Here is a 72,089-nt window from a genome sequence, read left to right as displayed (position 1 = left end):
TCAGCTGATGCCCCATACGTCAAAATAACCTAATCATTACTCAGTGTGTAGATTCACAAAAACAGAAAGGCTACTTGAGTCAGGTACTGGAGAACTGCCATCACTCATCGTCCTTTCAACCATCAGGGATCACCGCCTTGAGAACAGGAAAACTGAAGCAAAAACTACAATCAAATGAATTAGAAAGGAGCTTTTTGCTGTGTTGGATCATATCCCACTAATCATTTTGATTACTTTCTTCTATCTATTGCGTCTCTCCATTTTAATATTTGCTTTGCATTAAAAAATAATCCAGGCTCAAATAACCACCGTCCATCTACTTTTACAGTCATTATCTTTCTATTGTAACTCAGAAAGCTTCATATCCTAGTCACTTAAATGGGGAGGCAGAGGGACAGATATTAAATGTCATTAAACTTTATCACCCAATTGCCAACAGGCAAAATATAGCAATCTTAGCATTAAGGATACTTTTAACAATGTGGATCCCACATTGGACATTCAGATGTTAGTTATAAACACCAGTATGTATTTGCCACCAGTGTAAGCAAATTAATTCAGCTAGTTATATGGGGACATCTAATTACATAACTCTGCATATTTTAAAACTTGGAAAAAGTTCATGTCACTGCCTAGTGCTACAAATCACAGTTGAAGCAGGTATTACCTCGGCCAGGAATATGCTGATTCGGTTAATCTTACTGCTACTCTTCTTTTTATACCTGGCTGTGGCGGAACCACCAGAGGATTACGGACAATTGTATATAATTCCTTTTACAGCAATGTAGTACAGCTGGGGGCTGCACCTTTAATGTATCTGTTAACTCTACTAGGGCTTCTTTCCTGTACTCCGCGTGATGACATCATGCCGTCCGTCACGTGATCTCTCAACGGCGGGAAGAACGTGATGACGTCATGACGTCAGAGCTCGGAACCTTCTAGCAGTAGAGCTCAGAACCTGCTAGCAGTTGAGCTCGGAACCTGCTAGCAGTTTCCAGAGAGGCTTTCAAGCAGACCAGACCTATTTGCATTGTATCCTACAGTTTCCTGTACAGCTTCGTTTGTTCATTAAATGTTATTGTTTTTGATTTTCTGAGTCGATCTCAATTCTTCGGCTAGGAACCCCAGTTCCTACATGGCAGTATTTTTTATTCAAGTCATTAGGCTGTATTTTGCCTCCCCTACGGGTGTGTATGAGGTGTGTACGCACCCATAGGGGCCGCACAAGTTCCAGGTTTATACATGCGAAGCGCATGCGCTGAAAACCCAGCACTTGTGTGCTGTCAAGACTCTCCTCCACATCCCCAGGAGATGAGTTGCACAACTTCCGCCTGCTGAATGCCTGTCAAATTCTTCTGCCTGGTAAAATCAGGCGTAAGGCCTGCTTTTACCAGCATAAGAGTTTTAAAAAAATAGAAAAATAAAATGTTATCACTCATTTATATGTTAAAAATACTCTTCAATAAGGTAAGTTTATTTTTAGCCCCGTAAAACCATAATTTTTTTTTCAACATTTTTTATTTCTGTTTAAAATATTTAATTAAATGGCATTTTAATTAATTTTAAATATGTAATAAAAATACATATATATTTCATGTGTTGGTGCATTTTTTAAGTGATCCCCATTCATACTTATTGGAGTTCCGTACGTACGGAACCCTCATAGTATGAATGGGGATTCCCTTCTTTTATTGGTTGGGCCGGCCCACGCGATCCCAGGGATGCTTGCGAACTGCCTGCGTCCCTGAGATACAGGGGGTTCTGCCCGCGCGGACCCGAAGAGGCCCAGGATCGCAAGCCTCCATACCTCCTGGGCCACCAGATATATTCGTAGATTTTGTGCAGCTCAGAGATGTCCGCAGGAAGCCTCCGATCGCAAACATTGGCCCAATGTTTAAGAGGGTAAACGTGCAGCATGCTGTAGTTTTCAAATTTACATATAACAGAAATGGAGAACTGGCATGGAGGAGAAGACATGAGATGAAGGAAGCATATAGTCAAAACTCCGCAGTTTTATAAACATCTTCCTTGTTCTTCAAAACATATAAAACAAAGTGAGCAGTTAACCTCATAGCATTACTTGATAACAATATAAATATAAAACTTCTAAATGTGATGTGTTAAAAGTCACGTTTACTTCCTGTTGTGACTCTTTTGCCAACACACGTTGTTCATTGTCACAAACTAAAACAGCATCAAATCAGAATTGAAGAGTTAGGGAATGTATAAACCAAAATCAAGGAAAATGAATAGAAAATTACCAATAAGAAACCACTAAGGACTTATAAAAACAATCAATCCCGAAGGACCAGCCAGGAGATCCAACCAATTTAAAACCAAAGTGTAAAGAAAGGTATCTCAAATGAATCACTCAAAACTTTCTTTTATAGTAACTGACATGTCTAATGTGCAGAATGTGTCTTAAAACAAACTAAAAACATCAAAAATTACATATCTTACAATATGATTAAACTTATCAAATGAATTGTCTTTTAATGTCTTACATTTTTTTACTGGAAGATGTCAGTTTATTCCAGCTTGGAATCTGTTAGCTGAAAGCACATCCCGCAGTTTGAGCATGTTTGTATACGCTGATGATACTGCCTTGGCCATGCAAAACATGAATCTGTCCATCACCGAGGAGACCCTGACCAGTGATTTACAGAGGATGGAGGCCTACAGCTGGCAATGGCGACTTTGGCCAAACCCACAAAAGACTGTCACCTCAACACCCATCAAGCAAACCAATCTTTGAAAGTCTCCTTTTGCAGCACAGAGGTAAACTAGACCATAAACACCTCCTATTTAAGAGCCATGCTTGATCGCACCCTGTTGTATAGACAGCATCTCCAGAACCTTGGGAAGAAGCTAAAGAGTAGGGTCAACTTGATCCAGAAACTCGCCGGATCCACATGGGGAGCAGATGCTCAAACCCTCCGTACAGCAGCACTCGCTCTGGTGTACTCTACAGTGGAATACTGCTCTCCGGCATGGCTATCAAGTTCGCATGTCAAATCCGTTGATGTCCTGCTGAACTCTACTATGAAAATTATCACCGGAACGCTTTTATCAACACCAACACCTTGGCTGCCCGTGCTTGCAAACATCGCACCACCACACCTACGCCACGAATATGCAGTCTCCAGAGAATACAACCGCTACACCAGCAAAGACATGCCGATCCAGGCCGACTTGAACAATCTACCACCATTCCGTCTCAAATCTAGGAGGCCATTTTGGACTTTCAGCGATCTCCCCTCAGCCTTGATGACCAATGGCAAAATGCTTGGAAGAACTGCGACATACGGAATGGATTCCTTATAGAGGGCTCCACAGTGCAACCTGAAGGATCAAACCTTCCTCGCAAACAGTGGACAACCATCAACCGCCTCAGAACCGGTCATGGTAGATGCTGCCACCTTCTCCATAGATGGAAGATTGAAGCATTCCCATCATGTGACTGTGGAGCTCCTGATCAGACCCTGGAGCACATCATTGTGCACTGCCCTCGCAGGCAGCCTACAAGATATCCACGCTGTTACACCGGAAGCTTTGGCCTGGATATCTGACTTAAATATTGACATTTGATTTGCTTTGCTACTACCACACGAAAGAAGAAGCATCCAGGAGGGAAAATTTGGTTGCTTTGCGCCTCCCATTAGCGCCCTAAGAGGTTGCTAATGGGGCGCAATGCAACTAGCGCCCAGGCGTGGCGATGTTTGCATCGCTCGCGAAATTGACCAGTTTTTGCGGCAGCGCTAAACTCTACTGCCACGATCTCCTGCGCCTACAGATCATGACGTCAGTCGAGCGTGCAACACACTGGTGGTGCCCCGGACCTGATATTGAGTGCCGCCCCCTACCTTTCCGCTTGCCACAAGCAACGACAGGGAGAGTGGAACGTTTTGCAGTCAGGAAGGGGCTGGGGGAGCGCTATTTAAAGGCACCCCCTTCCTGCCTTTTAATGTGGGAGACATTTTTGCACCACTCATTCTGACACAGAGAGAGAGATTCTGAGAGAGAGAGAGACTTCTGGAGAGAGTCAACACTGTGTGAAGTAGTTTTGGCTACTGAGCATCACTTTGCAGGTTCTTTTGGATTTGACCATTACTTTGATTGTCAAGAGACTGTGGGGGTGCAGTGTTTCAGGGCATCGTCCTGCGCCTGCATCAGAGACGCAGAGAGAGAGTGGCAATCATAGCTGCAGTGTATGTAACCGTTCTACCTTTAAGAGGACTATTGCATGTAACCGTCCACCTTTAAGAGAACTATTTTAGGTGTTGCACTACTTTATCTTGGCTGCGGTATACTGTAATACTGGTGGTGACCACACCGGTATTTAAGTGCTGTGTAATGAGTGATTGGGCAGATTCGCCCTGACCTTCGAATAGTAAAGTCCTGTTAAAGTTTACTCTTGTAGTCTGTGTAATAATTTGCAATCTAACACACAGATTTTACAGTGGCGACGAGTTCGATCTTACCCTGCGGCAGCGATACATCCGAAGCAGTTAACGAGCGTCGAGAAGAGGCATCCGCCCTCGTCGTTCTGCTGAGAGAAGACTCGAGTCTGCAGAGCAAGGAAGAAGGAAGAATTCAGACATGAAGCCTTCCATCAGCAACAGGCAGTGATCGTCCCTTCTGTCACGGTGGTGAGTGAGCCGATCAGCCACGAGAAGCAAGTCGGCCACGTTGACCGTGAGTAGGGGGGAAATAAAAAGAAACGGAGGATAAGGGCGGTGAACTTGACCACGGTCGGGGGAAAGGAGCCGGACAGAAGTCGGGGCCAGAGACGCTGAGACTGGGGCAGCGTAGGGCACGGAAGCCGCGGTACAAGCGGGAACGCAGCCGGTGTGAGAGACTGGGCTACAAGCGGGCTGGGAGACGCAACAGCGTCGTGAGACAGCTCGACCGCGACCGGCGAAAAAGGCCGGGCAGCTACCGAGGCCGCGAGGCGCTGCGACAGGAATCGTAAGGCGCGGGAAGAAATAAAAAAAATAATAAATAAATAAAACTGCGGAGAACTCAGCCGCAGCCGGGGGAGAAAAGGACCGGACTGCGAGAGGGCTGGGAGGCGCGATTGGAAGCCGCTGAGGGAGAGACAGAGCCCGAGCGAGCGGGAGAGACAGAGCCCGAGCGAGGGGGAACGGGACCGAGCGAGGGAGACCGAGCGAGATTCCGCCCAGCGGCTGGAACTGTTCGCCGCCAACGGGTTGTCCCCAGCGCCGGTTGCCCTGCCGAGAAAAGGGAACAAGGAACGCACTGAAGCCGGCGCGCAGGCTGCGAACCCCGAAAGCCAGCGGTCGTCGCCCGAGAGCAAAGCTTACCCCTCCCGCCAGGGGAAGAAACGCGGGAAGCCGCCAGTAGGCGGGGAAGAAGACAGGAGCGGGAAACCGCCATTTTGAAAGTGGGCGGGGAAGAAGACAAGCACGGGAAACCGCCATTTTTGGAAAAAAAAAGTAACGAACAAATTCGTTGTTGTTTCTCAGAAAGATAGTGAAGATGCCTAAGCATGGTAACATCAACGACTTCGATTCCGAGGTGGAAGATTGGGCCACGTATGTAGAACGCATCGAGATATATTGTGAGGCCAATAAAATAGCAGATGATGATAAAGCTCTAACCTTACTAAACTCAATGGGGGCGAAGACATACGGGCTATTGAAGCATCTTCTATCACCAGCTAAACCGACGGATCAGACTTTCGCTAATATTGTTGCTGTCCTGAAGGATCATTTGAACCCCACACCGCTGATGTTGGCGGAACGATTCAAATTTTATGCGAGAACGCAACGGAAAGAGGAAAGCAACGTGGAATACTTGGTTGAACTGCGTAGATTAGCGAAATACTGTCAGTTTGGGGAAAATCTGACAGAGGCATTGAGAGACAAGTTCGTGTGCGGGTTGTCGAAGGAAGGAACACAAAAGCGACTGCTAGAAGAGAACGATCTTACACTTGATAAGGCTGTCCTTATTGCAGCATCGCACGAAGCCGCAGTGAGAGGCACTGCAGAAATGCAGCTGAAGGCAGCGGTACTCAGCGTGGATCAAATGACTTTGGGTACAACGAAATGTTATCGTTGTGGGAAGACAACACACGACCAGAACCAATGCTGGTTTAAAAACCAGGAATGTAGAAAATGTGGCAAGCTTGGCCACATAGCTAAAGTATGCCGGTCAGGAAAGAAGACCAGCAACAAAAAAAAGTCACCGCAGGAAAAGTACAGCAAGGTACACAAGGTGGCTGAGAAGAGTTCGGATGAACAGAATTCGGATTCAGACCCAAACGGCCAGGAACTGGGTAGTCTGAGAATTCACAATGTGAGTAAGGAAGCTGACCTACAAACTATCTGGGTCATGCTAAAAATAGCCGGAGTCCAAGTAAAAATGGAATTGGACACAGGATCAGCCCTATCAGTCATAAATCAAAGGGATTACAATCGGCTATTCTCACATATACCCTTGAGAGATACCAAGATCGTATTGCAGACATACACGGGGCATAAAGTATACCCCATCGGAAAGATAAAAGTCAAGGTGAGAGACAAGGGCAAAGAACACCAAGGAATGGACTTATATGTACTACCTGAGGGAGGTCCACCACTTCTGGGACAGGAGTGGATCAGGGAAATAAACATGGAATGGCACTACCAAAAAGCAATAACGAGTGAGAACTCGGTGAAGACAATCAGCTCAGACTCTGAAACTGATGACGATAAGACCAGCCCAGGTGCGAAAGACAAGTCTAAAATGGACTTGCTGACTAAGGTTGGAAAAACGAAGGAGTGCATAAATGCTTATGCTTCAGAGGAGAACAAAGTTTCAGAACAGAATTCCACTGAACAACAACAACATAGTTTGACAGAGAATTCTGAGTCTGTCCAGTTTACAGACATGCACAATTCTGAGGAACACCGGGCTCGAACTCAACTCCATTTCAAATTACAACAGCAATTAGAACAATTGAGTTGCCGTCTTGAGCAAGAGATGAAAGCAATGAAAAAGTTCTTTGACACAGAGTGGGAGAATCTGGAAAGACAACAGAAGCAGCTGATGGAGAAAAGGGAGCAGGAGCACACAAACCGTCTGCGCGAGGAGGCCAAACGAATCAAAGCTGATTCGGTTTCTGAAGGTGCGTGCTCTAATCTGGTGGAGCAAGATGTTCAGCAACTGAAGGCGCTTGTTAGCAGGTTGCAGGCAGAAAAGGCTGATTTGGTCGCCATGAATTCCGAGCGCCTACTGAAGTTGGGTGCAGCATCACCGGACGATTCATTTGTGGAAATTCGAATGGTGGAGGCTGCGGATGATGGCGAAGTAGAAACAGCAAAGGAGCCCCAGGGCAAGGTCATAAACATCCCTGCAGCTACTGGGAAACGGATGATGTCAGAAGAGTTAACGGTCAGCCAACTCCTTCATATGCTGAGGGATAAGACCCTGAAATGGGAACAATTTGAACATGAGCTTAAATCTTCAAAGGAGAGGGGTTTGGAGCTCTCAAAAGTTATTGAAATAGCTGAGGTTGCAACACAGACTGAGAAGATGGCAGCAGAGCAACCCTTGGATGCCAAAAGTACGCTGACTCACGTCAATGTTGAACAACAGAATGCTGAAACAAATGCTCCAGTAGAGGGATTGAATCATATGATCAATCAATCTCCGAATGAAGTTGAAGTATTGAAATCACGAATGAGGTCATTAGTAAAAGACTTGCAGGAAGCCCAGAAAAAGCTGGAGGAAGCTGAACACATGAAGAAGCCTCTTCAGGAGAGATGTCTGGAATTGGAACAAAAGCTGACTAACGTCCAGCTGGGCATGGAGGAAATAAAAGACCCTCTCGCTGGCCTAGCTCAGGATGACACCGATTATTACCACGTCCTGTTGAACGACACCGAATATAACGATGACCTGTTCTGCCCAGCTTGTGGGGAAATCTTCCGAAGTGCAAAAACCCTGAAGAATCACAAAAAGTCTAAGAAACACCGGGAGATGGTGGCGCTGCTAAGGCAACAGGAGAAAGAGGAGGAGGAACTGTGCATGCGGCTGGCAGCGGAGCACAGAGAGTCTCCAAGAAGCAGGAAAGGAAAAGACGAAACAGAAGAAGATGACCCATCTGAACCATTATCACCCCTATCAGATCACGCACGTGGTCCCTCCGAACGGAACCAAATCAGTTTGGAAGTAGAAAAACTTCCCAAGGTACTCAAGCTTTTAGAAGCCAGCAATGCTGGTTCAGAAGTGACGGAAGTTCAAGCTGTTAAGTCCAGTGAAGGACTATTGGATGAGTCACCCCAGCAAAGTGAACCGACTACACCACAGGGAACTGCTACACCACCGAGGCGGTGTCCAGACCGAGTCAAGAAGCACAGGAGGCGCCTCCACAGAGACTGAATCTGTGAACTGTTTTCCACAGAGACTGAATCTGTGAACTGTTTTCCGCAGAGACTGAATCTGTGAACTGTTTTCCGCAGAGACTACATCTGTGAACTGTTTTTACGTGAAGTTGGATATATGTTATGATGTTATGTTTAATGGGGAGTAAGTATGTTGTAAGCTAAAAAGGGAGGATTGTAGTGTATGTAACCGTTCTACCTTTAAGAGAACTATTGTATGTAACCATCCACCTTTAAGAGAACTATTTTAGGTGTTGCACTACTTTATCTTGGCTGCGGTATACTGTAATACCGGTGGTGACCACACCGGTATATAAGTGCTGTGTAATGAGTGATTGGGCAGATTCACCCTGACCTTCGAATAGTAAAGTCCTGTTAAAGTTTACTCTTGTAGTCTGTGTAATAATTTGCAATCTAACACACAGATTTTACAATAGCCAGAGGGAGGAGGGCCAACAGGCCTCTGCACAGGAGACCTTACCCTCCCAGGTTATTATGGGAACAATTCTCCTACATTCATTTGTCTGAGGAGCAGTGTTTCCTCAGACTGCACTTCAGCAAGGAGGTGGTCACTGAGCTCTGCCACCTGCTGCAACCAGATCTGCAGCCTCAACTGAGGACCAGGATGTCTCTGTCGGTGGCAGTGAAGGTCACAGTGGCTCTCAATTTTTATGCCACCAGCTCCTTTCAAGCAGCTACTGGAGACATCGCCAATATCCCCCAGTTCGCAGTCCATTGCTGTATCTGGGAGGTGACAAATGCCCGCTATAAAAGGAGACACCAATATATCTCTTTCCTGATGACCTGGGCCAAGCGCATTGGGCTTTGCGAGGATAGCGGGCTTCCCCATGGTGCAGGGCACCATTGACTGCATGCATGTGGCATTGCGGGCACTGCGTGAGAATGCAGAGGTTTTCCGAAACCGCAAGGGGTTCCACTCCTTTAATGTCCAATTGGTCTGTGACCACAGACAGCTGATACTTGCCTTCACCTTCTGCTATCCTGGCAGCAGCCATGATGCTTTCAACCTGCGCCAGACTGGTGTGCCAGACCTTTTCCAGGCACCGCATCAGCCAAGTGGTTGGCTCCTCGGGGACAAGGGTTATCCACTCTGCACCTGGCTGATGACACCGCTCCATAACCCCAACACCCCTGCCGAGCTGTGGTACAATGAGAGCCATATCGCAACCAGAAACAGAATTGAGCAGACGATCGGCATGCTCAAGCAACAGTTCCGCTGTCTGGACCACACAGGAGGAGCCCTGCAGTACTCTCCTGAGCGAGTCTCCCTCTTCATAGTTGTTTGCTGCATTCTTCATAACCTTGCAATCCTCAGGACCCAGCCAATGCCACCAGGCATTGGTACACCACCGGAGGAGGAGGAGGAGGAAGAGGAGGAGGAAGAGGAAGAGGATGATCAGCAGCAGCACCAAGGTGGGAGAGAGGCCCACAATGTTGAAACTGCAAGGGCCGTCCGTCAACAGCTGATAACAAGCTGCTTCTAGGCCACTACTCAGAAGATGACTTCTGGCATGGAGAACATGATGGAAAGCAACCTGCAACCCCTATAGCCGGCCAAGGCAGCAATGATTCCAAAGGCCAAACATGTACATTTTGAATACAACAACTTTTTTATTTTACAAACTCTGTGTGTGTCATTTATTCATGACAAACTAATTGAAACAAACACAACAAATCATTAATTAACATAACTGGTTTTCACAAGCTGGAGATAATATCCAAAACACTAAACAAAAGTTATCAGATGAACATTGGCCTTTAATTTAAACATTCCCAACATTTCGTCATACCCCCTACTTTTTGCCCTTCGAGGGTGATCTTCCCTTGCGCACTTTCCCCCTTCCCACCCTACTGCTCCTCCGTAATAGGGCCCTAGTGGCTGCAGCAAGGCTGGTGGAAGGCTGCTGAATGTCAGATCTGGAGACTACAGATGCCCTTGAAGGATGCCCTCGACCAGCTCTGGGCCTGGAGGCCCCAGCTGCAGACTGCACCAACTCTGCATGGGCGGCAGCAGCCTGGGCTACAGGCGGTGGCAAGTGCAATGGGGAAGTGACAGCGGTGAGAGCAGGAATGCTGTCATCCTGAGAGAGGACAGCACCTCCCTGCTCGACTGACACACTGGCACTCCCACGGGACAGCACCTCACCATCCAGAGCAATCTGCTGGAGCACAGATTGCTGGCCTGCTGCAGCACCATGAGAGCCCCAGGGCAATGTTTCCAAACCAGCGACAATGGCAGCAGTCAGTGCTTGCGGTGCCTCAATCTGAGACTGCATGAGAGCAGTCTGAGATGGGATCACGGCAGCCAATGACTGAATTGCAGCACTAAGCATTTACGTTGCATCCGCCTGTGCTACAGCAGAGAACTCAACACTCCTTGCCAGTCCATCATTGCTTTCGGGCACCCTTCCCACTGCACCCATGAGCTGAGTGCGCATGTCCACCGGCTGGGTGTTCATTTCAGCGATGAGCCGCTCCTCCTCTGTGTCCAGTGCAGCAGGACTTGCTGGCTTACTCTCCCTCTGGGGAGATGGCCCCCGAGCTTCCCTACCCCTATCGCGTTGCTACAGCCCGCTGGGTTCCGGAGCTTCACCCTCATCAGACCCTTCCCCCATGCTCCCCTCCAGGGAAGACGTGTTCCCAGTGTGTGCATGGGCTCCCTCGGGAGATGCTGGTGCTGATGCTCCGGCGTCCTCTTCCTCCTCTCCTGTGGCGTCGCTCCCACTGGCAGCTTGAGAGTCCATGTCCGCAGCTGGTGGTTCACCATCTGAAAGCAGGGAGGTAAAAGAGTGGCTTTAGTGTCAGGACAGGGGGGCAGTAAGGGAGCAAGGACTGGAGTGATTTAGTAAGTTGGATTGAAAGTGTAAAAAGCTGGTGTTGTGAGGGACAAGTGGAATGAGAGAGGAGAGAAAGCTGATGATCTTACCATTGCTGTCCCAAATGGGGTCGACCTCTCCAGTGGTGACGGGACCGATCACCTGGCTTGTGACGATCCTGTGGATGCGCGCCTCCAGATCACTGAGGGTTTGCAGCTGAGGCGGCCCTCCACCCGTCCGTTGCTGCTGCTGCCTGTTGTGATATAGCTTGGCCTGCAAAAAAAGGACGGGGTCTGAGTAAATATACAGCCATGGTCTTGCCTGATGTGCCTCCCATAGTTGAATAGCCCTTAATGTATGTAGCCATGTGCTTGTCTGATGTGCCTACTGTTGTATCCGTGTGTTAATGGAGACACGGAATGCAGGAGTTGGTTTAACAGGTGTTTACTGAACAAAGTCTGGAGGTGAACTAAAAGATACAAGACGCTATACAGGCTTATATACCCGAGTGGTCACTACCAGTATTACAGTACACAGGGGCTCTTAAAGGTACATACACTACAATTCCTCCCCTTTTAGATAATTAGTACATAACATTTTAAGTAATCATTAATTAACATGTTTACAAGAACAATAATCTACACATTTGCTACAGTTAATCAATTATAAGTCAGTCTCTCTGGAGGCTTCCTGACTTGGTCCGGATAACGCCTCAGCGGTGTAGTAGTTTTCGGTGGTGTAGTAAGTTCTTTTGGCAAGGTCGATTCGGCTTGAATGCCAGTGTCGGGTTCATCTGGTTCCAGTATCACCGGATCGGAGGTAGATACTATGGGTATCTCTGCTTCATCATTAGGCGTATAGAGTTGTGGTGTAGGTTGTCCCTTTTCAGATGACTCTATGATCTGGTCAGCATGGCGCCTTATTATGCTTTCACCAATGTCCACGGTATACATCAGCGGTCCTAGTCGTGTGCAAATAGTTCCAGGCTGCCATTTCTCGGTACGCTAGTCCCGGGCCAAAACTTGTTGACCTATCTGGAAGGTTCTAGTTGGCCTTTCATTCATGCCATGAAATTGCCGGTTCTCTACGTCCCTTCTGATGTTTGGCTTGATCAAATCCAGCCGGCATCTTAGTCTTCTATTGAAAAACATCATGGCGGGAGTTTGGTTTGTAACCACATGTGTTGCGTTCCTGTATGCAAACAAGAAGTTATCTACCTTATGTTGTAGATTTATGTCTTCATTACCCATGGCCTTTATGGCCTTCTTGAAGGTCTGGACAAACCTTTCAGCTAATCCATTGGTGGCGGGATGGTATGGGGCGGACGTGTAGTGCTTAACCCCATTGTTTCTTAAGAACTTCCTGAATTCTCCAAACACAAATTGCGGTCCATTATCAGAACAGATCTGTTCAGGCAGCCCATTCCTGGCAAATACGGTCCTTAATACTGTGATGGTTTTTTCCGTGGTGGTGGAGGACATCTTTATTACCTCCGGCCACTTGGAGTGTGCATCAACCGCGATTAAGAACATTGAGTCCATAAATGGACCAGCAAAGTCGATATGTACCCTTTGCCATGGAGATGAGGACCACTCCCATGGATGTAGAGGGGCTTGTGGTGGGGCATTTTGGACCTTATGGCATCCTAGACAGCTCTTGGTCATTTCTTCGATGTCTCCATCGATACCTGGCCACCACACAAACGCTCTGGCTAGGTTCTTCATTTTCACTCCACCCAGATGCCCCTCATGAAACTCCTTTAGCACTTTACCCTGGAGTTTGGGTGGAATCACCACTCTGGATCCACACATCAAGGTTCCTCGGCACACTGACAGCTGTTCTCTTCTTTGCGAGAATGCTGGCAACAGTGGTTCGCCATGTGCTGGCCATCCCTTCATCGTTAAATCGTAGACTCGTGAGAGAGTCGGGTCATTTCTCGTTTCCTTTTCAATGGTAGAATTTGTTACTGGTAGACATTCTACTATGGTTGAGTGGAACATCTCCACTGGGTCTACTGTAGGTCCCTCTTCTACCGTTGGCAAAGGTAGGCGCGATAAACCGTCAGCATTCCCATGCTGTTTTGATCCTTTGTATTCTATGTCATATTGGTGTGCCCCTAGGAAAAGGGACCACCTCTGTAGCCTTTGCGCTGTCATAATGGAAACGCCCTTTTTAGGGTTGAATATGGAGACGAGGGGTTGATGGTCAGTCAACAAGGTAAATTTTTGTCCGTGTAGGTAATGGTTGAATTTCTTCACTCCCCACAGCAGGCTGAGTGCTTCCCTGTCGATCTGGGCATAGTTACGCTCAGCTGAGTTCAATGAGCGTGAAGCAAAAGCTATCGGCCGTTCCGAGCCATCAGGGAATCTATGCGATAATACCGCTCCTACGCCGTAAGGGGATGCATCGCACGCCAGTCTGATTGGCAGTGATGGGTTGTAATGAGCCAACACTTCCTTGGACGTGATCAAGCCTTTGCATTTATGAAAGGCACGTTTACAGACTTCGCTCCATTTCCAAATTACTCCCATTTGTAGCAGTGCGTTAAGAGGGTGCAGAACAGTTGACAAGTTCGGTAAAAATTTATGATAGTAATTTATCAATCCCAGGAATGACCTTAATTGTGAGACATTTTCAGGTGCTGGGGCTTTTATGACCGCTTCAATTTTTTCAGGTGACTTATGCAACACTTCTTCGTTAATTATATGGCCACAATATGATATTTGTTTCTGGAAAAATTCGCACTTGGGGCGATTTGCTCGTAGGCCCCGTTCTTTCAGCCTAGTGAGCACCTGCTCCAAATTGGCAAGGTGCTTGTTGTCGTTTTCTCCTGTTACAAGGATGTCGTCTAGGTAGCATTGAGTCCCCGGAATCCCTTGCACGACTTGCTCCATAGCTCTTTGCCAGATAGCTGGAGCTGATGCTACTCCGAAAACCAGTCGATTGTACTGGTAGAGGCCTTTGTGTGTGTTTATCGTGAGATACTTTTTAGAGGCCTCCTCAACCTCCATCTGTAGATATGCCTGTGCCAAGTCAATTTTGGTGAAACGTTTCCCTCCGGATATTGAGGCGAAAATATCTTCTATCCTTGGAAGAGGATACTGTATCATGTGAAGGATCGGGTTTACAGTCACCTTGAAGTCTCCACAGATGCGAATTTTTCTCTGTTCTTCAGATTTATCATTATTCAACGTTTTCTTCATGACCGGGACGATGGGTATTGCCCACTCGCTCCAATCTACCTTGGATAACACGCCTGCTTTTTCCAAATTCTCCAGCTCTGCCTCGACTGCTGGACGAATTGCGTATGGCACCGGCCTTGCCTTAAAAAACTTGGGAATTGCCGCATCTTCCACTTTTATTGAGGCGGTGACGCCTTTCAAGGTTCCTAGTTCCTGTTGAAACACTCATTTGGCGTTAGCCAAGATGTCTTTTAATCGTTCAAGTATGACGTCTTCATCATTTTTTTTCTTACTGGTCACCGTCAGTGCCTGAATGGAGTGCCAGTCTAAACGTATCTTCCTGATCCATTCACGTCCCAACCACGGTGGACCACCATCTTGCAGAACGTATAAATACAACTTCTGTATTTCCTTGCCGTTGTATACAACAGGCACCTTTATTTTCCCTCTGGGGTATACTTTCTGCCCCGTATATGTCTTCAAGATAATGGATGTGTCTTTCAAAGGTATATGCGGAAATAGCCGCTCGTAATCCCGTCGACTTATGACGGTCAGAGCTGATCCTGTATCTAGCTCCATTTTAACTGGGGACCCCGCTATCGTGAGGGTAACCCAAATGGTCTGGTAATCTTCTTTGGCAATTACATTATGTAATTTGAGACAACTTAGTCTCTTGTTTCTGGAGTCGCTATCGCTCTTCTGGTCTTCAGAGCTACTGTCCGTCATCATTTGTACCTTTCTGTACTTTTCCTTATTGATTTTTTTTCTGTCAGTGGATTTTTTGTTTCCAGATCGGCATACACGTGCAATGTGTCCCATCTTTCTGCATTGCCTGCATGCTTTGTCCTTGAACCAGCACTCCCTCTGATCATGGGTGGATCTGCCGCAGCGATAACATCTCTCGAAACCCCGTGTCATTTCATGAGTGCCGAAGTCCTGTGGCTTTTGCTGTATCTCTGCAGCTCCTCTTGCTGCTGCTTTGTATGATACAGCCACACTGAAAGCCTTGTCCAGTGTCAAATCTTTCTCAGAAAGTAGCCTTTTCTGTGTTCCTTCACTTAGGAGACCGCAGATGAATTTGTCTCGTAGAGAATCTGCCAGTCCTGCCCCGAATTGGCAGTGCTTTGACAGCTTTCTTAATTCGGTGAGGTAATCAGCATTACTTTCATTCTTGTGCTGATTCCTCCTGAAGAATTTGAATCGTTCCGCTATCAGCAGCGGTGTTGGGTTTAAGTGCTCCTGTAGGGTATCAACAATCTCCTTAAAATTCTTGTCCATCGGTTTGGCTGGAGTGATTAAGTTTTGTAACAGCCCGTATGTCCTTGCACCCATCAGATTTAGAAGTACCGATGCCTTTTTATCATCCTCTACTTCATTCGCTGTGCAATATACCTCCACTCTTTCCACATATGTGGTCCAATCCTCTATATCACTGTCGAAAGCATTAATATTGCCAGTCTTAGGCATCCTGAAAATCAAAAATGGCGCCTCCCGCGCTTTCCCGCCGCTGCCGCTGCTGACAACACTGTTCTCCGCGGTTTTTATTTACACAGATATTTTTAATAGTTGGAGACTCGTTCCCGCCGGACTCTCTGGGACTTTTCCCTCCCCCTGCTTGGTCCGAATGCCGACCTGCTTTGCAGCGCCGGCCGTCTCCCGAGTGCTCCACCCTTCGTCTCTGTTTGCCTCCGCCTTCCGACTCGCTGCTTGGCCGCGTTGCAGAGCCATCCGATCGAGCCTCAGCCCGCCGCCGAGGAAGGATTAGTGCAGTACCTTCCACCAGCCCGGCTAGCTGGTGAAACCACAGTTTTTTTTTTCCTTCGACCTTCGTCTGAGGAATCGATCTCCTTGAGGTGCTGCCGAATTGCAGGTAAGTCCGTTTCCAATTCGTCGCCACTGTTGTATCCGTGTGTTAATGGAGACACGGAATGCAGGAGTTGGTTTAACAGGTGTTTACTGAACAAAGTCTGGAGGTGAACTAAAAGATACAAGACGCTATACAGGCTTATATACCCGAGTGGTCACTACCGGTATTACAGTACACAGGGGCTCTTAAAGGTACATACACTACACCTACCATAGTTGAACAGCCCTTAATGTATGCAAGGTGTGGCATGTGCATGTGTGTTTTATGAGATGGCCATAGGTCTTGGATGAGTGTTGGGCATTGGGGCTTTTACACCCTCTGGCCATAGAGTGAGGTTGAGTTGGAGGGATGGAGAGGTATTGAAAAGCAGCCACTGACCCTGACCACCCGAGTGAGGTCGTTGAACTTTTTCTGATATTGTGTATGGGTCCTGGGCACCATGCTTCCGGAGGAGACATGACGAGGCACCTCCCTCCACACTCTTCTGTAGTCGTGTGGCAATCTCTGGGTACAGTATTGCTCCAAACACTTGCAACCTGCATAAAGCTCAATCTGTCTTCCAAATGCAGTAAGCAGCAGCTTTTGACCTTGGAAAGTGAACAGCTGTAAGATGGGAGCTTTTATAGCACATTTGCAGCTGTCAAGTAAATAAGTTATATCACGGTGACAAATCCTGACCTGCTTACCTGACGTGATCCTTGAGCAGCGGGCAACCCATGGGCGAACTCGTAAAATTTAAAGGTGAGTTTAAAATAGCTTTTAAGTGCCTGTTAACAAGCTTTTAATCATTTAAATTGCCTCCCCCACTGCTTGGTGTTGGGTCTGTTCAGCGATGACAGACCCAACATCTGGGAAACTAGCATGGCAGCGGGTTGACAGCAGGTTCCCTACCCGCTGTTGAAAAAAAAATGTTCCCACCCGACCCGCCACCAAACACACCCGCTGACCCCCCTGAAAAATTACTCCCAAGAATCCATCAGTGAGCTAAACCCCATATTCCACCACAGCTCTGCCAAAACCCAGGCTCCCTCTCCACATATATTCCACTCATATGCTGCCAACACCAACCTGTTTTGCCAAATCCAAATATCTTCAACCCCCAGTGCCACCAAAGCCCAGGGCAGCCCCTTCCCCCCTTGCCGTTAAACCTCCTCCCCGGTAATGCTACATACCAGATACCTACTACCAATTACATAAGAACATAAGAACATAAGAAATAGGAGCAGGAGTAGGCCAATCGGCCCCTCGAGCCTGCTCCACCATTCAATAAGATCATGGCTGATCTGATCCTAACCTCAAATCTTCTATCACTGTGCATCCACCCGAACCCATGTGATCTCCCGGGAGAGGCGAAAAACCAGATAAAGACCCAATGGCCAATTTGGGAGAAAAAAATCTGGGAAATTCCTCTCCGACCCATCTAGGCGATCGAAATTCTTCCAGGAGATCACTCTGTCCCTATATTTTCTACAGTACTTACCTTCTGTCAAGGCGATCTCCACCCCAGTCAGGAAGAGGAATAAAACCATCTCCTGAAATCTAACACAGAATTAAAACACAGTAGGAGCAGAACCAGGCTACATGGCCCCTGGGCCCACTCCACTACCCACAGGGCCATGACCATTCCGAACCTAGACACATGTCCAATTTCCTGCCCGCTCCCCGTAACCCTTAATTCCCTTTACTTCTAGGGAACTATCTATTTCTGTTTTAAATTTATTTAATGATGTAGCTTCCACAGCTTTCTGGGGCAGCAAATTCCACAAACCTACCACCCTCTGAGTGAAGAAGTTTCTCCTCATCTCAGTTTTGAAAGAGCAGCCCCTTATTTTAAGATTATGCCCCCTAGTTCTAGTTTCACCCATCATTGGGAACATCCTCACCGCATCCACCCGATCAAGCCCCTTCACAATCTTATATGTTTCAATAAGATCGCCTCTCATTCTTCTGAACTCCAATGAGTAGAGTCCCAATCTACTCAACCTCTCCTCATATGACCATCCCCTCATCCCCGGGATTAACCGAGTGAACCTTCTTTGTACTGACTCGAGAGCAAGTATGTCTTTTCTTAAGTATGGACACCAAAACTGTATGCAGTATTCCAGGTGCGGTCTCACCAATACCTTGTACAACTGCAGCAATACCTCCCTGTTGTTATATTCCATCCCCCTAGCAATAAAAGCCAACATTCCATTGGCCTTCTTGATCACTTGCTGCACCTGCATACTAACTTTTTGAGTTTCGTGCACCAGGACCCCCAGATCCCTTTGTACTACAGTACTTTCCAGTTTCTTGCCATTAAGATAATAACTTGCTCTATGATTTTTCCTGCCAAAGTGCATAACCTCACACTTTCCAGTATTGTATTCCATCTGCCAAATCTCTACCCACTTACTTAGCCTGTCTATGTCCCTTTGCAGGTTTTTTATGTCCTCCTCACTCACTACTTTCCGTCCCATCTTTGTATCATCTGCAAACTTTGATATGTTACACTCGGTCCCCTCCTCCAAATCGTTAATATAGATTGTAAAGAGTTGGCGACCCAGCACGGACCCCTGCGGAACACCACTAGTTACTGGTTGCCAATCTGAGAATGAACCATTTATCCCAACTCTCTGCTTTCTGTTAGAGAGCCAATCCTCCACCCATGCCAGAATATTACCCCCAATCCTGTGATTTTTTATCTTGAGCAATAATCTTTTGTGTGGCACCTTGTCAAATGCCTTTTGGAAGTCTAAATACACTACGTCCACTGGTTCCCCTTTATCCACCCTGTATGTTACTTCCTCAAAAAACTCCAGCAAATTTGTCAAACATGACTTCCCCTTCATGAAACCATGCTGAGTTTGTCCTATTAAATTATGTTTATCCAAATGTCCTGTTACTGTCTCCTTAATAATGGATTCGAACATTTTACCAACCACAGATGTTAGGCTAACAGGTCTATAGTTTCCAGCCTTCTGCCTGCTACCCTTTTTAAATAAGGGTGTTACATTAGCAGTTTTCCAATCTGCCGGGACCTTTGCTGAGTCCAGTGAGTTTTGGAAAATTATTACCAATGCATCCACAATCCCTACCGCTACTTCCCTCAAGACCCTAGGATGCAAGCCATCAGGTCCAGGGGATTTATCCGCCTTGAGTCCCATTATTTTACCAAGTACCACTTCCTTAGTGATTTTAATCATATTTAGTTCCTCCCCCCCTAGAGCCCCCTGTTTGCCCAGTGTTGGGATATTCTTAGTGTCCTCTACTGTAAAGACTGATACAAAATAATTGTTCAGTGTTTTTGCCATCTCCATGTTTCCCACCATTAATTTCCCGGTCTCATCCTCTAAGGGACCAACATTTACTTTAGCCACCTTTTTTCTTTTTATATAACTATAGAATCTTTTACTGTCTGTTTTTATATTTTTTGCTAATTTACTTTCATAATCTATCTTCCCTTTCTTAATCAATCTTTTAGTTATTTTTTGCTGTCTTTTAAAGACTTCCCAATCTTCCATCCTCCCACTAGATTTGGCTACCTTATATGCCCTTGTTTTTAGTCGGATACTATCCTTAATTACTTTACTTAGCCACGGATGGCTATCTTTTCTTTTACACCCTTTTTTCCTCAGTGGAATATACTTTTTTTGGAAGTTGTAAAATAACTCCTTAAATGTACACCACTGATCATGTACCGTCTTACCCTTTAATCTATTTTCCCAGTCCACTCTAATCAATTCCGCTCTCATACCTTCATAGTCTCCTTTATTCAAGCTCAGCACGCTTGTTTGAGATCCAACCTTCTCACACTCTAATTGAATATGGAATTCAACCATGTTATGGTCACTCATTCCAAGGGGATCCTTTACTAGGACATTTTTTATTAATCCTGTCTCATTACACAGGACCAAATCTAAGGTTGCTTGCCCCCTGGTTGGTTCAGTTACATACTGCTCAAGAAACCCATCCCTAATACACTCAATGAACTCATCCTCAAGGCTGCTCTGCCCAATTTGATTTGTCCAGTTAATATGATAATTAAAATCCCCCATAATTATAGCTGTTCCCTTATTACAAGCCTCAACTATTTCCTGATTAATACACCGTCCAACAGAGTTGCAACTGTTCGGAGGCCTATAGACTACACCCACTAGTGTTTTTTTCCCCTTATTATTCCTTATCTCCACCCAAACTGTTTCACTATCCTGCTCCTTTGACCCAATATCATTTCTCTGTATTATAGTGATTCCTTCCTTTATTAACATAGCCACCCCACCTCCTCTCCCTTCCTGCCTGTCCTTCCTGATTGTTAAATAACCTGGTATGTTTAATTCCCAGGCATGGTCACCCTGCAGCCATGTTTCTGTAATGGCCACAAGATCATACCCATATGTCGTTATTTGTGCCGTTAACTCATTCATTTTGTTACGAATGCTACGTGAATTCAGATAAAGAACTTTCAAATATGTTTTGTAACACTTAGTTCCTGTTTTTTCCCTTTTTAGTACTTTACTTTTTGCTCCATACCTTCTGTCCCTTCCTGACACATTCTGTTTTTTAATTCCCCCACTGCTATCTAAGTTTATGACCTTCTCTGTTGTCATTTCTATTATTTGCTCTCTAGAAACCTCCCCCCCACTAATTAGTTTAAAGCCCTCTTTACAGCCCTAGTTATATGATTCGCCAGGACTCTAGTCCCAGCACTGGCCAAGTGGAGTCCGTCCCAATGGAACAGCTCCCTCCTGTCCCAGTATTGGTGCCAGTGTCCCAAGAAGCAAAACCCATTTCTCCCACACCAGTCTTTGAGCCACGCATTTAACTCTTTAATTTTATTTGTTACATCATGCAATAAAAACAGAATTTCACTTTTTTAGTCACTGTTTATCACTGGCCTGATGTTATCTCCTGATTGTCTTACATTCAGGAGTGTATCAATACTGCCCAATATCTAATTATACAACAGCATAACCAGAGTGTATATCAACAATCTTATAACTTGAACTGCATATTGGCCCAGAAATTCTGGTCGGGGGCTTCCCGCGGGTGCAAGCCTCCGACCTGCACTTACCTTGCGCACTGGCCGTTGAGCTGTGGGCCCCTGTGGAATTGCGATCCTGGGCCTCCTCCAACTGCCGGCGCGCAGTGCTTGCGTATCCCAGGGGCGCAGTTAGTTCGATGCATCCCCTGGGATCACGTGGGCCATGGAGAGCCAATGGTAGCAGGGAATGCTTCATTCATAAGTTTGACAGGAAGGGCTGTCAAACCTATAAATACTATAATCCCCAAAACATCGTTAAAACCTCAAATATTTTTTTTTTAAATTACATTTTTAAAATAAACAATAAATTACATGAAATAACTATTTTAAACAATAATTTAAGTATTTGAAAAAATTAATGACATTTTCTACCGGGGCTAAAAATAAACTTACCTTTCTTTAAAGTATTTAAAAATAATAAACCTGTGGAAAAAATGTTTTAATTTTAATTAATTTACCACTTACCTTGTAAAAAGCAGGCCTTGCGACTGCTTTTTACATGTCTAACTTCTGGAGACCTACCCTCCTGGGAAAACCTGCAAAAAAAAGTAAGTTCAATGTGCACGCGCTGCCTCCCCTGTGCACGCGTTCCACCTGTCAACCCCTTCTTTCAGTGGAACGGAAGTGCCGGTTTCCCGCGCATGTGCAGTGCATGCACGAAACCAGCACTTCCATTGGGCTTACGGGTGAGTACCCCATGCATACTCACCCACGGAGACCAGAATTTCTGGGCCATAATGTCTTTCATATTTGTCCTCCCATGTGCATCTTCAATCTTTCAACAGATAGACAGAAAACACTTTAGTGAGGCAAATTCTGATGCAAACTGTTAAATTGCTTTCTTTTACACACAGGAAATTAACATACAAAGCTACAGTTATAATGAAATCTCACCTTAACTATCATCAAATCCCTCCCCTTGAACAAGAAAAGTAGTAAAAAGGTCATAGAATCATATATGGGGGGAGAAATTGGGTATCGCCGTTTGGGGCGCAATTATCGGCCGGGCGCAAAGTTTAGCGCCTGGCGCTAATTATCGCCTCCAGCTGCAAAATTGGCCTCTATCGCCCCTGGAGGTGATTTGAGCACGAAATCAGGTGCTACACACCTCTCTTAAAGCGCTACCGCCGAGGAGCGAGGCGTTACCTCAGAGCGCTGGCGAAGCTCATGTGATGTCAGTCAGCAATGGAACACAGACACATTGGCGCCAGCCAGTTCTTAAAGGGGAGGGTCGATCTTGCTCTCCAGCCACACCCTACTCATTGCAGCCTTGAATCTCGGCCTGGAGAGACCTGTATATCAATTCTGCTGGAAAGAACAATGGAAAGGCCCAGGGAAAGAGCTCAGAGTGCAGCCCCTATAGTCTCTTCTAAATCGACGCAAGAAAGGTCAAATCAAAATGAACCTGCAAAGTGCTGCTCAGTACCCAAAACTCCTTCACACAGCATTGAATCTCTCCAGAAGTCTCTCTCTCTCTCTCAGAATGCATGGTGAAAAAATGTCGCCGACAAAAAAAGGCAGGAAGAGGCCGCCTTTAAATAATGCTCCCCCAGTCCCTTCCCGACTGCAAAAATGTTCCCCTCTACCTGTCGTTGCTAGTGGCAGGCGGAAAAGCAGGAGGCACCACTCAATATCCAGTCCAGGGCACTACCGGGGCATTGCACGCTCGATTGATGTCACGATCTGTGGACGCAGGAGAGCGTGGTAGTAGTGTTTAGTGCCGCCGCAAAATGTCTGGTCAATATTGCGAACGGTGCAAACATCACCGCGCCCGGGCGCTAGTTGTTTTGCGCCCCGTTAGCATCTTCTTAGTGCGCTAACGGGAGATGCTAATCAACCAAATTTTTCCCCCTGAGTGTCTCCGCTTCCACCACTTCCGTCGGCAGTGAGTTCCAGGTCCTCACCAGTCACTGCATAAAAATATATTTCTTCACATCGCCCCTGTATCACTTGCCCAAAGCCTGTGTCCCCTAGTCCTTGTACCATCAACTAGTGGGTATAGCATTTCCCCATCTAGTCTATCCAAACCTGTCATAATCTTGTAATCCTCTATCAAATCACTCCTCAACCTTCTTTGCTCTAATGAAAACAAATCCAGCTTCTTCAACCTGTCCTTGTAGCTAAGATCCCCCATTCCCGGAACCATTCTGGTAAATCTCCTCTGCACCCTCTCAAGGGCCTTCACATCCTTCCTAAAGTGTGGTGACCAGAACTGGACGCAATACACCAGTTGTGGCCTAACCAGCGCTTTATAAAGGTTCAGCATAACTTCTCTACTTTTGTACTCAATGCCTCTATTTATGAAGCCCAAGATCCCATATGCTTTGCTAACCACTCTCTCAATATGTCTCGCCACCTTCAGGGACCTATGCACATTAACTCCCAGGTCCCTCTGTCACTGCACACTCTTTAAAACTATGCCATTAAGTGTATATTGCCTCTCCCTGTTCCTTCTGCCAAAATGCATCACCTCACACTTCTCTGTACTAAATTCCATCTGTCACTTGTCTGCCCATTCTGCTAGCCTTTCTATGTTCTGTTGCTGTTGATTGGTATCATCCTCACTGTTTGCCACACCCCCAAGTTTGGTGTCATCGGCAAATTTAGAAATTCTACTCTGTATTCCAATATCCAGGTCATTTATATATATCAAAAAAAGCAGTGGCCCCAGCACTGACCCTTGGGGAACACCACTGTCTGAAAAACAGCCATTTACCACAACTCACTGTTTTCTGTCCTTAAGCCAATTCCTTATCCAAGCTGCCACTGACCCACCTATTCCATGAGCCTCAATTTAGTTAACCAGCCTTCTATGTGGTACTTTGTCAAACGCCATTCTAAAATCCATGTAGATAACATCCATTGCATTCCCTTCATCGATCCTCCCTGTTACTTCATCAAAAAATGCAATTAGATTAGTCAAACATTATCTGCCTTTTACAAATTCATGTTGGCTCTCCTTAATTAGCTTAAACCTCTCCAAGTGCCCATTCATTTATTCCTTGATTATTGTTTCTAATAATTTACCCACCACTGATGTTACACTGACCGGCCTGTAGTTACCAGGATTGTCCTTACACACTTTCTTGGACAATGGTGTCACATTTGCCATTTTCCAATCCTCAGGTACCTCCCCCGCATCTAGGGAATGCCACACTATCTTTATCACATCCCCTCCCCCATTTCCCAGCCCCCAAACTTGCTTTTTCATCCGTTTCATTTCCTGCTTTTTTCTCAGTTCTGACGAAGGGTCTTCGACCTGAAGCGTTAACTCTGTTTCTCTCTCCACGGATGTTGCCTGTTGTTATTTCGGATTTCCAGCATCCGCAGTATTTTGTTATCATCTTTATCAACAGGCTCACTTAACAACAGTTCCTGCTCAATCTTTTAGTTCTGACTGCCTCTGGGCTTGAGTTGAGTGAGTTTCTCCTCTCTGGGCCATGCACTCTTCACAGGCCCAGAAAGCTGACTGACTGTCCATGAGTTTCATCTCACCTTTCTCTCCCTATTCGTATGAAGTGGAAGGGCAGTACCTTCAACCTCTTCCCCATTCAAAGATTCATCATCAGGCCTGTTAGACCAATTTCACAGTGATTATTTGCTTGATCTTCTGCACCTTTCTGCGCATGTGCCCAAATGGGGAGTGGGCCTAAACACCATCCCATCCCCAGCAAAACCGTGCATGTTGCGGCTGCACGTATACACCAGAGGGCCCTTGACAGTCCATTGGTACCGATCTGTGGAGCAGGCTGGCAAACACATGCCTGAGCAGTAGGCTGCGGCCTGGGGGTGGGCGTCTGGGTGTGCAGACTCAGGCTCTTCAGCCATGGGGCCGGTGTTTCAAGATGACGGGACGAAGTTTCAGCCTGTTTCTGCTGCACATGTTTGGGGACAAGGTCAGGAGATGAAGGAGGGTTAGTTAGTTGGGGGAAACCGGGGCGGCGGGTGGGGCGTGCTGGTTCCCCAGCAACAGGTGGAAGCTTCGGGAGATTAAAGAAAAACATTTAAACCCAAATCCAGTGAGAATCAGCCGGTGGTGGAAACCTGGCCTGGGCCCAGGCCCCGATGTTTAAAGCCCCACTGACCCAATCGCGCTTGCCCATCTTGCGGCCTCGACGAGTGTGTAAGGATCCCGGGGTTTGGTGGTGTTGGGGCTCGGGGCCCTGCTTGCTCTGCCATCTCTCATGCTCTGCAGCCCAGCGCGGGGTTCACAAATAGCTCCGGGCCGCCGCCATTACCAAGCATGTGTTCGCAAGTGCACCCGCTCAGTGCTCCGGCCACTCCGCACTCGGCTCCCACACAAGGTTCCGGCCTGAACCCGCAGTCCAATCTGCAAAACTCCAGAGCTACAAACTCCAGTGACACCTTAGGAACAGCACTTATGAGCAAAACAACCGCACACCACACACATGGTCCCTTCATTCAGAATTAAAGAATTTTTATTATTTTCAGAAGGAAAAAAAAGCATAAAACTTCAAAGAATTAACTAACTCACTTATTAGCATAAAAAGTCTTTTATTTTATAGCTATAATTACAATTGCAGAATACTATTAACAGAGGATCTTCACAAAGCTAACTGGACTTCCACATTCTGTAGTCTGACAAGACTGATTCAAATGACACATTGCAGGGTTGTCTACAGCAGGCAGGATCAAATTACACATTCCAGACAAACTGTTGGGTGTGTCTTGTCCTCCAAGGGGACCAATCAGAAATCTAGTTTTGTCCTCCAAGGGGACCAATCAGAAATCTGGTGTCGCAAATAGATGCGACCAACAAATTCACCACCCCCTCTCCCAAGACTATAATCGCAGCAGACATCTCATACTGGGTTCACATGAATATCATCATCCTCGCAATAATAGGTGTGGATTTTAAAAATCTGAGACTGGATAATGAAATGCTTAATGTTAACAGTCATTATGGAAACATCTTCAATGTCTGGCTCATTAACATCTCAAATCTCCCTCTGTCCCAGTGGCTGCTGTGGCTTTTTAAACCTTTGCAAATTCGGGAGAAATTCAGTTGTTTGCGCCTCCCGTTAGCGCCTTAAGAGGGCGCTAATGGGGCGCAAAGCAACTGGCGCCCGGGCGTGGCGATATTTGTGCCGCTTACGAAATTAACTAGACATTTTGCGGCGGCATTAAACACTTACCGCCACGATCTCCTGCGCCGGCAGATCTTGACGTCAGTTGAGTGCGCAATGCCCCGGTAGCACCCAGGACCGGATATTGAGTGGCGCCCCCTGCCTTACCACCTGCCGCTAGCAACGACAGGTTGAGGGGAGCATTTTGCAGTCAGAAAGGGACTGGGGGAGCGCTATTTAAAGGTGACCGCTTCCTGCCTTTTTTTGTTGATGACATTTTTGCACCACGCATTCTGAGAAAGAGAAAGAGAGACTTCTGGAGAGATTGAACGTTGTGTGAAGGGGTTTTGGGTACTGAACAGCACTTTGCAGGTTCATTTTGATTTGCCCTTCCTTGCTTCGCCAGCGCTCTGAGGTAGCGCCTGGCTGCTCGGCCTTTGCACCTTAAGACAGGTGTGAAGCACCTGATTTAGCGCTCCAATCACCTCCAGGGGCGATAAAAGCCAAGTTTGCCGTCAGAGGCGATAATTAGCGCCAGGCGCTAAACTTTGCGTATAGCCGATAATGGCGCCCTAAATGGGGCGATACTGAATTTTTCCCCCATTAAGTTTTAAAACACGTCACTTAAACAGTATTCCCAAATCCTTTCTGTGAAAAAAATCCCCAAAATTGACAGATACTAACAGATACTAATTTTAATATTAATAGGTAATTTAAGAAGAGTAAAATGCTGAAATGATTTTTGATGAAATTTTATTGAGAAAAATACTCAAATGCTAACTTATCAAATTAAATATAGTTAAAAATTGAAATCTGGTGTAAAAGAAGGAAAGTTAATTTTTATATCATTTTTAAAATTAAGAGCAATGGATAGGAAGGGCCAATAGCAGTAGATATAGGTATCAGATGGTCATGCTCTCACCTCTATCAGAACACTGTGTACTCACTGTTGGACTTAAATAAATATTGTAGGTTGGCATCCCAGGAAAGTACTGAGGCAGTGCTGCTTTCTGGAGCTGCAGCCCTTTTGGTGGGACATTAAACCAAAGTCCTGTCTGTTGGTTCAGGTAGGTGCTAAGGATGATACTATTCAAGGAATTAATGCAAATCTTTTCTATTGGTAACCCTAAGTTAAGATATATTCAGATTTTCCAACAATTTTTCTACATTCTAGCATCTAATTGTAAGCAGTTTCCATTCTTGATCTGTCAATTGGCAAGTATCTGAACTACATGTGGATCTTACATTCTGTTTAAAATGCACGTTTTTTTCACATGTTTTCCATCAACCAAACGTGCAATACAATGCTGCAATTGATCTTGAAGTTTAAAAAGAACTCAGGCAGCCCAATATAATCATCTTCAAATGCATAATGATAGAATATCCTGTCTGCCAGTGAGCAGAGAGCTCTATGTTGGTGTTAAGTACAAAGATGTGCTTTCCCTGACTTGAGAGTGGTGTGCGCTGCCTGTATAATCTCAGCTGCCTACTCATTCCTCTTTCAGAAAGACTCAGGGCATTCATTTTGGAACTGAACTTAACCTTCTTGTCATCTGCAAACTGTATTAGTTTTTCCTACTTGACAGATAGCTTCTGTTAGAGATTCAAGGTCATTGTGCCATAAAGCTGTCTGCTATTTCTGCCTTCCAATAAGATATGTCTTCGTACATCATAATCAACCACCATGGTAATCCCTCCTCAGCTTACTTTTTGATGTACTGATCCTCCGACAAGCTGTAGTTTGCTGCCATAACCAATTAGAGTTTGCATTATGTCCAGGCTATCTGTCAGCATGGCAACATCATGTTTCATATCTAAATTAGATAATGACCCTACATAGTCTATTGAATATACAGTCATTGTCCATCTACAACTTTTTCTCTTCACCCAGTTGATGGTAAGAATGAACAGAAATGGTGACATGATGCAGCTTTAATATACCAAGGCCAAATGTGGAACTAGTGTGGGTTTCCTGCCTCATGAACATGTCAGTGGCAACCTGGGTATAAGTAACAGATGATTTGAATCATTTTAACTGCCATATGTTACTTCTCCCAATATCTTTCATAATAAAGGCCTGGCATATACTTTTTTCAAGTCAATGTAATTGCTTAGCATTTGTTTCTCAATAAAATTCCTTGTATCAATGTTCTGCCTACACTTCAAAACATCTCATGTACTATGTTCTTTCATTGACAATATGAGTGCGAAGAATTTCCAGTGATTAACAACAGGTTGAGGTCCTTCCAGGTGCATTTTTATAAGTTTTTTTTAGAAACCATAATCCCTTTCCTCCAATGTTGCTTATTTTGCTCTTAATTCCAACACATTCACAATTCTTAAAAGTGACTCAGCTTTTAGAGGCTGATACCAGTGAATCTCCAGGTGCTTCTTCGGGTTGTCAGGGTATGCACAGCAGATGCTCTGGAAGTGGACCTCAGAAAGCCAAGGGATGGATTTCACTCTCATGAAGAATGGAGAGGACGGGTTGTGGACCTATACAAGATCACGAAGCATCGTGAGGCCTAGGGAAACCCCCACTTCCATTGCTTTCATTGGCCTAGATTTTCCCATGGATATGCAGCATTGTAAAAAGGAGGGTGAGAGAAAACAGGGAACTACAGGCCACTTAGCCTGACATCAGTCATCGGGAAAATGCTGGAATCCATTATTAAGGAAGTGGTAACAGGGCAGTTAGAAAATCATAATATGATTAGGCAGAGTCAACATGGTTTTACGAAAGGGAAATCGTGTTTGACAAATTTATTAGAGTTTTTTGAAGATGTAACTAGCAGGGTAGATAAAGGGGAACTGGTGGATGCAGTATATTTGAATTTCCAAAAGGTATTCAATAGGATGCCACATAAAAGGTTGTTATGCAAGATAAGGGCTCATGAGGTTGGGGATAATATATTAGCATGGATAAAGGATTGGTTAACAGACAGAAAGCAGAGAGTAGGGCTAAACAGGTCATTTTCAGATTGGCAGGCTGTAACTAGTGGGGTGCCTCAAGGATCAGTGCTTGGGCCTCAGTTATTTACAATCGATATTAATGACTTAAATGAAGGGACCAAGTGTAATGCATCCAAGTTTGCTGATGATACAAAACTAGGTGGGAAAGTAAGCTGTGAGGAGAACACAAAGACCCTGCAAAGGGATACAGACAGGCTAAGTGAGAGGGCAATAATGTGGCAGATGGAGTATAATGTGGGGAAATGTGAGGTTATTCACTTTGGTAGGAAGAATAGAGAAACAGAATATTTTTTAAATGGTGAGAAACTATTAAATGTTGGTGTTCAGAGAGATTTAGGTGTCCTAGTACAGGAAACACAGAGAGTTAGCATTCAGGTACAGCAAGCAATTAGGAAGGCAAATGGCATGGTGGCCTTTATTGTTAGAGGGTTGGAGTACAAGAGTAAGGAAGTCTTGCTACAATTATACAGGGCTTTGGTGAGACCACACCTGGAGTACTGTGCACAGTTCTGGTCTCCTTATCTAAGGAAGGACATACTTGTCTTAGAGGTGGTGCATGAAGGGTCACTAGATTGATCCCTGGGATGAGAGGGTTGTCCTATGAGAAGGGTTTGAGTAGATTGGGCCTATAATCTCTGGAGTTTAGAAGAATGAGAGGTGATCTTAGTTAAACATATAGGCCTAGAAATTCAGTTGTTAGCGCCAGCCGCTAGCGCCTTAAGAGGAGGAGAAGTGGGGCGCTAAGCGGCTAGCGCCTGGGCGCAGCGCGATCTGCGCCTCTCGCGAACTTCACTTAAGATTTAGCGGCGGCGCAAAACCGTAGCGCCCGCTCAGCTGCGCGCGCAGATCCTGATGTCATTTCATGGTGCAAATCCCTTGGTGCGCCCCGAACCGGAACTTCAGTGACGCCGCCCTTATGTGCGTCTGGCGCCCCCAGCGACTGGTAGAGGGGAACGGTTCCCAGTCGCTGTGGGGCGCAGGGGGAGCTAATTAAAGGGGACTCCTCCTGCAGTATAAGTGGCAGCCATTTTGCTCTACTCCTTCTTTGTGAGAGACGGATATTTGGAGAGAGACAAAGGGAGAGAGCTTTCTGGTTTGACTCAACACTCGCACAGGTACTTGTGTCTTCAGGTCAGAGCTTTGCACTTGGGATTAGCTTTCAGTGCCATAGCATTGATTCGATACATCTAATGGGGGCTGCAATGGGTGGAAATGTTGGCTTACTGCATTGCATTCAAAGGGCTCAGAGACGCCGTGAGAAAGTGCCAGTCATGGCCAGATGGAGAAGGGCCAACAGGCGTCGGCACAGGAGGCCTTACTCACCCAGGGTATACCGCTAGCAGTTCTCATATCTGAACATATCTGAGGAGCAGTGTGTTCGGAGGCTGCGATTCAGAAGGGAGGTGATCACTGAGATCTGCCACCTGCTTCACAGAGATCTGCAGCCACAGCTGAGGAGCAGGACGTCTCTGTCGGTGGCAGTGAAGGTGATAGTGGCTCTCAACTTCTATGCCACTGGCTCCTTCCAATCCGCTACTGGGGACATTTCCAACATCTCCCAGTTCGCGGTACATTGCTGCATCCACCAGGTGACCAATGCCCTTTTCAGAAGGAGACATCAATTCATCTCCTTCCCCATGACCCTGGACAAGCAGCAAGAGCGTGCAATGGGATTTGCAGCATTAGTGGGCTTCCCCATGGTGCAGGGCGCCATTGACTGCAAGCATGTGGCTTTGCGGGCACCTCTAGAGAATGCCGAGGATTACCGCAACCGGAAGGGCTACCATGCGCTCAACGTGCAGTTGGTGTGTGACCACAGGCAGCTCATACTAGCTGTCAATGCCCTCTTTCCAGGCAGCAGCCACGATGCCTTCATCCTGCGCCAGACTTCTGTGGCAGACATTTTCAAAGCCCAGCCTCACCCACGAGGATGGCTTCTCGGGGACAAAGGTTATCCTTTGTGCACCTGGCTGATAACCCCTGTGGAAATATAGAAAAAGGGGCAACTATAGATTGCAAGGCTTGCTGGGATATTATATTCGGTCAACTTAGAATTAGAGCTTACTTCAGCAACTAATACCAGACAAGCTGTCAGCAGGTGTAACAACAATGAGGATGTGATAACCGAAACCAGACACAACAATGAGTAAGGGTCGAGAAAAAGCTAGTCCCTATAAGGAGATGGTAACTGTTACTAGGCAAGGATGAGTGTTGATTTGATAACACTGTTAAAGTGGTTAATTAGATAAGAATAACATCGCTGAGGAACTTGTTTACTTAAGTGTATAAATATGCTGCGATTACTGATGATTTTCGGAGTTGCTAGCCTAGCCCTTGACTAGGCACTCTCCCCTTGTGCACAAATAAAATAAACTAACAATCTGACGGTACTGCTTGTGTGTTAGAGTCTTACTCAGAATCGCGATTTCGACAGTATTACTTGGAGGTCCCACCGAGATCGCTTACTACTTGCCGGTGAGTAAACGGACAAAAACACGGTGACTCTCTAAGGAAGGACCCTAACTGGCCAGTTTTCAGTGATATTTTAGTCACTAAAGGGGCCCTTCCTTGGACGGTGCGCGAGTGTAGTCTGTTTGTCTCGGCGAGAGTACTGCGATCTGTAAGGCTCATTTCAGGGTTGAGTTGAAATTTTTGTAATCACTTCCTCTTTCAGCTTGACGGTAAAAGGAGACAGATTCTGAAAACTTGAACCCTGAAACAGGCCGGGCAGGTTGTGCAAGGGGAAGGTAAGAAAGACGTTGTCAGGTTAAGAAGGTCCCTGTTTCTTGTGTGATAGAAACAATTATCCTTGTGTGATAGGATAAGTACCCTTGTGTGATAGGGTAAAGGTGAAAAGGGACAGAGTCCGTGTGTGATCAGACCGATCCTTGTTGGATAGGATCTTAGAATTATTAAATAACTAGGTTCGTTAAGAGGTCCCTGTTTCTTGTGTGATGGAAACAATTACCTTTGTGTGATAGGGAGAAATAAGAAGGGATGTGATCCTTGTTTGATAGGATCGATCCTTGTGTGATAGGATCTTAAAGTTGTTAAGTTGCTGTGTTAAGGACTCAGTCTGTAGGGGCGTACAACGCAGACTGAGAATTGACTATATGTTTAGTTAGAGCATAAGGATTATGATCTGTATACCCCTTTGGGTTTTCGCGATTTTTATTATCTTCGTAATATTATTATGTGCGTATTTTTGTGCGTCAATTGTCTGTGAGCTCGTAGGAAGACATAACAGGGAACCCAATAAGGGAGGTTGTGTCTCAGAAACACTTAAATTGGTGGTGAGTAAACAGTGATCGGTTGATCGACACACCCATGGTCCGTGTCCAACAGTATCTCACACACCCAGACTGAGCCCGAATTAAGAGCCCAAATGGGTCACGTGATGGTCAGGTGAAGTGGGCGTAGATAGCTCGGTTGGAACGGAAGGATTGTGATATCGAATACTTGTGATAACCTTAACCATTAAGAATGGGTGCCGGAGCAAGTAAAATACCAGCAAAAGGCACACCAGCCTGTTATATGCTCCAGAATTGTGGTCAGACATCAATAAATGACTTACCAAAATCGGTAAAATGGACCAAAAAGGGAAATAGGCCATTTCCACCAGATGGTACATTTAACCTCGACAGGATAACGTGTCTCGAGGAGTGCCTCTTAAATAGGGACCCAGGAAGGAGTGGTAAGGAGAAGGTGAACTGGTCAGCGTTTGGGGACTGGAAACGAGAAGCTGAGAAAAGACATGAGCGAAGTATCGAGGCTAGTAATGCAGGCCGTAGAAAGAAAAAGCAAGTCGAGGAAGGTAAAGGGGATGTAGGAATTCATAAACAAATGATATTAAGGGGGACACGAAGAAATAGACCAACTGCCCCTCGTTGGTCTGACGAGGAGGAGGAAGAAGTAGAGGAAGAAATATATAATCCCTATGCACTGCCACCATACCAACCCCAACCAGTCCAAAATCCAGGTGGGCAAAATCAGGGTCCAGTAAACAATCCTCCTGCCCCGGTTCAACAACCAGGCAACACCCTAATGGGGGTGGTCATGGCGCCGCAGCACAAGTAGGTGGGTCAGGCGCACCCGCAAATAATACTAGGGCTCAGGTACTTCTGAGGCAACAACAGCAGCAAGAAATACAAGCACAGTCACTAGAACAACAAAGACAGGAATTGGAAGGACAGGGAGCGGCGGGACATGACGGCCAGGCAACTGGGTCAGTAACTCCAATAGTGGCCGTACTGACATCGGATCCTGGCCAACCTGGAATGTTCCCGCTCAGATATTTTCTGAATACCCAACAAGTGGGAGGGCCACCAGTGGCGGTCCACTGACCTTGGACCCCAAGTGAATTAAGAACTATGGTGGATGGGCTTTCAGACCCAAGATTAGAATGAGAAAAGGCTCTGGAACAGTTAAAAACAATTGTCCTTTGCCATGAATCAAGTATTTTGGGTGGGGAAATATTAATGAAAGCATGGTTAAAGGAGTCTAGGTTTAGAATGTTAGAGCAGCATTTTGATGGTTTCTCAAACCATCGCCAGGATCAAGCTGCCGGTCCTACCACAAGACCAGAAAATTATTTCTGAACAAATTGTTGGACTGCATTGCATACAGCATTCCCGAGAAAGACAAATTGGGCACAAGATCAATGCATTAAAACACCTGAGGGAGTGTGGGTTCACCATGACGGCCGCGTGGTGGCACCCAGATCTTTGCTCCCATGGATTGCCCGCTGTGTTCATACTTTCACACATGCGGGCAAAGGGGGGATGGCAGACTATATTGCACAGACATGGTACGCACCGGGTATTTCAGCAATTGCAAAACAAATTAGTGAAAAGTGTACGACCTGTCAGACGATGAATCCGGAAAAAAAACAGAGAAAGTACAGTCTGCCTCCCACCCAAATCCAACAGGACCTTTTGTAAATTTGCAAATGGATTTTATTGAATTACCCGCATGTATGGGTTTTAAGTATGTGTTGGTTATTATAGATGTGTTTTCTAAATGGGTTGAAGTTTTTCCATCTAAAACTAATGACGCTGTTACTGTCGCTAAACATTTGTTAAAGGAAATTGTACCACAATTTGGTATACATGTACAACTCTCGAGTGACAATGGGTCACATTTCACTGAGACAATTATGCGAGAGATGTGTAAGGCTTTGCAAATCAATCAGCATTTTCACTGCAGCTATCACCCACAGTCAGCCGGGCTGCTGGAGCGATATAATGGAATGTTGAAAAATAAGTTCGCTAAGTTATGTGATGAGACTGGACTCAAATGGGTCAAACTGTTACCCCTGGCATTGATGGTAATGCGGTCAGCAACAAATAGAACAACAGGATTATCACGACATGAAATCATCATGGGACGTCCCCAACATTTGCCTTTTTCTGCACCGCTTACTGCTGAACAAATGGACACTCACAAAATGGAAGAAAATATGCTAAACTATTGCATTGCTCTAACAAAATGTATTTCTAGTTTCCATTCGCAGGTAAAAGAAGTCCAATTTGACCCTGCCGAAGGAAGATGCCACAGCTTGGAGCCTGGCGAGTTAGTTTACGTAAAGGTGCTCAAGACAAAGAGTAGCCTTCACCCAAGATTTGAAGGTTTGTTCCAGATCCTGTTAACCACCAATACTGCTGTAAAGGTGAAAGAGAGACCAACATGGATCCATGCCTCGCACTGCATAAGAGCTCCCGAACACAAGGAAAAGGAATCACCAACCCCATCAGTAAATGGAAATGGACATTAGGACTATGTTTCCTTGTGACACTTATAACACCTGTAATGCCCGAATTGCATGTAAACACCTTCTTGTATATGTTCCACAAATACGCTACGGAAAACAACAAGGAAGGAGGTTGTTGGGTATGTACCCAAATCCCTATCCACTCTAAGGGAAGGATTCCTCTTAGACCTGTCCCACTTAATCTGTCAGAAGTAGTAGAATGGTATATATACCAGAACGGCACACGCCAATCCCCTAGGATGATAAGAGTTGCGTCTGTGGTAACAGATGGGAAGAGAGAGGCATCCTCTAGTTTGTCATTTTACCTCATATCTGCAGAGTCCTGGAAAGCGAGGGGATATTTTCTGAACACCTTCGAAGGGTGGTACCAACCAAGGTATGACCACTCCCAACAGCCTCCCTTCCTCACCCTCACCAAGGCCACAGGTATGGGAAGGCTACCGGGGACAATATGTGTAAGGAATTAGCACACGCTAGCGGGGTTGGGGTTATTTGTCTCTGGCCAGTTAGAAACCTCTGAGCTGCTCCAGGGACCCCCTTGTGGTTTCGAAGCGTTCCCCTATTCCTCCTGCTTCTGACCGCTGGACTTACTCGGTAGCGATGTAGACAGAAAACAACGTGACTCGTGGTTTGGGTGCAAAACAGACCAGTTTTTATTGAAAACAAAAGAAAGAAGCAACTTAGAAAAGTCGATATAGCTCTTATGCCTGGTACAACACTTTTGCTTAACGCAATAACCTCAGTGTCCACTAGAGTGCTCCCTGCTCAGTGCAACACTACTTTATTTTAAATCCAGCACCTTTTGCTTAAAAACCCTTTTGCTCACTACAGCGCCTTAGCTTAGTGGCTTTTACTTAAAAACAGCACTTTAATACAGCTGTAAAGGGTTCACTGAAGCACTTCTCTGCTTAGTGCAACCCTCCTTTTAACACCACTTTTAATATAGAAACACTTTGCTCACTACAGCACCTTAGCTTAGTGGCTTTTACTTAAAAACAGCACTTTAAATACAGTTACTTAAAAAACAGCTAACAGCGTTCACCACAGCACTTCTTTGCTTGGTGCAACACTCCTTTTAATACAGTTTTAAATACAGTACTTTGAAACAGCTACTCCTTTTTAATACAGTTTTAAATACCGAATTCAGTGTTCACTATAGCACTTTTCTGCTAGGTGCAACACTGTCTTACTTAAATAGGGGAGGAGAAACAGACACAATGAGGGAAGATTGACTAAAATCACTGTTCTTAACAAAATTCCCTTTAATTCCCACCCCTATACCTATCCTAAGTTGCCTTGTGGAAGGCCAGAAAAATATATGCCCACCACTGGAAATGCCTGCTCCGTGCCCTGCGAACTTAGATCTTCACTGCCCCGAAGTAAGAAACACCCCAGTGTTTTAAAAGTAGACTGCTGGTGTTCTACCTCATCTGGATGTTTCTGGGCTAAAACAAAAGGGATCCAACTGACCCATTGTCCAGTAATGGGTTTGGATGAATCACCCATTCATTTTAAACTGTTCCTTTTCTCAGTTTAAATGTCTCTTCAACTGTCTGTGATTGGCTTTGAATGTGTTTCCATTCATGGGTTTTGAATGGAGCTGTCCTGGTTTGAAAAAAACATGTCTTTCTGTGTTTACTATGTAAACAGCTTGGAGGCTAATGTAAACAAAGCCATTGTCCTGTGGTCAACTGAAACTTCAGTCTCAAGTGGTTACTCCTGTAAGGGGTTTCGTTCCTCGAGAGGTTTCCCTGAGGTTTCTCTCTCCAGGGGCCTCTCTCTCTTGCACAGTAAACCTTGAGTGGTTCGACCCACTCGCCCCGTAGATTATGTACTCTGGACTTAGGCGCAGGAGCTACAATGTAGAGAAAACTCTGGTAGACCAAGTTTGATGAGACAAAATGAAATTTTATTGCATAAGGAAAAATATTAAATCAAATGCAAGCAGATAAGGGAGTACATGGGAGGGAAAAACACACAAACAAATCACAACGACACAGACTAACTAAAGCAAATACAGGCATCTTATACTCTACAAAGATTATCATGAAATAAGGAAACAAACGGAACATCGAGGGACAACACCTCATGTTAATTGTACCCTTAAAAATCCACCCCCTTAATAAACCTATCTAGATCTGATTGTGAAGGGCCAGAAACATGCTCACCAATCCCACTAGGAAGTGCAAGGTTTTGAAATCGAGTCTGTATTTGGTCCTTTCAGGCGTCTCGTCTCCACATGGATCGTGGCGCCCCTGCGAGCTGTGCCACACCTCTCTCCTGAGGTGGGGGTCGGGGGCGGCTGGACACCGGCGGGCCTGGATGTTGGCGGGGTTGAGGATCGTCGGCTCGACCCTGGTTAGAGGAGCCTTGGGCTGGCTCCCATCGCTTCTTCAGGTTCCTTTCCTCTCTTCTACCGAGCCGTGGTGGCTGGAAGGTTTCTTCGCTTGGGACCTTTATTTTTTTTGTCTCTTCTCCCAAGCTGGGTCTATGGCCTCTCGTTCCGGCAATGGCCCGGGGATGGTCGATGATCTCCCGATGTGCTTCCCTGGAGCGGAACGCCTGCGATTGACTGCTCCTTCTTCTGGGTGTCCGGATTCAAGCTGCATGTTTCCTCCTCTCCAACCCGGCGTGTCTGTGTTCAAGCTGCAGGCTTGCAACTGTCTGCGTTCCAACTCGCTCTGGCCTGCCTGTCCCGACTGTCCAACTGCCGAAAAGTCTGTCCAGATATACCTTTCTTCCAGAGGCTTCACTTCCCGCCCAAAATCAAGTTAGTCTTTGTTTTAATTTTGGCGGGCTGTGTGCACAGTGGGGTAGTTATTATATTTAAAATGTCTTAAACAGCTGGTAACAGGCCCATCTCTGGTTTGAAATTACCTCCATTGTTTTGAATGTCCTGTTGATCTCGTTATCTAGTCCTGGGTGCTGTTCTCATGAATATGAAATTGTCCCCTTTTGTCTGGGGCAACATTTTGATGGCCTCTGTCTCCAGGCCGATCATGACTAGATCTGCATCTAATCCATATGCATACCTGTGGGTCTGGTTTCGTTCTCTCAGGAATGGCTTCCAGAACTTACTGTGGATTGAATCCACAAAACTGTCTGAGGTTGCACAGGAACCATATTAAAGTGTCCAAATAAGCTGATCACATGGTATGGCGGCCATTTTGTATGCCCCTTTTTCTGGGCTTCTTTTAAAACAGTCTTTAAAATCATGGCCTCTTCTGCCATTTGACCCTTCTTAATATAAAGTCCAATTTTACGAATCCTACACTCCCCCCTGATGATACTGTAACTTGCTTGAAGTATCATAATTCTGGGTGAGCAAAATTTTCTGACTTTCCACAATCTAACCATCCCCAGTATTTACCTATCTATGACCCCACGACACATGCATTTCCCATTTCAGAAAAATCTAGTGTACATTAAGCATCTATAGATTGCAATACCTTGGAGTTAAAAAACCTAACAACTTACTTCCAGGTGTGGAGGGGGTCCTTATACCCCTACATCACCTAGTGCATACACATTACCTTCTAATAATGACATCACATCTAATTCAACTTCAATAAGAAAATAAAGTACATACATGAAAAATCAAGAATACACGTGAATACATATCAAAAATAATACAGAGGAGGGAGGGAAAACTTTAACTTTATACAAAACAGCAAAATCTAAACGGGTGTTTCTTCTTCTACCCACACATAATGCTCCCTCCATTCCCCGCTAGTCTCATACTTTTGTGAACGTTTGACCTTTTTACAGTGTACAAACAACAAATACACTACAATGACAACCTGGCACACTACAAGAATGTGGGAGGCTATCCTAATCCAGGAAGGGGCTTCTATATTAGTGAACAGGTCCCACCACGGTGGGGTCACTATATCCAATATGTCTGCCCCTATCTTTAGAGTCTTCTGCTCCAGTGTGTAGGAGTGTTTTTGTGAAACAACAACGGCTTTTAATATCTTGGTGAGGTGTTCAGGGAGAGGGGGAATGATATATCCAAAATGTGCAATGAATTGCTGCAAATCGGTAAAATTCTCTTTCACAGTGATGTAAATAGTGGAAGGTTCAGGAATGGGGACAATTCGCTCTTGGGCCACTTGAACTTCTGCCCTGGGCTTGAAACAGAAGCTGCTGTCACTTACCAGACACCAACCGTGCTGCCCATGCTGGTAGTGGGGCGCTGCAGTGGTGACACAGCATGTCCCACCTCCTGTATATGCCACCTGCGGGGGCACATGGCCTTGTGCCATTGCCTCCATGGTGCAATTTATAGGCTTCGCGCCAGCAGTTCTGAACCTGCACTGTGGTTTTGAATGGGCATTCAAGTGCTGGGGACACAGGATGATGTGTGCTCCCCGGCTCCGGCACCCCGAGAGGTCGGTACCCGTCATTGCATGCTCCCATCGAATGACGAAAGGTGGGACTCCTGTGTAGTGAATGTGCGCACCCCCCTGAATGACTCCAATGTTCTCCACCCTGTATAACGGGGCGGGCTTTGCTGTCTTTCCCATTACCGGCATTCTTACCACTATACACATAATGGTGTGATTAGACCGTCCACAGTCCACTGGGACTGGGTAGGCCTCTGAAGCTAGTCTGAGCTGGCACAGACTTAATGCATTCTCAAAAGGGTGGAGGGCTGTGAGGTGCTTGTTGCTGATCCAGGAGAGGACTAAACCTTGCTTTAAATCCTCTAGATTACTGCGCCCTCGCCCAGTAACCACGCCCCGTATAGCACACAAGCTTCGTTCTGCGCAGCCTGATCGGACGCATTCCGATCCTCCCTAATGAGAGCATTTACCGTTCTGGCGTGTTTCTCCAGCTCAGCTATTATCTCTTTTAAGTGTAGTGTCATGGCCTGGTCCTCATGTAACTCAGAACCCACTACCTTATTCTCATCAGTCAGTATCTTTCTTAGCTGTGTTTTTAAACCATTGATCTGGGTTTGCAGCTCCACGTCATCCAGTGTGTTGATGATGGAAGTTCCTGCATTAAAAGCTGTGAAAATATCATTTACTGCAACCCTTCTTTGTCTCCCTATTCTGTCCAAGACCTCATGTGGTGTGGTGTACAATTCGGCTCTGTCGACATCGGCAAAGTCGAATTTGTAAAACTGTTTAAACATGTTTGTTAACAGGACCTGGTATAATTGCTCCGTTTCCTTGGGGCACCACGCTGGCAATCCTACCTCGGTGAGGTTTAAAATCACCGAAGCCACCGTGTAGTGAACCCCTTGGTACAGTACCTGATCTGTGGGTACTAATACCAATCCGTTCCCAGGTCCCTTTGTCGTGGTGGGGCACCCTTGAGGGCTTTAGCTACTGGAACTGTGGGCAGGGGCTTACGGGGTTGGGTGATGAGCTCCGTGGCGTTTACTGGGATCTGTGAGTATGGGACTCCGCACGCCCGTGAGCTGACGTCCCACCTCATTCCTTGTCCAGCATCCTGCCACTGTCTTTGGAAAAAAGATGGAGACGCCTGTGGGGCAAGCGCGTTCTGAACCCCACATACAGATGTAGATCCCCTCATCTGGTTTCCACCATTTGTCCCAACAGACACTCAACCCCCCGTGTGTTCCCGTTATTGTCCGATGTGTGTTATTACCCAATCTTTCCCACTCCACAGTGGAGTTCTTCATGGTGCTGCTCAACTTGCGCAGCCACCACCAGCGGTCCAAAGGTACACTTCCATGGCAAACAAGGCAAATCTTCTTGCCCACGGTGACGCTGATCCTGGGCGCAATGATCCGCACCCTGGGGCACATCAGAGGCATTTCCCTGTATGCAAACCCCGTCTGGCTGGAGTATTCAGAAGAGTTCGACCCCAGCCAGCCTGGCCATCTCCCTTCATGGAAGTAGGTAGCAGTCTCTTCAGCATCCTGTTAGCCGGTTCCGTCAGTCGCGATGGGGTCTCTATTTCCAGAGCACCCATAAATGGTGGAATCCTTGGTGCGGCCCCGATAGGCCCAGCTCCATCTGACCATCATGAACGCGACGAGGATCCCTCTCATCTGTACTGGCTTCTGCAACAAACCAAACAATATAGCCAGGCTCCCGAGAGATTCTGGCTTAGGTGACGGCATGATCGGGTCTTTCGACCTCGATCCAAAACACACACATATACTGGGCAGATTTAAAACTACTTAAACTCTAAACATTTTATTATATACACACCCTAAACTTAAACTTAAACTGAACTTATGTACAGCGCCGCCCATCCCCGGGCGGCTTGCCTAATCCCTGATCGGACTGCAGCTTGCCGCTCCCTGTGGTGGGGCTGCAGTGACCTGTGGCTCTGGACTGCAGCTCGCTGCTCCCTGTGGTGGGGCTGCAGTGACCTGTGGTTCTGGTTCCCCGCAGCCTTTTGCTGCTAATTGGGGACTGTGTTTCTTCACGGATTTATGAAGTCGGCGTTTACTGGGGGTGGGGGACTCGGGCCAAGGTTTTACAGGCTGAGGCTTTCGAGTCGACCTGCGAAAAGGTACTTTGGGCATGGCTCCCTTAGCGAGTGGGCCTTCGGGTGGGACCTTAGCTCTCGCAGCCCGTGGCCCTTCCACGACTGTAGGCTTTGGCTCCCTTCCCTCAGGCCCCGCTCCTTTGGGATTCAGGCAGGCTCCCTTGGCGAGTGGACCTTCGGGTGGGACTTCAGCTCTCACAGCCCGTGGCTCTTCCCCGACTGTAGGCTTCGGCTCCCTCCCCTCAGGCTCCGCCCCTTCGGGATTTGGGTCTGTGGCAGACGGCGCCTCCTCACCTGTCCCTACAGGTGGAGAATCTCTGCCCCCAATTTCTACCTCCCCCACGCTCGAGTCGAGGGCGGGATCTCCGTCCTCCGACTCCCAGAATCGTGCCGAGGGCGGGACCTTGTTGTTCGGGCCCCTCCTCGTCCGAGTCCCAGGCCATCAGAGAAAGCTCCCCACAGATGGGCGGGTCCTCTTCTCCTTCCAAGCAGGCTACAACGCCAGCTTGTGTGGTCTGTGACTCATCGCGCGCCTCAGGCTGAGGATCTTTATCCTCAGACCTGGCTTCAGTTGCTGATGATTTTGCACCCAGTTTAAACAGTTTGCACTGATTGATGTGAAACCATTTAGTGCGCCGGGGCAACTTCACTGCGTATACCATGGGGCTGGCCTTGTCTACAATGCTGTAGGGCCCCATGTACAGTGGTTCTAAACTCCCTACTCGGGCATAGTTTCTCACCATGACCTGATCTCCAACTTCCCACTCGATTGTCTTTCGGGGTTCAAGCAGCAATCGGTTGCCCTGATGCTGCCTCCCCATGTTCCCAGCCGCTTGCCCATAGATCTGTTTCAGGCACTCAAAAAGGTTTCGGGCAAATTTGTCCTGATTCACCTCCTGGAGCTGCCCCTCAGTGAGCACTGGGGCTAGTACATGGGTGGGGGTTCGCATGACTCTACCAGTTATTAATTCATGCGGGGAGTACCCCGTACTTTTAGACTGGCTAGCCCGGATCCCCATGAGGACTAGAGGCAAGGCCTCCACCCATTTCTGGGGCGAGTCCCTCGTCTCCTTCCTCAGCTTTTCCTTTAAGGTGCGGTTCATACGCTCCACAATCCCAGATAACTGCGGGTTGTGGGCCATGTGCCACTTCCCTTCAATGCCGAAGAGCATGAGGGTGTACTGCATCACTTGGCCAGTGAAATGAGCCCCTTGGTCAGACTCCACAAATCGTGGTAGGCCCCACCGCGAGAACACCTCCCGGACCAAGATCCTGGCAGTGCTAAGTGCCGTGGCTGTTCAGCATGGGAAGGCTTCCACCCACTTGGTGAACACATCCACCAGGACAAGGCAGTACTTATAGCCTCCCTGGGCGGTGGGCAGGGGCCCAATGTAGTCGACCTGTATTGACTGCCATGGTCCCTCTACCCTCCTGATATGCCCCATGGGCACCTTCCTTTTCTGGGGGTCTGGGTTGTTCGCAGCGCACACTAGGCAATTGGCGCAGAACTCGCGGACATCGTCCCGAAGTCCCGGCCACCACCCCGCCTGTTCCACCCGTTGGCAGGTGACCTCAGGCCCGGGGTGTCCTGCTCCTGGACCCTCGTGGGCCAGTTGAAGGAATTCCCTCCGGTGCTGCTGCGGCACAACCCACTGTTCCTCTCGGAACAGCATGCCTTCCTTGATGGAGAGGGCTGCTGTACCGTATGGACCCTCTACTTCCTTGCCCTCAGTGATGGCCTTGAGGACTGTTTTTAGGGCAGGATCTAGGGCCTGGACGGTCTTGAGGTCTGGGGGCAGTGTTACCCCTGTGGTACCCTGAGTCCCATCCCTGCCTCGGATCACTGCCATGGGTTTGGACCGATAGGGATCCCAAAAGGTACCGGTGCGGGCACCCTCCCTGGCTAGCGTACCCGCTTGCTGATTACCCTCGCCGCGGGATTCCGTGGAGGAATGGGCCTTTACCTTGTGGATAAAGACTTTCCCTTTCTCTCCCACCGCAGCTAAGAGCTTTTCTAACAGGGGCTTCACGGTTAAGGGTCGCCCGTCCGCAGAGGTATATCCGCGGCGGGACCAGATGGCTAGGTACTCCGTACACGAGTTGCATGTGAACATGCTGTCCGAGCAAATCGTGTATGGGGTGGGGAAGATCTTGGGATGTGTAACGACGTACACTACCGCAGCCAGTTCAGCCTGCTGGGCGCTCATGGTGCTGGGGAGTTTAATCGCCAGGGCAATGCTTGCTGCAGGGTCATAAACTTCACACCCTGTGAGTCGTTCGCCAGCTGATACCATGCTGGAGCCGTCTACATAGATCTCGCGGCCCGTGGGATGTATCCCGGCCCGTAAACCTACGTTCACCTCCCGTACCCCTTCTACGGAACACTGATGGGCTGTTCCGGGATATACCATGTTAGCCGCGAGCTTGGGCTCGCAGAGACCCTTCACCTTCAGCTCCATCTGTGAAAGGAGGAGGGTCCAGCGCGCAATGCGTGCACTGCTGACTGTCCCATCCTTAATCCTTCCATCTAGAAGCATTCGGGTAGGTGTGTGATAGGTGAGGAGAGTGGTGGGAGAGGTGCCTGTGAAGATCAGAGATCTTTTCACAGCCCAATGCGTGGCCAGGAGATGCCGCTCACAATTGGAAAAGCTCCTTTCCACATCAGTGAGCACCCTGGAGGAATAGACCACCGGCCTCAGCTTGCCGTGTTGCTCTTGAAGCAGTACAGCTCTCAAGCTATCCCCGCTATCTGCTACCTCCAGGAAAAACTCCTCTCCCCCATCTATGGCCCCCAGGGCTGGCGCGGTCTGCAAGTCTCTTTTGAGTTTCTCAAATGCTGCCTGTCAACCCTCATCCCAGGACCACTCCATTCCCTTGTGTAGGAGTCGGAGCAGCGGGGCTGCTGTGGCTGCATAGTCCTCGATAAAGTCTCTGCAGTACCCTGTCAATCCCAGAAAGGACCTCACACCCGTTACGGTGTTGGGGATCAGTAGAATTTGCACCGACTCCCGTCTGGCCTTATCTATGGCTCTCTCACCTGCGCGGATGGTCAGGCCCAGGAATTTCACTTCCTGCTGGCCGATCCGTGCCTTCTTTGGGTTTACTTTGAAACCCTTTCTTCCTAACAGCTCCAATAACTCGGCCAATAGCGGGCCATGCTCCTCTCTCAAGTCTGTGAACAGGAGCAGGTCGTCCACATATTGCACTAGCTGATTGGGCTGGCTGAACTATTTTAAACTCCCTGCCATGCATTGATGGAATATGCTGGGGCTGTTGTGGAAACCCTGTGGCAAGCAGTTCCAGGTGTACTGTTGCCCTTTAAACGTAAAGGCAAACTTGTACTGATCCTCCCTCCGTAAAGGGATGGACCAGAACCCATTAGAGATATCCAGTACCGTGAACGTGGTCGCGGAGGCTGGAATACTTCCTGTCAGGTCGGCAACTGCTGCTACTGTTGGCGCACAGGCTGAGATGTTGCTATTGAGGGCTCTGTAGTCCACCGTGGCTCTCCAGGAATCGTCCGGTTTCCTCACCGGCCATAACGGAGAGTTCACATGGGTGGCTAGCGGTCTCAACACGCCCTGCTGCACCAGTGAAGATATTGCTACCTCCATGTCGGGCTCCGCTTCCCGGGGGAAGTTATACTGTTTTTGGGGTCGGGCCATGGGGTCACCGTCTACGCTGACCTCAAACCCGGTGACCCTCCCGCAATCGTGCTTGTGAGTGGCAAACGTCGCCAGGTGGCCGCACACGAATGCCTGCAAATCTTGTGGGACACCCATGACCATGAGCTCGAGGTCGTAGCCCTCTTTTGGCTTCACGGTACACAGGGTCCCCCTTTCTCCTTCCCCTGGGATGACGACTACCTGGCCTGGCTCACCCTTACCCGCTCCCCAAAGACAATGATTTCTTAGGTCCGCGAGGATCCCGTGTTCAACCAAGAAATCGGACCCGAGGATCCTTTTCCCATTCTCCACCTCCCACTTCATCAGTATACACCTCCACTTGGTGCGGAGTGGTCCTACATGAATGGAGAGGGGAATGGAATGTGCGCCAGCCTGTTCCTTGCCTGTGAAACTCGACAGAATATATGGAACCCCGGTGGACAGAGGCGAGGTGGCGGGGTTATCTGTGTGGACCACGGTGCACGATGCCCCCGTATCCAACAAATAGGTCCCTTTTACCTCCTGCACTACCATCTCCACGAGGGGTCGCCTCCATATATCATATCACAGCGCACACAAGTAAACGGGCTGCGCCGGCTCTAGTCATTTGGGTACAGTGGTCGGGGTTTCGGGAGCGACAAGACTGGTGGTGATGGCTACTTTCCCCTGCAAAATCATCCGAGACCGCATTGTCTCTAAAATTGATTCAATCGCAGCGGTGTTCATAACCGCACCAGCTCCTTGTGCTGGGGCAGGAGCTACGGCTTGGGTTTGGGCTGGTGCAGGGGCAGCGGTCTGGGCTTGGGCTTGGGCTGTGGGAAATCTCCCTTTATTATCCTTCCACGGATTTCTACAGTCCTTGCGCCAATGTCCATCCTTCCCACACCCGTAGCAATTGAGCTTGGCCTGGACAGGGCGATTCCCCTCCTGACGCCACTCCTGCTTGCTTGGGGCTGCGGGCTTTGCCTCATGCACCTTTCCCTTCTGGGGTGGTGTTTCCTGACCTCTGCAATTCTTATACGCTACATTTAACTGACGGAGTACCGTCTCTTCCGTGACACCGGGACCTTGGGGATCAAACCATGACCTGGCTAGGGCCCGTATCTCTGGCAAGCTGTTGGTAACCAAGCAATGGAGCCAATAAACCCGCTGTTCATTGCTCATTAAAGCCCATTCAGGCATACCCGGACAGCTGCATCGATATACCTGCCACAGCCTTTCTGCGAAAACCCGTGGGGGTTCTCCAGGTAGCTGCACGATCCCTTCTACACGGTCGAACGGACTACCGTCGTCCATTCCCATTACCTCTAAAACTTCCTCCCTGAGATCCGTATACCCTTTCCGTCCCCTCTTGCCATCCTCTGAGAGGCACTGAAGGATCATGGGATCCAGGGAGAAAAGCAACAGTTTGACCTGTTCCTGCTCATCGCAGTCATTAATGGCTGCTGTTTCCTCTATCTCCCTGAAGTGAATCAAGGGATCTCCCTTTACTGTGAGTCGCGTGAGGTGGCTCGCCATGGACCTTAATTGCGGGCCAGCGTAGGGCACCACGAGTTGGTTCTGGTGGGGTCCGACACTGCCATCGGCAGCGTTGGGACCGAACCTCTGGTGCCAAGCGGGACACATCGGTGCCGGTCCCGCCTTTGCTACCAGTGGTTCTTCCACACACTCCACCTCAGCTACCTTCTCTTTCGCTACCCCCTCCTTTTCCGACCATGTCTCACTATAGCTCGGTGGTGCTGAGGGCTCAGTGGCTGGTACCACAATTACCTCAGCTGGAATCGGCTGTTTAGATTCCTTTAAAAAGTCCATGTGACTGGCTTTCGGGCTGGCTAGACACACCATGCCTCTTGCCTTAACCAGGGCCGTTCTTAGGTCCTCTATGGTCTTTTGGCAGGGGCCGTGGTCTGTGCTCTCAAACCCGTGCTCGAGGGCTAGCTTGTAAGCTGCCTTAACCTCCACTACTCTCTCCTCCTGCGCTCTTAGCTGTTGTGCGAGGCGGGCACTTTTCTCCCGTATCTTCGTTTCATTAATCTTTGCTTCAGTAACCTGGCACTCCAGGTACACTATCCTAGCCTGATGTTGACTAGCTACCACTTGGCGTTCCTGATTCAGCACGTGAAGCGCTGTGATGAGTTTTTCCCCACCCTTGGCCTTCTCCTCTATCTCTGCTGCCTGGGTTGTGATCTTGGCTGCCTGTGCTGCAATGACCCAGTCCAAAATCTGGACCTGCTTCTTGTGACACATCAGCCACACTGCCTTTTCCACTGACTTCTTATGCTCTTTGCTCTCTGTCCACCTGATGGGTGCGCCCACCGGATGCCCATCCAGCAAGAGATCGGAAATCCACTCTTTAGTGAGATTTACCTTGCCAAAGACATAATCCGCTATCCTCTCATCCATTGCATTTTGACCATTCAAACTTGGATCTGCTACATTGCAATCCTGCTGCCAGAGTTCTGCTGCGGTTGCCATTTTCTGTAAGGGGTTTCGCTCCTCGAGAGGTTTCCCTGAGGTTTCTCTCTCCAGAGGCCTCTCTCCCTTGCACAGTAAACCTTGAGTGGTTCGACTCACTCGCCCCTTAGATTCTGTACTCTGGGCTTAGGCGCAGGAACTACAATGTAGAGAAAACTCTGGTAGACCAAGTTTGATGAAACAAAATGAAATTTTATTGCATAAGGAAAAATATCAAATCAAATGCAAACAGATAAGGGCGTACATGGGAGGTAAAAACACACAAACAAATCATAAAGACACAGTACTAACTGAAGCAAATACAGGCATCACATACTCTACAAAGATTACCATGAAATAAGGAAACACACGGAACATCGAGGGACAACAACTCATGTTAATTGTACCCTTAAAAATCCACCCCCTTATTAAACCTATCTAGATCTGATTGTGAAGGGCCAGAAACATGCTTACCAAACCCACTAGGAAGTGCAAGGTTTTGAAATCGAGTCTGTGTTTGGTCCTTTCAGGCATCTCGTCTCCACGTGGATCGTGGAGCCCCTGCGAGCTGCGCCACACCTCTCTCCTGAGGTGGGGCTCGGGGGCGGCTGGACACCGGCGGGCCTGGATGTCGGCAGGGTCGAGGATCGTCGGCTCGACCCTGGTTAGAGAAGCCTTGGGCTGGCTCCCATCGCTTCTTCAGGTTCCTTTCCTCTCTTCTACCGAGCCGTGGTGGCTGGAAGGTTTCTTCGCTTGGGACCTTTATTTTTTTTGTCTCTTCTCCCAAGCTGGGTCTATGGCCTCTCATTCCGGCAATGGCCCGGGGATGGTCGATGATCTCCCAATGTGCTTCCCCGGGGCAGAACGCCTGCGATTGACTGCTCCTTCTGGGTGTCCGGATTCAAGCTGCATGTTTCCAGCTCTTCAACCCGGCGTGTCTGTGTTCAAGCTGCAGGCTTGCAACTGTCTGCGTTCCAACTCACTCTGGCCTGCCTGTCCTGACTGTCCAACTGCCCAAAAGTCTCTCCAGATATACCTTTCTTCCAGAGGCTTCACTTCCCGCCCAAAATCAGGTTAGTCTTTGTTTTAATTTTGGCGGGCTGTGTGCACAGTGGGGTAGTTACTTTATTTAAAATGTCTTAAATGGCTGGTCACAGGCCCATCTCTGGTTTGAAATTACCTCCATTGTTTTGAATGTCCTGCTGATCTCGTTATCTAGTCCTGGGTGCTGTTCTCATGAATATGAAATTGTCCCCTTTTGTCTGGGGCAACATTTTGATGGCCTCTGTCTCCAGGCCGATCTTGACTAGATCTGCATCTAATCCATATGCATACCTGTGGGTCTGGTGTCGTTCTCTCAGGAACGGCTTCCAGAACTTACTGTGGATTGAATCCACAGAACTGTCTGAGGTTGCGCAGGAACCATATTAAAGTGTCCAAATAAGCTGATCACATGGTATGGCGGCCATTTTGTATGCCCCTTTTTCTGTGCTTCTTTTAAAATAGCCTTTAAAATCATGGCCTCTGTGATGAAATATTCCATTCATCACTCATCAGTATTTCTCTGCCTGTGACTGTGGTTGGTTTCAGTTTCATTTGCATTGTATTGTACTGTGTGTAGGGCTCCGCCCATACCTGGCTCCTATGTAAGCTGGCCCAGCCTGCAGCACATCCAGTACGGCAGACCTCTGGATGGAAGATACATTCTCCTGTGTGTTACCTTCTAAGTCAATAAAAGCCTTGTTTTGTTTCGCTAACATCGAGTCTCGGATTTATTGAGGCACATCAATTTCATTGACTTAATTTTCAACACAATGGATCAACTCTTGAAACCCGAACGTTTGGATTTGGACCAGCATGCTTCGGACGCATCGGCACGCTTCGGACACTGGTTTATGTGTATGGAATTCTTCCTGGACAATTCCGCAGCCGTCAAAGACGCTACGGACGCTGCGAGTATGAAACTCGGAATTCTGCGGAATTGGGTAAGCCACCGGGTTTACCCCCTCATCCAAGATGCCGACACGTACCCGGCCACCTGCGACATCTTAAAGGCGCATTACCAGCAGCCTACGAATGAGGTGTATGCTAGGCATCTGCTCGCTACTCGCGCACAGCGACCTGGGGAATCGGTGGAGGAGTTCCTAGGCACCCTGAAAACGCTTGGCAAAGACTGCAAGTGCCAAGATGTAAAAGCCGCAGTGTACACTGATGAGCTTGTTCATGATGCCTTTATCACAGGCCTCAGCTCCACTTACATCCGGCAGAGACTGCTGGAAAAGACGGGATTGGACCTGAAACAGGCTGCGGACACAGCACGATCCCTGGATGTGGCCCAGAGAAACTCGGATGCCTACTCTTCAGCCCGCGCCGTCCACGCCGCCACGTGTGCACCAAGGGCGCCGCCATCTTGGAAGGCATCTTCCCCGCCAGGCAGCCCGACACCGTCGGGGCCCCGCTCTCCCCCCAGAAGCCCTACGACAGCCGCGACGCGTCGGGGACCCAACTGCTACTTCTGTGGGCAGCCGAAGCACCCAGAAACCTGTGCCCGGTGAAAGGCACCACCTGCTTTAAGTGCGGTAAGAAGGGGCACTTCGGGAAGGTGTGCAGAGGGAACCCCGCCGGAAAACCCGCCACTGCCGCGTGTGCGCCGTGGGAGTGGCCATCTTGGACGCCATCTTGCCCGACCTCGTGGGGTCCGCCATCTTGTGAGCAGACAGCGTGGACGCCATCTTGTCTCGATCAGGGCCCTACAGTGGCATCGGTCACAGTGGACCAGACCAGGCCGCACCCGCTATCCAAATCAATGGTGGACATCGAGGTAAACGGGTGCAGGGTTAAATGTTTAATTGACAGTGGAAGCACGGAGAGTTTTATCCACCCTGAACTGGTACAACAGCTCTCCCTAAAGGTGGTCCCTACTCGGGGTACCATCACTATGGCTGATAAAACCCAGACATCAACCATTATGGGTTACTGCACGGTACAATTGTCCGTTAACGGAACTGTATGCGATAATTTTAAGGTATTAATCATGAAGAATCTATGTGCGAGCGTGATCTTAGGCCTGGATTTCCAGTGCTACCACCAAAGCATCACGCTCAATTACGGTGGGTCCCAGCCGCCCCTCACAGTGTGCGGTCTGGCTACCCTGAAGGTAAAGCCGCCTTCGCTATTCGCGAACCTTACCCCTAAATGCCGGCCAATAGCGACCAAAAGCAGGAGGTACAGCTGGGAGGACAGGCGGTTTATCGCGACCGAGGTAGACAGGCTCCTGAAACAGCGCATTATTGAACGCAGCAATAGCCCATGGCGCGCCCAAGTGGTGGTGGTAAGGGGTAGCGAGAAGAAACGGATGGTGATCGACTATAGCCAAACGATCAACAGGTACACCCAACTAGACGCCTACCCGCTACCCCGCATATCAGAAATGGTGAACCAAATCGCCTAATACCGGGTGTTCTCCACCATCGACCTCAAGTCAGCGTACCACCAGCTCCCTATCAGACCAGAGGACCGCCCGTACACCGCCTTCGAGGCGAACGGACGCCTCTACCAATTCCTCAGAGTCCCCTTTGGGGTGACGAATGGGGTCTCGGTCTTCCAGAGGGAGATGGACCGCATGGTCGATGACCACCACTTGCAGGCAACCTTCCCCTACCTCGACAACGTCACCATCTGCGGTCACAACCAGCAGGATCACGACTCGAACCTCGAGAGGTTCCTGAACACCGCACAAAAACTCAACCTCACCTACAACAAGGACAAGTGCGTTTACAACACCACACGCCTCTGCATACTAGGCAGCGTGGTGGAGAATGGGGAAATCGGACCAGACCCCGACCGATTGCGCCCCCTACGGGAGCTGCCCCTGCCCAACACTCCCAAAGCCCTGAAAAGGTGCCTGGGGTTATTTTCTTATTATTCCCAATGGGTCCCCAACTACTCCGACAAAGCCCGCCCCCTCTTGAAAGCATCCTCTTTTCCGCTCTCTGCTGAGGCCCATGCTGCCTTTAAAAGCATTAAGCCGGATATTGAGCAGGCCACGCTGCAGGCAGTGGACGAGAACACTCCCTTTCAAGTGGAAACTGATGCGTCTGACTTTGCCTTGGCGGCCACCCTCAACCAGGCGGGGCGGCCCGTAGCTTTCTTCTCGAGGACCCTCCAAGGGCCCGAGATCAGACACTCCTCCATAGAAAAGGAGGCCCAAGCCATCGTGGAGGCAGTGCGCCACTGGCGCCACTACCTAGCCGGCAAACGCTTCACCCTACTTACCGACCAGCGGTCGGTAGCGTTTATGTTCAATAATAAACAGAGGGGGAAGATTAAAAATGATAAGATTCTTAGGTGGTGGATCGAGCTCTCCACCTTCGATTATGACATCATTTACCGGCCAGGGGCCCTTAACGAATCCCCCGACGCCCTCTCATGAGGGATGTGTGCCAGCGCCACCGGGGATCGGCTACAGACCCTCCACAATGACCTCTGCCACCCAGGGGTCATGCGGCTGTTCCACTTCATAAAGTCTCGCAACTTACCCTACTCGATTGAGGAAGTTCGGTCCCTGACCAGGAACTGTCGCACTTGCGCTTAGTGCAAGCCTCGGTTCTACCGCCCAGATAGAGCTCACTTAATCAAAGCTACACGGCCCTTTGAGCGGCTCAGCTTAGATTTCAAGGGCCCCCTCCCGTCCGTCGACCGCAATGTTTACTTCCTGAGCATTGTGGACGAATACTCTCATTTCCCATTTGCCTTCCCCTGCCCAGACATGACCAGCGCCACGGTCATTAAATGCCTCAACAGCCTGTTCTGCCTGTTCGGTATGCCGAGCTACATCCATACGGATAGGGGGGCGTCCTTCATGAGTGAAGAGCTACGCCAGTACATGCTGTCCAGGGGGATCGCCATTAGCCGTACCACCAGCTACAACCCCCGGGGTAACGGTCAAGTGGAGCGAGAGAACGGGACAGTATGGAAAGCAGTCACTCTAGCTCTAAGGACCAAAGGCCTCCCTATCTCCCGCTGGCAGGAAGTCCTCCCAGATGTGCTCCATTCGATATGGTCGCTATTGTGTACTGCCACTAATGCCACGCCTCACGAGCGAATGTTTGTCTTTCCCCGGAAATCCACCTCAGGCGTATCCATGCCGTCATGGCTCTCCACCCCAGGTCCGGTATTCGTGCGAAGTCATGTGAGGGGCCACAAGACGGACCCTCTCGTGGAGTCAGTGCATCTACTCCACGCCAACCCCCAATATGCGTATGTCCGGCACGCCGACGGAAGGGAGGACACCGTGTCCATAAAAGACGTCGCCCCAGCCGGTAATGACAACAACCATGACAACAGCAGCAACAACGACCACAGCAACTCTTACCCACCCACTACTCTTTCATCACCCCCGGAAGAACATCAACCAACGGTACCCCCACCAACTACCCCTTCAACAACCCTGGCGGCACCCCCGGCAGAGACCCAGGAGGCCACCGGGGACACCCAGCCAACACCCGCAGCACCACAACAGCCACGTCGGTCGCAGAGGACTATCAAACCCCCGAACAGAATAAATCTATAGAAGGGGTGAATGTGATGAAATATTCCATTCATCACTCATCAGTATTTCTCTGCCTGTGACTGTGGTTGGTTTCAGTTTCATTTCCATTGTATTGTACTGTGTGTAGGGCTCCGCCCATACCTGGCTCCTATGTAAGCTGGCCCAGCCTGCAGCACATCCAGTACGGCAGACCTCTGGATGGAAGATACATTCTCCTCTGTGTGTTACCTTCTAAGTCAATAAAAGCTCTGTTTTGTTTCGCTAACATCGAGTCTCGGATTTATTGAGGCACATCAGCCTCTTCTGCCATTTGACCCTTATTAATATAAAGTCCAATTTTGCGAATCCTACACTCCTTTGTGTAGCAGTTTCTGTAAATACATTGATTGTCTCTGCAGGGAGATGGTAACTCCCCTTTGATTGGCAGATTGAAACCTTTTTCCACAGACTCAGGCTGCTCTTTCAAGTCCTTTGTCTTCTGCCATGTGGTCTGACGGCCATTTTGATCCCTGGATTTTTTCTTAAAGGTAAATCACCCAGGGATTCCTTAATCAAAAATTAATCTTCAGTGCTGTAAATTATTGCAAAACCTTACATATGTTTAGTAAGGAACTTCGCTGGGGGAATATTTGTCGGCACTAGTCGGTGCGAGTATAATTTTACAGTAACTGGTACTGCTGATGGGTTCTGTTAAGTCTGTGTGTTATAATGAGAATTACTACACAGACCACAAGAGTAACTTTTAACAGGTCTTTACTAGTCGAAGGTCAGGGCGGAACTGCCCAATAAATCATTACACAGCACTTATATACCGGTGTGGTCACCACCGGTATTACAGTATACAGCAGCCAAGATAAAGTAGTGCAACTCTTAAAATAGTTCTCTTAAAAGGTGGAACGGTTACATACACCACAATCCTCCCTTTTTAGCTTAACAGTATATATTCCCCATTAACATAACAGAATAACATATATACACAACTTCATGTACAACAGTTCACAGATTCAGTCTCTCTGGAGGCTTCCTGACTCGGTCCGGATAACGCCTTGGGGGTGTAGTAGTTTTCGGTGGTGTAGTAGGTTCTTTTGGCAAGGTCGATTCGGCTTGAATGCCAGTGTCGGGTTCATTTGATTCCAGTATCACCGGATCGGAGGTAGATACTATGGGTATCTCTGCTTCATCATTAGGCGTATAGAGTTGTGGAGTAGGTTGTCCCTTTTCGGATGACTCTATGATCTGGTCAACATGGCGCCTTATTATGCTTTCACCAATGTCCACGGTATACATCAGCGGTCCTAGTCGCGTGCAAATAGTTCCAGGCTGCCATTTCTCGGTACGGTAGTCCCGGGCCAAAACTTGTTGACCTATCTGGAAGGTTCTAGTTGGCCTTTCATTCATGCCTTGAAATTGCCGGTTCTCTACATCCCTTCTGATGTTTGGCTTGATCAAATCCAGCCGGCATCTTAGTCTTCTATTGAAAAACATCATGCCGGGAGTTTGGTTTGTGACCGCATGTGTTGCATTCCTGTACGCCAACAAGAAGTTATCCACCTTATGTTGTAGATTTATGTCTTTATTACCCATGGCCTTTATGGCCTTCTTGAAGGTCTGGACAAACCTTTCAGCTAATCCATTGGTGGCGGGATGGTATGGGGCGGACGTGTAGTGCTTAACCCCATTGTTTTTTAAGAACTTCCTGAATTCTTCGGACACGAATTGCGGTCCATTATCAGAACAGATCTGTTCCGGCAGCCCATTCCTGGCAAATATGGTCCTTAATACTGTGATGGTTTTTTCTGTGGTGGTGGAGGACATCTTTATTACCTCCGGCCACTTGGAGTGTGCATCCACCGCGATTAAGAACATTGAGTCCATAAATGGACCAGCAAAGTCGATATGTACCCTTTGCCATGGAGATGAGTGCCACTCCCATGGATGTAGAGGGGCTTGTGGTGGGGCGTTTTGGACCTTCTGGCATCCTAGACAGCTCTTGGTCATTTCTTCGATGTCTCCATCGATACCTGGCCACCACACAAACGCTCTGGCTAGGTTCTTCATTTTCACTCCACCCAGATGCCTCTCGTAAAGCTCCTTTAGCACTTTACTCTGGAGTTTGGGTGGAATCACCACTCTGGATCCACACATCAAGGTTCCTCGGCACACTGACAGCTGTTCTCTTCTTTGCGAGAATGCTGGCAACAGTGGTTCGCCATTTGCTGGCCATCCCTTCACCGTTAAATCATAGACTCTTGAGAGAGTCGGGTCATTTCTCGTTTCTTTTTCAATGGTAGAATTGGTTACTGGTAGACATTCCACTATGGTTGAGTGGAACATCTCCACTGGGTCCACTGTCGGCGCCTCTTCTACCATTGGCAACGGTAGGCGCGATAAACCATCAGCATTCCCATGCTCTTTTGATCCTTTGTATTCTATGTCATATTGGTGTGCCCCTAGGAAAAGGGACCACCTCTGTAGCCTTTGCGCTGTCATAATGGAAACGCCCTTTTTAGGGTTGAATATGGATACCAACGGCTGGTGGTCTGTCAGTAGTGTAAACTTCTGGCCCTGCAGGTAATGATTAAACTTCTTTACTCCCCACACCAGGCTGAGAGCCTCCCTATCTACCTGAGCATAGTTGCGCTCAGCGGAGGTCAATGATCTGGATGCAAATGCGACTGGCCTTTCCGAGCCATTTGGCCACTTGTGTGAGAGTACTGCTCCAATACCATAAGGAGAAGCATCACAAGGTAAACGAATAGGTAGTGTTGGGTTGAAGTGAGCCAACACTTCCTCTGAGGTGATCAATGCCTTGCTTTTGCGAAAGGCCTTCTTACAGTCCTCGCTCCACTTCCATGGTACTTCTTTCTGCAAAAGAGCATTCAGCGGGTGCAGCACTGTGGATAGATTTGGCAGAAACTTATGGTAATAGTTAATCAACCCTAGGAACGACCTCAACTGGGATACATTTTCCAGAGTGGGAGCCTTCACAACAGCTTCGATCTTGTCAGGTGACTTGTGCAGCCCCTCCTGGTCAATGACATGACCACAGTACGAGATCCGTTTCTGAAGGAACTCACATTTCTGGCGATTAACTCGAAGGCCATATTCCTTCAACCTGGTGAGCACCAGTTTCAAATTTGCAAGGTGTTCCTCATCGTCATCTCCTGTAATCAGGATATCGTCCAAGTAACACTGAGTGCTTGGAATTCCCTGTAATACCTGCTCCATGGCCCTCTGCCAAATTGCTGGAGCCGAAGCCACTCCAAAAACCAATCTATTATATCGATACAAGCCTCTGTGCGTGTTGATTGTGAGATACTGGCGCGACTCTTCCTCAACTTCCATCTGTAAGTACGCTTGCGCCAGGTCTATCTTGGTGAAGCGTTTTCCGCCAGACAATGAAGCAAAGATATCCTCAATCCGCGGAAGCAGATATTGCACCGTGTGAAGCACCGGATTAACTGTGATCTTGAAGTCTCCACAGATGCGGACTTCCCCGGTTCCCCTGGCTTGTTACTCGATGAACGCTTCATGACGGGAACAATGGGCGTGGCCCACTCACTCCAGTCCACCTTAGACAGTACTCCTGAATGTTCTAGCCCTTCCAGCTCAGCTTCCACAGCAGGTCGTATTGCATAAGGTACCGGCCTGGCTTTGAACAATTTTGGGTTTGCATGTTCTGCAATCTTGATTTTTGCCTTAATTCCTCTCAGTGTTCCCAGTCCCTGTTGGAACACCTCTTTAGCCTCATCCAATATTCTGGACAATCGTTCAGGTTTGACATCTTTTTTCCCGGAATCTCCCGTTATTGCGTTTAGGGAGTGCCAGTCCATATTTATTTTCCTGATCCACTCCCGTCCCAGAAGTGGTGGACCTCCCTCAGGTAGTACATATATGTCCATTCCTTGGTGTTCTTTGCCCTTGTGTACCACCTTGACTTTTATCTTTCCGATGGGGTATACTCTTTGCCCCGTGTATGTCTGCAATACTATCTTCGTATCCCGTAGGGGAATATGTTTGAATAACCTTTTGTAATCTTGCTTATTCATGACCGTCAATGCCGATCCGGTGTCCAATTCCATCTTCATTTGGACTCCTGCTATCTGCAGTGTGACCCAGATAGTTTGTCGGTCAGCTTCCTTACTCACATTGTGAATTCTCAGACTACCCAGTTCCTTGCTGTTGGAGTCTGAATCCGAATTCTGTTCATCCGAACTCTTCTCAGCCACCTTATGTACCTTTCTGCACTTTTCCTGCGGTGACTTTTTGTTGCTGGTCTTCTTTCCTGACCGGCATACTTTAGATATGTGACCAAGCTTGCCACATTTTCTACATTCCTGGTTTTTAAACCAGCATTGGTTCTGATCGTGTGTTGTCTTCCCACAACCATAACGCTTCATTGTACCCAAAGCCATTTGATCTACGCTGAGTACCGCTGCCTTCAGCTGCATTTCCGCAGTGCCTCTCGCTGCGGCTTCGTGCGATGCTGCAATAGAGACAGCCTTATCAAGTGTAAGATCATTCTCTTCAAGCAGCCGCTTTTGGGTTCCTTCTTTCGACAATCCACACACGAATTTGTCTCTCAGTGCCTCTGTCAGGCTTTCCCCAAACTGGCAGTATTTCGCTAGCTTACGCAGTTCAATTAAATACTCCGCGTTGCTTTCCTCTTTCAGTTGCGTTCTCGCATAAAATTTAAATCGTTCCGCTAACATCAGCGGTGTGGGGTTCAAATGATTTTTCAGGACAGCAACAATTTTAGCGAAAGTCTGATCCACCAGTTTAGGTGGTGATAGAAGATGCTTCAATAGCCCGTATGTCTTCGCACCCATTGAGTTTAGTAAGGTTAGTGCTTTATCTTCATCTGATATTTTATTTGCCTTACAATATATCTCTATGCGTTCTACGTACGTGGCCCAATCTTCAACATCGGGATCAAAATCGTTGATGTTACCATGCTTAGGCATCTTCGCAACCTTCTTGAGAAACAAAAAGAAATTTTTATTTTATTTTATTTTTTTCCAAAATGGCGGTTTCCCGCGCTTGTCTTCTTCCCCCGCCTACAAAAATGGCGGCTTCCCGCGTTTGCCTTTCTCCCCCGCTGGCTGTAATGGCGATTGCCGTATTGCTGCGTTCGCCCTCCCCAGCGGTTTTCAAATTGTGCCTCCCAGCCCCTCTTGCAGTCCGGTCCTTTCCTCCGGCTGCGGCTGAGTTCTCCGCGGTTTTTTTTTTTTATTATTATTTTCTCCCGCGCCTTACGCTGACCTAGTCGCTGTGCCTCGCGGCCTCGGTAGCTGCCCAGCTTTTTTCCCCGGTCGCGGTCGAGCTCTCTCTCGACGCTGTTGCGTCTCCCAGCCCGCTTGCAGCCCGGTCTTTTACACCGGCTGCGTTTGCATTCACCGCGGCTCCCATGCCTTACGCTGCCCCAGTCTCAGCGCCTCTGGCCCCGACTTCTGTCCGGCTCTTTTCCCCGGCCGTGGTCGAGTTCTCCGCCCTTATATCCTGCGTTTTTCCCTCCCCTACTTCACAGCCAACGTGGCCGACTTGCTGCTCGTCGCTGATCGGCTTACCCACCACTGTGATAGAAGGGATGATCTCTGCCTGTTGCTGCTGGAAGGCTTCATGTCAGAATTCTTCCTCTGCTCTGCAGACCCGAGTCTTTTCTCAGCAGAATGATGAGGGCGGATGCCTCCTCTCAACGCCCGTTAAACTGCCTTGGATGTATCTCTGCCACAGGGTAAGATCGTACTCATCGCCACTGTTAAGTCTGTGTGTTATAATGAGAATTACTACACAGACCACTAGAGTAACTTTTAACAGGTCTTTACTAGTCGAAGGTCAGGGCGGAACTGCCCAATAAATCATTACACAGCACTTATATTCCGGTGTGGTCACCACCGGTATTACAGTATACAGCAGCCAAGATAAAGTAGTGCAACTCTTAAAATAGTTCTCTTAAAAGGTGGAACGGTTACAAACACCACAGGTTCCCCCTTTATACGTCCTCTCAGTATTATGGTTGTACACTGAAAGTCCCATACACCAACCAGACAGGTACTTTCAACTACTCCCTGGTATCCGCAGGGTGGCATAGTGGTTAGCACTGTTGCCTCACAGTGCCAGGGACCCGGGTTCAAATCTGGCCTCGGGCGACTGTCTGTGTGGAGTTTGCACATTCTCCCTGTGTCTGCATGGGTTTTCTCCGGGTGCTCCGGTTTCCTCCCACAGTCCAAAGATGTGCGGGTTAGGTTGATTTGGCTATGATAAATTGACCCTTAGTGTTAGGGGGATTAAATGCGTGGGGTTATGGGGATAGGGTGGGATATGTGTCGGTGCAGGCTCGATGGGCCGAAATGGCCTCTATCTGCACTGTGGGGATTCTGTGTCTGTGTGTGTGTAGGTTTGATGTTGATAAAGCCACCTCGTACAATTGGACATACTTTATTTGTGGGCATGAGGCATACCCCTGGTTTCCTAGGGGCTGGACAGGATCATGTTACTTGGCATATGTGGTGCCATACATTCATCACTTGCCCTCTCTAGCGAATCATCACCATTATTGATCCAAAAGAGCTATTACAGAAACAGAACGGTTCTTCGCTATCCTATTCCCCGGATATGGAGCGGCCAGGGCATTAAAAGAAATTCGGCTTGTAGCCTCAATTCTTGAGGAAGTAGCCAATGACACGGCTGAGCCACTGAGTAAAATAACACAGAGATGGTGGCAATGCGCACAGTTGCCCTACAGAATAGAATGGCTCTAGACTATCTGCTAGCAGAGAAGGGTGGAACATGTGCCCTGATAGGATCTGAATGTTGCACATACATTCCTCACAATTCTGAGGAAATAGGTGACTTAGCAGACCACATCCAGAAAGAAGTTGAAAAGTTATAAGAACCAGGTTCTTGGGCATATTTGATTGGGCAGGTGGATGGTTAGGGCCTATTAGGTCAGTCCTTAATACAAGGGCTGATCATATTCCTGATCATTATCTTTGCCCTATGTTTGGTATTTGTCCTGATAAAATGCTGCTGTGCACGACTAGGGGCTGCAGCCATACCGGAGGGGGCAGCCACTATGATGATAGCAACAACCCCAGAAACCTCAGAGAAGGCAGAAACCATAGAGATGGAAAGACTCTGTAAAATTCAGTTGGAATAAAGTTATTGTCCTTGTAAGGACAAAAGGGGGGAAAGTGGAAATATAGAAAAAGGGGCAACTATAGATTGCAAGGCTTGCTGGGATATTATATTCAGTCAACTTAGAATTAGAGCTTACTACAGCAACTAATACCAGACAAGCTGTCAGCAGGTGTAATAACAATGAGGATGTGATAACTGAAACCAGACACAACAATGAGTAAGGGTCGAGAAAAGGCTAGTCCCTATAAGGAGATGGTAACTGTTACTAGGCAAAGACGAGTGTTGATTTGATAACACTGTTAAAGTGGTTAATTAGATAAGAATAACATCGTTGAGGAATTTGTTTACTTAAGTGTATAAATATGCTGCGATTACTGATGATTTTCGGAGTTGCTAGCCTAGCCCTTGACTAGGCACTCTCCCCTTGTGCACAAATAAAATAAACTAACAATCTGACGGTACTGCTTGTGTGTTAGAGTCTTACTCGGAGTCGAGATTTCGTCACACCGCTCCGTGCGCCCAGCACCCCTGCTGAAGAGCGATACAATGACAGCCATCAAGCAACCAGGAACATAATTGAGCACACAATCGGTGAGCTCAAGCAACGGTTCCGCTGTCTGGATTATTCCGGGGGAGCCCTACAGTACTCGCCTGAGCGAGCCTCCCATTTCGTTGTCGTGTGCTGCATGCTGCACAACCTGGCTATCCGCAGGACTCAGCCACTGCCAGCAGATATTGGAGGACCACCAGAGGAGGAGGAGGAGGAGGAGGAGCTGGTGGAGGAGCACCAGCACGGGAGGGAGGCACAAAGTGCAAGGGCCATCCGTCGGTGGCTTATTGCAACTCAATTCTAGGCCCCCTCTCAGGGAATGGCTTGTGCCAATGAAAGAAGATCAATATAGCTGCTCCACAAGCCCTCAGCCGATCAAGGCAACAGATACTTCCAAAAGCAAACATGGACAGTGCGATTAAAGAACATTTTTTACTGTGCAAACTCTGTGCCCTTCCCGCATGAGAAACTAATTCAGAGAAACCCCCCCCAAAAAAACAAACACAACAGTCTCGGCCTTCATATATAAAAGAACACATTTGGCCAAACCTTCTACTTTTTCCCCTGTGAGGGTGATGCGTCTCGCTTCCATGACTGGCCCCTTCCTGCCCTGCAGCTCCTCCTCAATGGGACCCCAGTGGCTGTAGCAAGGCTGGGGGAAGGCTGCTGAGGGTCAGATGGTGAGACGGCAGATGCCCTTGGGGGTCAGCCTGGACCAGCTCTAGGCCTGGAGGGGCCGGCTGCTGACTGCTCCAACTCTGCTTGGGTGGCAGCAGTCTGTCCTACGGGTGGTGACAGCTGCAGTGGAGGAGTGACAGTGTTGGCTGCAGGAATGCTGCCAACCTGACAGAGCACAGGCACTCGCTGGTCAGCTGATACACTGGCACTCGCACGGGCCAGCACTGCAGCATGCGCAGCAATCTGCTGAAGCACAGACTGCTGGGCTGCTGCGGCACAGTGAGTGCCCCGGCGATTCCTGGCCAATCCAGCGAAGGTGGCAGCAGTTAGTGCCCGTGTGGCCCTGGCCTGCGTCTGCATGACACCAGCCAGTGAATGCACGGCACAACTGAACACTTCGCTGGAAGCCGCCTGTGATGCAGCGAAGTCCTGCAGACTCCTAGCCTGTGCTGTCGCGAAGTCTTGCAGACTCCTGGCCTGTGCTGCCCCGAATTCCTGTACACTCCTTGCCAGTGACTCTATGGAGTCAGGCATGCTTGCCACTGCAGCCATGAGCTCAGTGTGCCTGCGCTCAGCCTGGGCGCCCATTTCCGCAAGGAGCCGCACCTCCTCTACGCTCACTGTAGCAGGACTGGAGGCCGCACTCACCCTCCGGGGAGAAGGCCGCCAAGCTTCCCCACCCCTCCCGCATTGCTGCAGCCCGCTGGGCCCCAGAGCTTCACTCTCCTCTGACCCTTCTCCCCTGCTCCCCTCCAGGGAAGACGTGTCCCCATCATGGCCATGGGCTGCCTCGGCTGAGGGTGTACCTGATGGGCCGGCTTCCTCTTCCTCCCCCTCGGTTTCTGACTCAGAGACAGTGCCAGCTTGAGGGGCCACCTCCTCACCTGGTGATTCACCATCTGAAAGCAGGGAGGCACAAGAGTTGCTTTAGAGTGAGGACAGGGCAGCAGCAAGGGAGGCATGAGTGCTACTATGCACTGCATTGGTTCGATGGTGGCAAAGGATGCTGGTGTGAGGCGCAAGTGGAAAGAGAGAGGTCAAAAAGGTGATGACCTTACCATTGGTGCCCAGAACAGGGTCGGCATCTCCACTGGCGACGGGGCCAATCAGCCGGCCTGCCATGATCTGCACCACTCGCAGTTCCAGGTCGCTGAGCTGTTTCAGGTCAGGACGGCCTCCCCGGTCTGTCGCTGCGGTCTTCGGTTGAGCGCCAGCTTGCCCTGCAAGAGAAAGGATGGCCTCTAAGTACAGTGTGAAACCCTGATCTTGCCTGCACTGCCTCCCATGGTGGAATAGCCCTGACAGTGTGAAGCCCTCATCTTGCCTGCATTGCCTCCCATGGTGGAATAGCCCTGACAGTGTGTAAGGTCCTGAATGAGCAAGTGCTTTTCATGACAGTCCCATAGCTGCTGGATGAGGGCTGGGCAGTAGGGCTTTCAGGTCCCTTTGGCAATAAAGTGAGGTGCACATGCAGGGATGAGAAGTGTTGTGTCCATCAGTAGTAAGACACAGACTGCAGGAGAACGGTACAACAGGTGTTTACTCAACGTGGCTCACTCTGGAACTGAACTGTACAGATTACTACTCAGTGCTATATACAGGTGTGGTTACTGTTGGTACTGCAGTATACATGAGCTGTAAAATGTAGTTCCCCCCTTAAAGGTATATACATTACAATTCCTCCCCTTTTAGATTAACAGTAAATTAACACTCATTTAACAATTAAATATCAAACTAATTACATTTAACACTTTTAACATACAACGTCAGCTGAAAATAGTGCATTTATATATTCAGTCTTTGGGGAGGCTTCCTGATCCTTTCTGGATAGCGCCTTTCCCGAGTGTCTTGCTCTTGGTGCGGAGGCGATTCGGGCACCCTGTCGTCGGTTGGGTCATCAGCTTCCGATGCTACTGTTTCTGGGGTAGATGCGACCTGTCTGTCGGGTTCCTCACCAGGTATGTATGGGCGAGACATGGGGTTGACTTGCTCCTGTGTCTCTAGGATCTGGTCAGCATGGCATCTCACGATGTTCTCTCCAACGTCCACTGTGTACATTAGTGGGCCCTGCCGTGTGCATATTGTTCCTGGCTACCATTTTTCTGTTCGGTAGTCGCGGGCCAAGACTGGTTGCCCTACATTGAAGCTTACTCTCAACATCTCTTCATACGTTTGGTCTGAGCAAATCCAGGCGAGATCTTAACCTTCGGTTAAAGAACAGCATGGCCGGTGCCTGGTTGGTGACTGCATGTGTCGCATTCCGGTAGGTGAACAGGAAATTGTCCACCTTATGCTGCAGCGGAATGTTGTCATTGTACATAGCCTTTATTGCCTTCTTAAAGGTTTGTACGAACCTCTCAGCCAATCCATTTGTGGCTGGATAATATGGGGCGGATGTGTAATGCCTTACCCCATTCTTCTTCATAAATCTCTGGAACTCTTCGGACACAAACTGTGGTCTGTTATCGGAGCAAATCTGTTTTGGCAAGCCATTCCTGGCAAAAATGGTCCGTAGGACTGCAATAGATTTCTCCGTGGTGGTGGAGGACATTTTGATGACCTCAGGCCATTTCGAGTGCGCATCCACGGCTATTAAAAACATTGAGTCCATGAATGGACCAGCAAAATCAATATGCACCCGTTGCCATGGAGATGAGGGCCACTCCCATGGGTGTAGAGGGGCATGTGATGGTGCATTTTGGACTTTCTGGCATCCTGAGCAGCTCTTGGTCAGGTCCTCGATTTGTTCATCGATTCCCAGCCACCACACATAAGCCCTGGCAAGGCTTTTCATTTTTACCCCTCCCAGATGACCCTCATGAAGCTCATTGAGCACTCTATCCCTTAACATGGGTGGAATTACCACCCGGGATCCACACATCAAGGTCCCCCGGCACACTGACAGCTGTTCTCTTCTTGTCGAGAATGCTGGCAACAGCGAGACGCCATGTGCTGGCCATCCCTTCACCGTCAAATCATATACCCGAGACAGTGTCGGGTCATTTCGGGTCTCCTGTTCTATACGAGCGTTAGTTACTGGTAGTTATTCAACTATAGTTGAATGAAATATTTCGACAGGATACACTGCTGGTGCTTCCTCCACAGTAGGCAGTGGCAGGCGTGATAGCCCATCAGCATTTCCATGCTGTTTCGTGCCCTTATAAACAATCTCATAGTGGTGCGCCCCTAGAAAGAGTGACCATCTTTGTAGTCGTTGCGCAGTCATCACCAGAACGCCCTTCTTCGGATTAAAAATGGAGACAAGAGGCCGGTGGTCAGTCAGCAAGGTGAATTTCTGCCCGTGCAGATAGTGATTGAACTTTTTCACTCCCCACACTAGGCTGAGAGCCTCCCTGTCAATCTGGGTGTAGTTACGCTCAGCTGAGGTTAGTGATCGTGACGCAAAGGCTATTGGCCTCTCTGAGCCGTCCGAGAAATTGTGCGACAGCACCGCTCCAATGCCGTAGGGTGACGCATCACACGCCAACCGAATTGGTAGTGCCGGGTTGAAATGGGCCAATACCTCTTTCGATGTGATTAGTGTTTTGCTCTTCTGGAAAGCTCGTTTACATTTGTCACTCCACTTCCATGGCACCCCAGTTTGCAGTAGGGTGTTCAGTGGGTATAGCATTGTAGACAAATTTGGCAAGAACTTATGGTGGTAGTTTACCAGCCCGAGGAACGACCTCAGTTGTGACACGTTTTCCGGTGCTGGAGCCTTGACTACTGCTTCAATCTTTTCTGGGGACTTATGTAACCCCTCTTTATCGATAACGTGGCCACAATACGAGATCTGTTTTTTTAAAAACTCGCATTTGGGGCGGTTTGCTCGGAGCCCATATTCCTTCAATCTAATGAGTGCCTGCTCCAGGTTGGCGAGGTGATCACTGTCATTTTCGCCTGTGACCAGGATGTCGGCCAAATAACACTGGGTCCCTGGGATCCCTTGCAGGACTTGTTCCATTGCCCTTTGCCAAATAGCCGGAGCTGATGCTACCCCGAATACCAGCCGGTTGAATTGGTAGAGACCTTTATGGGTGTTGATTGTGAGGTATTTTTTTGATGCTTCTTCCACCTCCATTTGCATGTACGCCTGGGCCAGATCAATCTTAGTGAAGCGTTTCCCTCCAGATAGTGAGGCGAAAATATCTTCAATCCGCGGAAGTGGATATTGTACGGTGTGAAGGACTGGGTTCACTGTTACCTTAAAGTCCCCACGGATGCGAACCTTCCTTGGTTCCCCAGGCGTGCTGCTCAATGACTTTTTCATCACAGGGATGAAGGGTGTAGCCCACTCGCTCCAGTCTACCTTGGACAGTACTCCTGAACGTTCCAAATTCTCCAGCTCTGCTTTGACAGCTGGGCGGATCGCATAAGGCACCGGTCTGGCCTTAAAAAATTTTGGGCTTGCGTTTTCTTCAATTTTAATTGTTGCTGTCATGCCTTTTAGTGTTCCGAGTCCTTGCTGGAACACTTCTTGCGCATCGGTTAGGATCTTTGACAGTCGCCCAGGTGTGACGTCGTCATCCTTTTTGGCAGCCACAGTCAGTGCTTGTATGGAATGCCAATCCAGCTGTATTTTCCGGATCCATTCACGTCCCAGTAATGGTGGTCCTCCATCTTGCAATACATACAGGTCTAGTTTTGGTGTTTCCTTACCTTTATATATAACGGTCACCCTTATTTTTCCTTTGGGGTAGACTTTTTTGCTCTGTGTACGTCTTCAAAATAATTTTTGTGTCTCTCAAGGGTATGTGTGAGAATAGCCGCTCATAGTCCCGTCGGTGTATGACTGTTAGGGCTGATCCTGTGTCCAATTCCATTTTTACCTGGACTCCTGCTATCTTGAGAGTGACCCAAATGGTTCGGTGATCCTCCGTTTTGATCGCATTATGTAGTTTCAGACAACTCAGCTCCCTGTTTTCGGAGTCAGTATCACTCTTTTGTTCTTCTGAACTATCCTCCGTCACCTTATGTACATTCTTGTACTTTTCTTTTGGAGATTTCTTATTGCTGGTTTTTCTTTCCCGACCTGCGGACTCGTGCTATGTGTCCTACTTTTCCACACTGCCTGCACACTTTGTCTTTGAACCAGCAATCATTGTGGTCGTGTGTTGTTCTGCCGCAGCGATAGCACTTCTCTGTTCTGTATGACATTTCATTTGTGCCATATTCTTGCGGTCTCTGTTGTATCTCTGCAGTGCCCCGTGCTGCTGCTTCATATGATACCACAATGCTGAAAGCCTTGTCCAGTGTAAGGTCCTTTTCAGATAAAAGCCGTTTCTGGGTTCCTTCACTTTGAAGCCCACACACAAACTTGTCCCTTAAGGTATCTGCCAGTCCCGTTCCAAACTGGCAGTGTTTGCGCAGTTCTGTTAAATATTCAGCATTGCTTTCATCCTTATGCTGGTTCCGTTTGTGAAACTTGAATCTTTCTGCTATCAGCAGTGGTGTGGGGTTTAAATGTTCCTGTAGTATCGTCACTATGTCTCCAAAACTCTTTTCCACTGGCTTCGCTGGGGTTACTAGATTTTGTAATAAGCCATACGTCTTTGCACCCATTAAATTTAACAATACCGGTGCTTTCTTGTCATCTGACACCTCATTTGCCTTGCAGTATACCTCTATTCATTCGACATATGTAGTCCAATCTTTGACTTCATTGTCAAATGCGGTGATTTGGGTGTGGTTTAAAATGGCTTAAAATGGCGTCTCCCGTGCTTTCCTTCCTCCCCTGCTGCTGCCAACGCCGCTCTCGGCGGTCCTCGTGGCAATGGCGGCGCCCTGTAGGTTTCGCGCGCTTCTCCTGCGCTGCTGCCAACGCCGCTCTCGGCGGTCCTCGTGGCAATGGCGGCACCTTGCGGGTTTCTGCGCATCTCTCCCCCTCTCCTCGATGCTGCTCGGCCCCATAACACCGGCTGCGCCCTGTACGCTCTGCCCTCTCTCTCTCTCCCCCGTCGACGCTGCTCGGCCCTTTGCTGTGCCGCTCGGTCGGGCTCTAGCCCACCGCTGTCCGGGAAGGGTCTGTGCACTACCTGTTGCCAGCCTGTTTCGCTGGACCACCGCGACTGGAAAGCCAAGCCTGGCTCTCAACAGCCTCCCCCGCAATTCTTGAGTCTCTGCTGGATGACTGGGCAGTTGCCCGTGGCCGACACCCGTGTCTCTGGCCTTGACCTCCAATCTACTGGTCTCCAGGAATGAATCCCTGGGAGGTGATGCAGAGTTGCATGTAGGGTCGAATTTGTCTCGTCGCCAATGTTGTGTCCATCAGTAGTAAGACACAGACTGCAGGAGAATGGTACAACAGGTGTTTACTCAACGTGGCTCACTCTGGAACTGAACTGTACAGATTACTACTCAGTGCTATATACAGGTGTGGTTACTGCCGGTACTGCAGTGTAAATGAGCTGTAAAAAGTAGTTCCCCCCTTAAAGGTATATACATTACAAGGAGGGCACTGGAAAGGGTACTCACCCTGACAACCCGCGTGTGGTCGTTGAACTTTTTTCTGCATTGAATTGGAGTCCTGCCAACCACGCTGTTGGAGGTCACCCTGTTTGCCACCTCCGTCCAGGCTTTCCGATAATCATTGGGCAGCAGCCTCCTGCCACCCTCAGGGAAGAGGACATGGTGCCTGCGCTCCACTGCGCCAACCAGTACCCTCAGGTCACCCTCGCCAATGCGCTGCACTCTCTCCCTGGCCTTCTCCATTGTCCTGGGCATTGAACAGTTCAAGCAGCAGTGGTCAGGCCTTGCTTCAGTGCTGCAGTGTGCAGGGCGTGGCAGCCAAACAATTCCACCCTCCCCCTTTAAGAGCTGACCGGCGCCAGAGTGTCTGCCTTCAATCAGCAACTCGCCGCACCTGCGCTGCGCCCGCCCTCGGTGGTAGTGCCCCGGCTCACTGGCTTAGCGCCTTATGATAGTTGTGCATCGCCTGCTTTAGCGCAGCAGCAACCTCTTGGGGCAATGCAACTGAATATCGGCGAAGGTGGCGCTAAGTTGCGCCGGGCGCAAAATTTAGTGAACACCCGGCTGTAGCACCCCAAACGTGGCTATACTGAATTTCTAGGCCATAAGCTTCTGAAGAAATTGACAGGGTAGATACTGAGAGGTTGCTTCCCCTAGCTGGAGAGTCTAGAACTAGGGGGCATAGTCTCGGGATAAGGAGTCGGCCATTTAAGACTGAGATGAGAAGGAATTTCTTCACTCAGAGAGTCATAGAGCCATAACGGCACAGAAGGAGGCCATTCGGCCCATTGTGTTCTTGCCGGCTCTCTGTAGAGCAATCCAGTCAGTCCTATTCCCCCGCTCTATCCCCGTAGCCCTGCAAGTTTATTTCCCTCAAATGCTTATCCAGTCTCCCCTTGAAAACATTGAGTGTCTCCGCTTCCACCACTTCCGTCGGCAGTGAGTTCCAGGTCCTCACCACTCACTGCGTCAAAAAGTTTTTGCTCACATCCCCCCTGTATCTCTTGCCCAAAACCTTAAATCTGTATCCCCTAGTCCTTCTACCATCAACTAGTGGGAATAGCCTTTCCCCGTCTAGCCTATCCAACCCCACCATAATCTGGTACACCTCTATCAAGTCACCCCCCAACCTTCTTTGCTCTAATGAAAACAAATCCAGCTTCTCCAACCTGTCCTTGTAACTAAGACCCCCATCCCTGGAACCATTCTGGTAAATATCCTCTGCACCCTCTCAAGGGCCTTCACATCCTTCCTAAAGTGTGGTGACCAGAACTGAAGGCGATACACCAGTTGTGGCCTAACCAGTGCTTTATAAAGGTTCAGCATAAATTCACTACTTCTGTACTCAATACCTCTATTTATGAAGCCCAAGATCCTATAAGCTTTACTAACCACTCTCTCAATATGTCCTGCCACCTTCAGGGACCTATGCACATTAATTCCCAGGTCCCTCTGTCCCTGCACATTCTTTAAAACTGTGCCATTAAGTGTATATTGCCTCTCCCTGCCAAAATGCATCACCTCACACTTCTCTGTATTAAATTCCATCTGCCACTTGCCTAACCATTCTGCTAGCCTTTCTGTGTCCTGTTGCAGTCGATTGGTATCATTCTCACTGTTTGCCACACCCCCAAGTTTGGTGTCATTGGCAAATTTAGAAATTCTACTCTGTATTCCAAAATCCAGGTCATTTATATATATCAAAAAATTCATTGTCCCAGCAGTGACCCTTGGGGAACACCACTGTCTACTTATCCTCCAGTCTGAAAAACAGCCATTTACCACAACTCGCTGTTTTCTGTCCTTAAGCGAATTCCTTATCCAAGCTGCCACTGACCCACCTATTCCATGAGGCTCAATTTTGTTAACCAGCCTTCTATGTGGTACTTTGTCAAAAACCTTCCTAAAATCCATGTAGACAACATCGATTGTGTTCCTTTCATCAATCCTCCCTGTTACTTAATCAAAAAATTCAATTAGATGAGTCAAACACAACCTGCCTTTTACAAATTCCAAATCTCTTTAATTAGCTTAAACCTCTACAAGTGCCCATTAATTTTTCCCTTGATTATTGTTTCTAATACTTTCCCCACCACTAATGTTAAACTGACCAGCCTGTAGTTACTAGGATTGTCCTTACACACTTTCTTGAACAATGGTGTCACATTTGCCATTTTCCAATCATCAGGCACCACCCACACATCTAAGGAGAATAGGAATATTATGCCAAGCCTTTCCCTATCTCCTCCGAGGCAATAGTCATGCAGGATCCACTCAACGAGTCATGAACCGGGTAGGATTCACTCACTGAGTCACTAACTGGGCAGGATCCACTCACTGAGTCACTAACAGGGCAGAATACACTCACCAAGTGACTAACTGGGCAGGATCCACTCACCGAGCCACTAACCGGGCAGGATCCACTCACCGAGTCACTAACCGGGCAGAATGCTCTCACCGAGCAACTAACCAGGCAGGATCCACTCACAGAGCCAATAACCGGGCAGGATCTACTCCCAGAGTCACTAGCCAGGCAGAAACCACCCACTAAGTCACTAACAGGGCAGGATCCACTCACTGAGCCACTAACCGGGCAGAATCTACTCACCGAGTCACTAACCGGGCAGGATTCACTCAGCAAGTCACTAACGAGGCAGATTAACTCACCGAGCCACTAACCGGGCAGGATCCACTCACCGAGACACTAACCAGGCTGGATCCACTCACCGAGTCACTAACTGGGCAGGGTCCACTCACCGAGCCACTAACAGGGCAGGGTCCACTCACCGAGCCACTGACCAGGCAGAGTCTAGTCACCGAGCCACTAACCAGACAGAATCTACTCACTGAGCCACTAACCGGGCAGAATCTACTCACCGAGTCACTAACCGGGCAGGGTCCACTCACCGAGCCACTAAACAGGCAGGATCCACTCACCGAGTCACTAACCGGGCAGGGTCCACTCACCGAGCCACTAACTGGGCAGAATCTACTCACCGAGTCACTAACCGGGCAGGATCCACTCACCGAGCCACTAAACGGGCAGGATCCACTCACCGAGTCACTAACCGGGCAGGGTCCACTCACCGAGTCACTAACCGGGCAGGGTCCACTCACTGAGCCACTAACTGGGCAGAATCTACTCACCGAGTCACTAACCGGGCAGGGTCCACTCACCGAGCCACTAACCGGACAGAATCTACTCACCGAGTCACTAACCGGGCAGGGTCCACTCACCGAGCCACTAACCGGACAGAATCTACTCACTGAGCCACTAACCGGGCAGAATCTACTCACCGAGTCACTAACCGGGCAGGGTCCACTCACCGAGCCACTAAACAGGCAGGATCCACTCACCGAGTCACTAACCGGGCAGGGTCCACTCACCGAGCCACTAACTGGGCAGAATCTACTCACCGAGTCACTAACCGGGCAGGGTCCACTCACCGAGCCACTAACCGGACAGAATCTACTCACCGAGTCACTAACCGGGCAGGATCCACTCACCGAGCCACTAAACGGGCAGGATCCACTCACCGAGTCACTAACCGGGCAGGGTCCACTCACGGAGACACTAACCGGGCAGGATCCACTCACCGAGTCACTAACCGGGCAGGATCCAATCACCGTGTCACTAACCAGGCATGAACCACTCACCGAGTGACTAACTGGGCAGAATCAACTCACCGAGCCACTAACTGGGTAGGATCCACTCACCGAGCAACTAAGCGGGAAGGATCCACTCACTGAGTCACTAACCGGGCAGGTTCCACTCACCGAGCCGCTAAACGGGCAGGATACACTCACTGAGACACTAACCGGGCAGAATCTACTCACCGAGTCACTAACCAGGCAGGATCCACTCACCGAGTCACTAACCAGGCAGATTCACTCACCGAGCCAATAACCAGGCAGGATCCACTCACTGAGTCACTAACCAGGCAGGGTCCACTCACCGAGCCACTAACAAGGCAAAATCCAGTCAC

The sequence above is a fragment of the Somniosus microcephalus genome, chromosome 2 (assembly GCF_052327205.1).
Source record: "Somniosus microcephalus isolate GS21.2 chromosome 2, FLI_Smic_1.0, whole genome shotgun sequence".
Classification (NCBI taxonomy): domain Eukaryota; kingdom Metazoa; phylum Chordata; class Chondrichthyes; order Squaliformes; family Somniosidae; genus Somniosus; species Somniosus microcephalus.
Note: the sequence above shows the minus strand (reverse complement) of the source record.